At 35.2% G+C, this 72,089-nt stretch overlaps 1 non-coding gene and 2 pseudogenes across 1 annotated transcript; 2 read left to right on the forward strand and 1 right to left on the reverse strand.

The window, feature by feature from the left end:
* Positions 1-25,041: 25,041 nt before the first annotated feature.
* LOC110347299 (60S ribosome subunit biogenesis protein NIP7 homolog pseudogene) lies at positions 25,042-25,590 on the reverse strand (annotated as a pseudogene).
* Positions 25,591-27,678: 2,088 nt separating this feature from the next.
* Positions 27,679-32,188, forward strand: LOC101720908 (protein BCAP-like; annotated as a pseudogene).
* A 1,749-nt stretch (positions 32,189-33,937) lies between these two features.
* LOC147822497 (U4 spliceosomal RNA) lies at positions 33,938-34,077 on the forward strand. The gene has a single exon (XR_015445640.1). It is a non-coding gene; the product is annotated as a U4 spliceosomal RNA (small nuclear RNA).
* The last annotated feature ends 38,012 nt before the right edge of the window (positions 34,078-72,089 follow it).

Genomic DNA, 72,089 nt, shown 5'->3' on the forward strand with positions numbered 1-72,089 from the left:
GAGAGAAAGGAACCCTTCTCTATTTTGGGTGAGAGTGCAGACTGGTGCAACCACTGTGGAAATCAGTATGGAGATACCTCAAAGAACTAGGGCTTGAGGTCCCATTTGACCCAGCTCTTCCCCTGCTGAGTATCTTCCCAAAAGAATTAAAAGAATCATACCACAGCGATATATGTGCACCCATGTTTATAGCAGCACAGTTTGTAATAGCTAAAACTTGTAAACAGCTCAAGTGCCCATCAACTGGAAACTGGATAAAGAAGATGTGTTTTTTTTAATAAAATGGAGTACTACTCAGCCATAAAGAATGAGAAACTAGAGTCATTTATAGCTAAATGATGCATATTGAGGCCGTACTCTTAAGTCAAATAAATAGGACACATATGTGTAAATACCAAATAGTTTCTCTAGTGTCAGATACTGAAAGTGTAAATAAGGATTCAAATGAATAATTGATAATTTAAAATACTAAAAAGTCCAAAGGTGTAGGGGTGGTGGGATGGGAAGGGGAAAGGGAAGAAGGGAAAGGAAAAATTATGTTAAAAAAAATGGAAATGAAATTTATGTAAATAGGGAATGGTGCATGGGGTGAAGAGAGCACAGGTAATGAGGAAAAAATAAGAACAAAGATACATCATGTACAAGTACAAGCACCCAATGATAAATGTAAACATATTGTATACCTAGCATGTACCAATAAAAGAATAAAAAAAAAGAGAGAGGAACAGGGAGGGCAAGATTAGATCTGTGTGTGCTAGGAAGGTGATTGTTTATATTTTTTCCCTTGGTTTGGGAAGAAGGTAGAGTCCCAATAAAGATAATGGATGTAGGGTGCTCCCTTTTGCAGACAAAAATAAAATTTTAATGATCCTAAAAGCTAAAAAAAAAAGTGTTTCTTGTCTTGTGAAATATTTCACTAATTAGCATACTTTGCAAACTGGGAACAAATACATAACATGTACATAAAATTTGATATATAATCTCTCATTTTTTTCAATTTAGTAATTTATTTTTTAAGTGCATAGTAAGACTTATTTGGGGGAGTGAATAACTTTATGGAGGACTTTATAAATTAGTGACATCAAAATTAGGTTATTTTTTTCTATGTAATTATACAAAGGATTATGTTGTTCCATGATACAAATACTTTTAAACTTTTTCTAAAAAATGTGATTACATTAGGATCATTACACAACGCTCTAAGGGAAAAAGCTTTAAAATATTAAACCCCTGGGTAATATAGAATGATAAATATAATCTAAATATTTAGTAAAGTGTAGAAATACATATTCCTAACCACAAAACTCACAAATTTCTGTACCTCTCTTTAGCTCACCTACCACCACAAAATAAGCTTACCTCTTACCAGTTCAGCAATAGCCTCTTAGGTGTTTCCTATATATTGTTCAATCTAATAAAAATCATTTTCAAGCTTTTAAAAATTAATTACTTTATAATAATATTTCCCTTTAACCTACAAGTTGCATAGAGGCAAGAACATAGTCAACTTTTGCTAAATATTGTATTGCAATATCTAGGGACATGATAAGCCTTCAAGAAATATTTGTATAAATAGATGAAAATAAAATACAAAATAAATAAACTGAAAGAATGCAGCAAAAATTTCATAAAGTTTCATTTCCAGTAAAATGTTTACATATTTTATTTCAATATTCTTTTCTGAATTTTAAAAAATTTAGTAGTGGTATTTTAATACTTTTATATTATAAAACATAAAAGTTTAATATTGTAAGCTGCTTCAATTTATTGAACAATTTATTATGGATTTACCATTCATAAATTTTCTGCTGTTATCCATTGGTACTTTTATTCTGTTTCACTCCTTGGAGAAAATAAATTAATATGTGTTTATAAGAGATTATTTTCAGCAGTTTAATCCTTTTTTGCTTTAAAATTAGTTATTTCATTATTCAGTAGAAGAATCTCTAACTCTAGAGATTTCATCCTTTTTCTTGTTCTTCTGAAAGCTTTTTTGGCTTTAACAAGTTATTTTATTGAGAAGAAAAAATAAAAGTAAAATTAACTATACATTATATTTTAAGAACAGAAACACTTTATCCAAGGTGAAGGGTTTTTTTCAGTTTCCTTTACTGTTGATGTACTTCTCTCTAACATTGGTGGAAACTGCAGAGGATCTATGGCTAAAATCATCACAAAATAATCTAGATACAGTAATTTCTAAGACTTTTTTTTTTGGTACTGGGGATCGAACTCGGGTCCTTGAGCTTGCCCAGCAGGCGCCGAAACCACTGAGCCAAATCCCCGGCCCTAAGACTTTGTTCTTCATATGAGTTAATTCAAAGTTAATCATCATATAAATAATTATAGTTGGGCTTATTTTCCTCACCTATGTTTCTTTTGGTAGCAAAATCAAATCATATAGATCAATTTGATGACCTGTCTTAACATATGTGCTTAAGTGATTTACCTTCAATAGGGTAATTTTTTCAAAATACCTGGTTAAATATTGTTTCCTATGTTATTTACTGCCTCTCTAGACTGAAAGAATATGTATTACTTTAAACATACAGGCAGCCTGAAAACTAATTACACCATATTGAATGTTTTACAAACAAAAAACTACATATTTGCAAATGTGGAAAGCTTCATATGACTGAGAGTCCATCCTACATTCATAAGTTTGTTTATTTTATGCATCTAGATTAAATTGGTTCAAAATTTTGCAAATAATTACCATAATAAAATATTCATTTTATCATTGAAAGAATTACTTTTATAAATTATTTGATTGTTCAGTTTTGTGGCACAGTTTTGAATCCCAAGCACCTTTCAGAGTATTAATTTATTTTTCTCCATTCAAAAAGATACAGGAATGGCTTGCAAATTCATATTAATATGTTAAATAAAAATAGAGAAAGGAGAAAGGACATATAAATTTTATATCAAAATGAATAATTCAAATATCTATGAAATAAGCAATAAGAAAGTATCTTAAATACTGTTTGGAAAATCTTTGATATGATGTTTGCATAGTTCTTACTGTAATAAATCATTTGAACAGGTTGTCCTGGTGTAACAAGGAAGTATCTTTTGTCCACTTCCAAAAGCATGTGAAGTTTACAACCAAATTAATGAACTTCCTGAGTTCCTTAAAGATTCACTATAAAAATATAGTAAGAATTCAATTTTTACAATTCTTTTATTGGCACATTTTAGGTATAAAATATGTTTACATTCATCATTGGGTGCTTGTACCTGTACATGATGTATCTTGAATTTTTAAAAATATAGATCAAAGTTTTCTTTACATTTGATGATTTCATCGAAAAAAATACCGTGTTAGAAAGAACACTTAAAGTCACTTTATGCTTGTCTTCTAGCTTGTTTTTATTTATTAATTTATTTTTTCCTTAAATTATTTTATTGGTATATTTTAGGTATACAATATATTTACATTTATCATTGGGTGTTTGTACATGTACATGACGTATCTTGGTTCTTATTTTTTCCATATTACCTGTGCGCCCGGCAAACCCTCCACCCTTCCTTATTTACATAGACTTGGTTAACATTTTTTTGCTTTTCTCATAATTTTTCCTTTCCCTGCTGTCCTTTCCCTTTCCCCTCCCACTTCCCTGATGCCTGTGGTCGTTTTCTTCCTATTTCAAACTATCAATTATTCGTTTTAATCATTTTAATCCTTGTTTACACTTTCAGTATCTCACATTAGAGAAATGAATCAGTATTTACATGTGTGTCCTATGTATTACACTTAAGAAGAGTATGGCCTCAATATGCATCAATTTAGCTATAAATGTCTCTAGTTTCTCATTCTATATGGCTGAGTAGGACGCCATTTTATAAAGAAAAACCCACATCCTCTTTCTCCACTTTCCAATTCATGGGCACTTGGGCTGTTTCCAAGCTTTAGCTATTACAAACTGTGCCACTATAAAAATGGGTGCACATATATCACTGTGGTATCATTCTTTTAATTCTTTGGGGAAGATACCCAGTAGAGGAATAGCTGGGCAAATGGGACCTCTAGCCCAAGGTCTCTGAGGTAGCTGCATACTGATTTCCACAATGGTTGCGGCAATCTGCTCTCAGACAATAAATGGAGAAGGATTCCTTTCTCCCCACACCCCCACCAGCACTTGTTATTGGTTGATTTCTTCAGAGCAACCATACTTTCTGGGGTGAGGTGGAATCCCAGTGTTCTTTTCATCTGCATCTCTCAAACGACCAGTGATGTTGAACATTTTTTCATATATTTATTAGCGGCTTTTACTTCTTTGTCTGAGAAATGTTTGTTCATTTCAGATACCCATTTATGAATTGGGTCTTTGAATTTGGGAGGTCTGATTTTATTTAATTCTTTACATATTCTAGATAGTAGTCCTTTGTCTAAGGTACAGCTGCTGAAAATTTTTTACAACATTGTAGGTTGTCTCTTAGTTCTGTTGGTGGTTTCTCTTGCAGTGCAGAAGTATTTTAATGAGAAAAGATCCCAGTTGTTGATTCTTTGTGCTAGTTCCCGTGCTCCTGAGGTTTTGTTCATAAAGTCTTTTCCTATGCCAATGTCTTCAAGAGTTCTACCTAACATATTTCCCAGCAAGTTTAGTGTTTCTGTCTTAATATTTAGATCTCTAATCCACTTCGATCTTAGTTCAGTTCATGGTGATAAGTATGGGTCTAGTTTTAATCTCTGTCATGTTGAAATCCAGTTTTTCCAACACCATTTATTAAATAGGCTATCCTTTCTCCAATGAGGGTGGTTAGCTCCTTTGTCACAGATGAGGTGGCTGAGTATGTCTGCGGTTTTTTCTGCATCTTCTAATCAATTCCACTGATACTCGGGCCTGTTTCTCTGCCAGTACCATGCTGTTTTTTTGTTTTTTGTTTGTTTGTTTGTTTGTTTTTAATCACAGTAGCTTTGTAGTATAGCTTCAAGTTGGGGATTGTGATACCCCCAGCCATGTCTCTGCTGCCTAGAATTGCTTTTGCTATCGTAGGTCTCTTCTGGTTCCAAATGAATTTTTGGATTGTTTTCCTAGTTCTGTGCAGTATATTGTTGGAATTTAAATTGGCATTGCATTAAATCAATATAGTAGTCTTGGAAGTATGGCCATTTTCACTATATTGGATGTTCCAACCCAGGAACAAGGAAGGGATGCCTTTCCATTTTCTTATATCCTCCTCAATCTCCTTTTTCAGAGTGCTGTAGTTTTCAGTGTAGAGGTCTTTTGCTTCCTTTGTTAGATTGATTCCTACATATTTCATTTTTTGGATGTGATCATAAAAGGAATTCTTTCCTTAATTTCTCTTCCAGTGAGTCTATTATTTCTGTATAAGAAGGTGGCTGATTTTTGAGTGTTGATCTTGTATCCAGCTACTCTACTAAATCTGTCAATTGAGTCTAGAAGTCTTTTGGCAGAGTTTTTTGGGTCTTCTATGTAAAGTATCACATCATCAGCAAATAATGACAGTTTAACTTCTTCCTTTCCTATCTTTATTCCTTTTATTTCTTTCTCTTTCCTAATTGCTGTGGCTAATGTTTCCAGAACTATATTGAACAGGGGTGGTGATAGTGGACATCCTTGTCTTGTTCCTGATTTTAGCATGAAAGTTTTCAGTTCTTGACCATTTAGTATGATGTTGGCCATTAGTTTTTCCTAGATAACCTTAATCAGGTTGGGAAAAAGACCATCTATTCCAATTTTCTGTGGGTTTTTTTTTTTTATCATGAATGTGTGTTGGATTTTGTCGAATCCCTTTTCTGCATCTATTGAGATGATCATATGGTTTTTGTCCTTGACTCTGTTAATATAGCACATTACATTTATTGGTTTACAAATGTTGAACCATCCTTACATCCCTGGGACAAATCACACTTGGTCAGGGTGTATGATCTTCTTGATGACCCTCTGTACTCTGTTTGCCAGTATCTTTTTGAGGATTTTTGCATCTATCTTCATTATGGAGATTGGCCTGTAGTTCTCTTTTTGGGTTGGGTCTTTCCCTGGTTTTGGAATAAAAGTAATACTTGCTTCCCAGAATGAATTTGGAACACTTGCTTCCCTTTCAATTTCCTCAATGAGTTTAAAGAGTAATGGCAATAGTTCTTCTTTAAATGTCTTATAGAATTCAGCATTGAAGCCATCAGGACCTGGGCTGTTTTCGTTGGTAAATTTTTCAACACATTTTCAATGTCACTCATTGTAATTGGGGTATAGAATTTCTATATCTTCTTCATTTAACTTGGGCAATTCATATGCATCTAGGAATCCCTCCATTTCTTCTGTTTTTCATTTTATTAGAGTACAGGTTCTCGAAGTAGGTATTGATGATCCTCTGGATTTCTGCTGGGTCTGTTGTGACTTCACCTTTTTCATTTTAATTGCATGGATTTGAGCCTTTTCTTTCCTTTTTTGATAAGGTTGGCTAAAGGATTATCAATTTTATTTATTCCTTGAAAAAACCAACTCAATGATTCATTGACTTTTTGTATCATTCTCTTAGTCCCCATTGCATTGATTTCTGTTCTGATCTTTATAATTTCCTCTCTTGGGGCCGGGGATTTAGCTCAGTGGTTCGGGCGCCTGCCTCGCAAGTGCAAGGTCCTGAGTTCAATCTCTGGTACCAAAAAAACCCACAAAAAAACCAAAAAATATAATTTCCTCTCTTGTGTGAGCTTTGTGTTTGTTATGCTCTTCTTTTTCTAAGAGCTTGAGGTTCTGCGTTAGATTATTTATTTGAGTTCTCTCTGTTTTCCTCGTATGGACCTTCACTGCTATGAATTTCCCGCCCAGAACTGCTTTCATTGTGTGCCATAGATTCCTGTATGTTGCACTGGAATTATCATTTACTTGCAAAAACTGTCTAATTTCTTCTTTAATTTCCTCTGTGACCCATTAGTTGTTTAGGATGGTGTTATTCAATTTCCATGTGTTTGAGGGAGTTTTTGCCATTTCTTATGTTATTGATCTCCAATTTTATTGCACTATGGTCTGATAATATACAGGATGTAACTTCAATTCTTTTACATTTACTTAGACATGTCCTATGATCTAGCATGTGGTCTCTTTTGGAGAATGACCCATGTGCAGCCAAAAAGAATGTGTATTCTGCTCTTGTGGGGTGGAACACTCTCTAAACATCTACTAAGTACATTTGTTCAATAGCTTGGTTCATTTCTAAAATGTCATTGTTAATTTTTTGTCTAGATGATCTGTCTATTTGTGATAAGCGGGTATTGAGGTCCCCCAGTACTATTGTATGAGTGCTTATTTGTTTTTTCCTGTCCATTAATATTTGTTTTGTATAGTTGGGGGCATTCCTGTTTGGTGCATATATATGTATGACTGTCATCTCTTCCTCTTGGATTGTTCCCTTCACAAGGATGAACTGACCATCTTTGTCTCTCTTAATTACTTTCGGTTCATTTGAAATCTACTTCGTCTGCAAATAAGATTGCTACCCCTGCTTTTATCTGGGTTCCTGTCATGTGGAGAACTGTTTTCCATCCTTTTACTTTGAGTCTATAAATTTCTTTTTGAGTTAGGTGTGTTTCTTGTATACAGCATATTGCTGGATTTTGCTTTTTAATCCATTCTGCCAGTCCATTTCTTTTGATTGGTGAATTGAGGTCATTAACATTGATGGTTATGATTGATAGATATTGACTCATCCTTGTCATGATGTTTTACTGTTGTTGGCTCTTTTATTTCTTATTTTCCCCCTTTCCCTTTAGTTTCTTGCCTTGCCTGGTGTCTTCCCTCTGTTGGGCCTCATGGACTTGTGACCTTCATTGTCCTTTTCTAGGATATTGCTTAGAATTTTTTGGAGTGCTGCTTTGGTGTTCATGAAATTTCTCAGGTGTTTTTTTGTTGTGGATGTATCTAATTTCCCCATCAATTTTGAAAGATAATTTTGCAGGATCCAACATTCTGTCTAGGGTGGAAGTTATTTTGTTTTGGGGTGTGAAATACTTCACTCCAATCTCTCTTTGACTTTAGGGTTTGTGTTGACAAGTCTGCCATGATTCTGATGGGCTTTCCTTTTTAGGTGATTTGTTTCTTTTCTCTAACTGCCTGTAGAATTTTGTTCTTCTGTTACTTTTCTGGGATCTTGGCTATTATATGTCTAGGTGTAGCATTTTTTTTGATCATGGCTAGTTGGAGTTCTATATGCCTCACTTACCTGTATGTCCAATTCTCCACCTCTGTCTGGGAAGTTTTCTACTATTACTTCTGTGAACAGTTTTTTTTTTATGTCAATTGTACTTTCTCCTGTTTTTTTGTGGACTCCTATCAGTCTTATGTTATTCTTCTTTGCATCATCTAGCAGCTGCTCGATTGATTTCTTGTGGTCTCTTACTACTTTTAAGAAATCTCTGTTTTCATGGTCCTTGACCGTGAACCTGTCTTCTATATCTGATATTCCATCTTCACATTCCCTTAATCTGCTGTACATGCTTTCAGTGGAGATTTTAATCTCCTGAATATCTGTTTGAATCTGTTTCATGGATTCCATTTCTTTCTTAAGTTGGGCAATCATGCTTTCTATTTCTTTCTCATGCTGGGCATTCATGGCTTCCAGCATAGTTCTGAGCTCATCTATTTTTTTTTATCTGTTTCTGTTCTAGAGCCTCTAGCCTTGCCTTTCACTGTGCTCCCCATCTCTGTAGTTATCTGGCAGATTATTTCTGCTTTGAATTTTTCTAGAGCCTCATTAATCTGTTTTGTTACTTCCTGTGCTATCAGTTCAGGTTGACCAGGTGGTTGATTATCAGACTTTTCCACCTCGTTTCCCCCAGAATTTGCCTTTTGTTGGGTGGAAGTCACCTTCCTTAAATGTCTTCTCATTTTTGTTTTTGGTACTGTCCTTGGTTTAGTTCCTGGGTTGATACTTTAAGTTTCTTTTTATAAGTGTCTTTGTTGATGTATTTAGAACCCTTATGGAATGATTGTTTCTCAGAGGTGTCTTCCTGATATAGCTGGTCTTTAGGTTTTGAGTCTCTAATGGCTCTGAGGCTGTGTCATTTTCATTATACCAGGAAGGACAACTCATTAGATCAATCACAACACCTTAGCCCATGAGATACAATCAGCAACACCATAGCATCAAGTACCTCTTAGAAAATGACAATTTGTGATAGTTATTAATCTATCAACTTTAACTGTGTGAATTTAATCAAAATCAAGGACCAACCCAACATATGTTTATAGTAAATAAACTGTTCAATATAGCAACTTTACCCTTCAGGATGGGGAGTTAGAAGGAGTTGGGGAGGGAGGGATAGGTAGGTAGAAGTATAGGGGAATGTTAGAAGTGAGGCCAAGGACACAGGAAAGAGAAGAAAAGAAAAATAAAGAAGAAATACAAATTAGGGCCAGAACAGGAACACAAAGGGAGATGAAGAACAATGTGGGACAGCAAGGGAGTGGGGGGGGGGGTAGAGAGAGGAAAGAAAAAAAAGAGAAAAAATTTTTCGAAGAGTAGAAAAAGAAAAAATAAAAATAAAAGCAAAAAAATAGTGGTGAGTTTGAAAATAACAAATAAAAATAAAAATGAAGGGCCTCCTTCAAAGTCTCTGATGTCACAATAGACAATGTGGGCAGCAGTGTGCAGCTGTAATTCAGTGAGTCTCAGTAAGCCAATCACAGACCCATGAGATTCAGGCAGATTTCTGGCTGCAAATCCCAAGTTGAACTCCCTGTCCTCCTGTAGGGTTGACCTGTGCAAGGTTCTATTGCAGGTTCCAGTTGACCTTCCCCTGAAGATAATCCAGGTTCTGATGAGAGGTGATGATCTTTCCAACTTACCAAGTATGGTGGTCTGGTGTCCCTTTATTACAGAGATTCTCTTCACTTTTCCAGTGGGCTTCAGTTTTCATCAGGGAGCCTGAGAGAGGCCCTCTCTCTGTTGTTCATTTCATGCAGCTCAGGACAAAGGCCTTTATGTTCCCCTGTGTCTCTGTAGTGTGGAACCAGGTAGCTGCACAGCCAAGAGTCTAGAGGCAGGGTGGGGGGGCCAGGGCCTATTGTTACAGGCACCAGTGCTGGTATGCTGGTGGCTAGTGGGCAAGCTCGTGGGGTCTTCACCCTTTCCTGGTCACAAGTGGGTGTGGCAAGCCAGACAGAGCAGGGCTCCAGCATGCCCAGGACAGCTCTGCCTTCACTGGTTTGCTCTCTAGCTTGTTTTTAATTAAATAAAAATCAGGTTATCCTTTTTATTTTTAACAGCAAAACCTAAATGTTGCCTCAGAGGCCTGTGGCCACTTCCTCAGAATATCATCTTTCTCTTTAATATTTTTGGTGAAAGTAAATGATTGGTGAATTTTCAGTCTGAAGTGAAGATTGAAACAGTAAACTTGTATGTAATAATGAGTAACATTCCTTAAGGATCACCTGAAAATACCATTTCAAAGAAACATCATAAACAAAGTTTAAACAATTTTATACAAATATCAGGAACAAATTTTTGTATATCCTGGTGCAAAATGATAATGGGGGAAACCTTGTTAAATTCTATTAGGAGTTTAAGCACAGCAATAGCACAGAATTAAGGCAATCTCCAGGTCCTTCTGATAGTGAGGTCCTATGAAAATATACAAGTTGGATATTGATGAAGCACACCCTATTCCTACCACAGGCTTGCTGGGATTATACAACACTGTGCTCTAGTCCTATTGCAAGCTTGCTGGGATGATGAAGGATGGATCCAGGCTCTGTCTGCCTCCTTTGTCTACCAGCAACAGCAGAAAGATGTCCTGAATTTGACATTATGACCAAACTATAGACCCAGAAGATACTCACAGGCTTGAAATTACAGAGAAGTATCCTTTTTTTTCTGTTTTCTATGTTTTTTTGTGTTTTTCTTGATTGTTTGCTTTTTTTCAGGAGTATGAACATTGCTTTTAGCTTTTTTTGTTTTGTTTTGTCATTTCTTTTGGTTTTATCCTTCTTTCTTTCCTTCCTGTCTTCTTCACCAGTTTCTCAAAGCTTGGCTAATCAATCATCCATTGTCCTTTAGCATTGCTTCTAATCTCTTTCTCTTCTTTTATTTCTCTATTTTTCCTTTCATCCCTTAGAAATTTTCTCCCTTGAGGATAAAAATTTCTCTATTATGGGAATATTTATGGTATAAAATTTTTTAATTTGTTTCAGATTTTTAAAAAATAATTATAAACTTTAAAACTGTGGTTAAAGGTGGCAAATTAACAATTGCCACAGTTTGTTATTTTCTAGATTGTACTTGATGCTATTGTTGTTTACTGATTTTACTACTTTAGACAAGAAGAGACAGTTGTGATCAGTTGTTTTTCCTTGTATGTCAATACTGAGATTGTGTAGGTGTCATAAACAATACAATAATCCAATATTAAACAACTGGGTTCTAGGCAAAACAGGCAGTGACCTGTAATCCCTAACAAATTGAAGAGATAAGATCTTGCAACAGACTTTAAATTCAAAAACCAGGAACATCTAGAAGCCATCTCTTAAAAGTAGTCATTTGTAAAGGAGGTCTTGATACTAGTAATAAAGCTAGCTACCATTAAAAATTAACAAGTCTCAATGCAGAAAACAAATGTAAAAATTAGATAATGAGAAGTCAAGGAATCAAGAAGCAAACTCAGACCTCCAACTTGCCCAAGATAAACCCAGGGAGCACTGCGGTGGAAGAAATCAAAAGCCACCAAGCTGAACTTTCTAAAATGGTAGCACTGGAGGTAACAAAGCAGATGAATGACTCTCTACAAACAAATCAGAAATAATTACACAGATAACTAATGAAAAAAGGTACAGGTACAGATAAAAAAATAGAGGAGCTTAGGAAAGAGATGTAAAACATGAATGCCAAGCATAGGAAGGAACTGGACTTTTTGAAACTAATTCAAGCAGAAATCTAGGATATTAAAAATTCTATTGAAAGTATAAACATAATCAGAAAATATGAGGATAGACTATCAGACCTAAAAGATTGGCTTGCAGTTATGGATTATCTAATGAAAGATATCCTAAAAATCAAAAGGAACCATGAAAGATCAACCCAAAACCTGCTAGATGATAGAAAGAAGTATAACAAATGAGTGATTGAAATGAAAAATCAGAAGATAGCACAAAGGACTTTAAAAAGACTGTTCATAGAAGTAATGGCAGAAAATTTCCCAATCATAAGAAAACAATTTACCATACAGATAAGTGAGGCATATAGAATTCTAGTTATCAGTGATCAGAAAAAATCTTCACAAAGCCATAGAATTGTCAAGATTACAGTAATTCAACACAAGAAGAGAATATTAAAAGCTGTTAGAGAAAAGAAACAAATCACCTATAAAGGAAAGCCCTCTAGAATCACAGCAGACTTTACAACACAAAACCCTAGTCAAGGAGAGTTTGGAGCAAAGTATTTCAAGTAGTAAAAGAAACCTCCAACTCAGATTGACGTACCCTGCAAAATTATCATTCAAAATTGATAGAGAAATAAGGTACTTCAATGATAAAGAGCATTTGAAGAAATTCCTGACCACCAAAGTAACAATCCAAAGAGTTCTGAAGGATATCCTAGAAAACTACAGCAAATTTTACAATTTTAAAATTCCAAAAGAACAAATCCACTAGACAAAGCAAGCAGTTGAATAGAAGGGAAAGAAAGGGAATCAACAACAGGAAAATAACATAATGGCAAGAATAAGTCCATGCCTATCAGTTATAACCATTGATGTGAATGGTCTTAAATTACCAATCCAAAGAAACAAATTGGCAGAGTAAATCAAGAACCAATATCCAACAATATGCTGCATACAAGAAACACATTTAACTCTAAAAAAGTACAATGAAAGTGAAAGCATGGAAAACAATACTCCATGCAACAGAAACCAAACAATAAAAAACAAAAATATAGCCATTTAACTGTAGACAGTCGATTTCAAGCCAAGAGTTATCAGAAGAGACAAAGGTCACTATATACTTGGTAAGGAAAAAACCCAACAGGAACATATAACAATAATGAATATATGTGAACCAAATACTAGGGCACCCAGCTACATAAAACAAACACTAATTGATATGAAAGATTAGACAAGCACTAACACAATTGTACTGGGAAACCTCAACACACCACTTTCACAAATAGGTCAAGTAGAAAAAAAAATCAAAGAAACATCAAAGCTTTACCAAACCTTAGAATAAATGAACTTAGTAGATACAGTGTTCCATCCAACAACAGAATACAACTTCTTTTTACTAGCACATAGGACTTTCTTCAAACTAGAACAAATCCTAGCTCATAGAACATGCTTATGTAAAAACAAATGAGTTGAAAATGTCCCTGGCATAATATCAGATCATAATGTAGTGAAATTGGAAATGAATGGCAGAAGAAACCACAAAAACTACATAAAAAAATTGGAAATTACATGATACCCCATTGAACAACCAATGGGTCACAGATGAAATTAAAGAAGAAATTAGAGAGTTTCTACAATTAAGTGATAATACCAATATGACATACTGGAACTTATGGAACGCCAAGAAAGCAGTCCTGTGAGGGAGGTTTATGGTGGTGAATTTTCTCATGAAGATAAAAAAGAACTCAAATAAAAAGAAAAAAAACCTAATGTTTATCTTCAAGTTTCTAGAAAAAGAGGAAGTTAAATGCCAACTTTGGACAAGAACTGAAATAAAAAAGATTAGAGCAGCCAATCATGGTGGAACACCCCTGTAATTTTAGTACCTGGGAAGCTGAGGCTGGAGGATTACCACAAGTCTGAGGGCAGGCTGGGCTAATTAGTGAGTCCAATGCCAGCTTCAACTACATCATGAGACCCTGTCTCAAAAAAAAAATTAAATAAATAAAGATCAGAGCAGAAATCAATGCAATTGTGTCTAGACAACAATACAAAGAATCAATGAGTCAAGAGTTGGTTCTTTGAAAGATTAAATAAAATAGACAAGCCCTTAGCCAATCTTATCAAAACTATCAAAGAAAAGATACAAATCCATTCAATTACAAATGAAAAGGATGAAAACAGAAAAGATACTGCAGGAATCCAGAAGATTATCAATGCCTACTTTGAACAACTGTACTCTAAGATTCCTAGATACATACAAATTATCAAAGCTGAATCAAGAATACATAAACTAAGTAACTCAATACCAGTAGACAAATTGAAAGAGTTATAAAACAAATAGAAACAAAGAAAAACCCAAGTCCTGATGGATTCACTGCTGAATTCTAAAAGAAATTTGGAGAATAACTAATTCCACTACTCCTCAGACTCTTTAATGAAATTGAAAGGGAGGAAATATTCTCAACAACATTCCTAGAAGCAAACATTATGCTGATACCCAAACTAGAGAAGGATTCAACCAAAAAAGAGAACAACAGGCCAGTCTTCTTCATGAACACAGATGTAAAAATCTTCAATAAGATACTGGTAAACAGAATGCAGCAAATTATCAAGAAGATTATACACCATAAGCAAATATGATTCACCCTAGTGATGGAGAGATGGTTCAACATACACAAATCAGTAAATGTAATATACCACATTAACAGAACCACAGAGAAATACTACATGATAATCTCAATAGACACAGAAAAAGCATTTGACTAAGTTCAACACCAATTCATTACAAAAAATCCTACAGAAAATTGGAATAGAATGTCTAAATCACAGTCTGATAAAAGTCATTTATGACAAACTAGTAATAGTCAATATCACACTAAATGGTCAAAAGCTTAAAGCTTTCACTCTAAATGAAGAACAAGACAAGGGCGCCCACTATCAGCACTCCCATTCAATATAGTTTTAGAATCATGCTGAACATTTTTGTATACTAAATGGTCACTTATAACTCTGGGATGAAAAATATCTACTTAATTTCTTACTCATTTCTAAATTGTGTTTTCTATTTATTTTTTGTTGTATAAGTTTTTCATACACACTGAATATTAAATCTTTATCAGATGATTTGTAAATAATTTCTCACATTCCCTACACTGACTATTCACTTTGTTGATAATGTCCTTCGATGCACAAAAAAAATTAAATTTTGCTCTAAATTATCTACTTTTCTTTCTTTTTTTGCTTTGCTTGTGGTGTCATATTCATGAAATCATTGCTTAATTCAGTAGTCTTTGATCAATTTTGAAGTTATATTTTCATTTTAAAGATCTTTTTTATAATAAGAAAACTTTGAAATAATATTGTTAATTTCTGCTGCAATTTTTAAAAGAAATTTTATTATATCTGTACCCCAGAATAAGAAGAATTGAATTGTTAGTAATCATGAATCTTCAAAAACACAAAAACAATAAATCTGCACATATTTTTATATTTTTATACATATATTTTTTTGTATATCCTTTTACTGTTACATTTTAGGTGTACAATATAATGACATTCATCATTGGAGATATGCACCTTTACATACTCTCTTGGTTCTTATGTTTTCCCCCTTCCCCTGACCTCCCTTCAACCACTTCATCCCTCCCTATTCACAAACACTTTTTTTTCATTTTCTCATATTAATTCCATTCCCTTCTTTCCTTTCCCCTACCCCTCTCAATTCCCCTTTGCCCCTTTACTACCTATTTCACATTATCTATTATATCTTTTAGTCCTTATTTACACTTTCAGTTTCTCACACTAGAGAAACTATTTGGTATTTACACATGTGTGTCCTATTTATTTCACTTAAGAGTATCACCTCAATATGCATCAATTTAGCAATAAATGTCTCTAATTTCTCATTTTTTATGGCTGAGTAGTACTCTATTTTATAAAGAAAATTTTTTTTCTTGATCCAGTCTCAAGTTGATGGTCATTTGGGCTGTTTCCAAGTTTTAGCTATATCACAAACTGTGCTGCTATGAACATGGGTCTGCATATATCACTATGGTATGATTTTTTTTAATTCTTTGGGGAAGATACCTAGCAGGGGAAGAGTTGGGTCAAATGGGACTTACAGTCCTGGTTTTTGAGGTATCTCCATACTGATTTCCACAGTGGTTGCACCAGTCTACACTTCCAACAGCAGTGGATCATTGTTCCTCTTTGCCCACTGTCCCACCAGCATTTGTTATTGGTTGATTTCTTCATAGCAGCCATTATTTCTGGAGTGAGGTGGAATCTCAGCGTTGTTTTCATTTGGATCTCTCTAACGACCAGTGATGCTGAACATTTTTTCATGTTTATTTGCCATTTCTACTTCTTTGTCTGAGAAATATCTGTTCATTTCAGATGCCTATTTTTGGATTGGGTCTTTAAATTTGAGAGGTCTGATTTTTTAAGTTCTTTATAGATTCGAGATAGTTGACCTTTGAGGGACCACTAGTGAAAATTTTTTCCCACATTGTGGGTTGTCTCTTCACACTGCTGGTGGTTTCTCTTGCTGTGCAGAAGCTTTTTAGTAAGAAGAGATCCCACTTGTTTATTGTTTGTGCTAGTTCATGGGCAACTGAAGTTTTGTTCATAAAATTTTTTCCTACCCCAATATCTTTAAGAGTTCTACCTAACCTCTATTCCAGCTGGTTCAGCATTTCTGTTTTTATATTTAGAACTTTAATCCATTTCGATTTTAGTTTAGTGCATAGTGAGAGATATAGGTCTAGTTTTAGCCTTTGGCAAGTTGAAACCCAGTTTCTCCAGCACAATTTATTAAAGAGGCTATTTTCCTCCAGGGAGGGTGTTTGCCTTCTTTGCCAAGGATGAGGTGGCTGAGTGTTTCTGGAGTTGTTCCGGCATCTTCTAATCTGTTCCACTGGTTCTCAGGTCCGTTTCTTTGCCAGTACCATGCTGTTTTTATCACAGCAGCTTTGTAGTATAGTTTCAAGTTGGGGGTTGTAATACCCCCTGGCATGTCTCTGTTACCTAGAATTGCTTTTGCTATTCTGGGTCTCTTCTTGTTCCAAATGAATTTTTGGATTGTTTTGTCAAGGTCCATGAAGTATGCTGCTGGGATTTCAATTGGGATTGCATTGAACCTATATGGCAATTTTGGAATCATGGCAATTTTCGCTATGTTGATCCTTCCTACCCAGGAGCAAGGGATGTCTTTCCATTTTCTGATACCCCCTTCAATCTCTTTTTTCAAAATGCTATAGTTTTCAGAGAAGAGGTCTTTGATTTCTTTTGTTATGTTGATTCCTAGGTATTTCAAGTTTTTGAATGCTATTGTGAAAGCAATTGTTTGCCCTATTTCTATCTCAGTGACTCGGTTGTTCATGTAGAGGAAATCTATTCATTTTTGTGCGTTGACCTTATATCCAGCTACTTAATGAATTTGGTTATTAAGCCTAGAAGACTTTTGGTGGAGTTCTTGGGGTATTTGATATAGAGTATCATATCATCTGCAAATAATGACAATTTGACTTCTTCATTACCTATCTTTATTCCTTTTATTTCTTTCTCTTATCTCATTACTGTGGCTAATTTTTCCAAAAGTATATTGAACAGGAGTGGTGATAGTGGACAGCCTTGTCTTGTTCCTGATTTTAGTGTGAAGGATTTCTGTTTTTGATCATTTAGTATATTGGCTGTTGGTTTTTCACAGATGGCTTTTATCAGATTGAGGAAGAGACCGTCTATTCTGATGTTTGATAGGGTTTTTATCATAAATGCATGTTGGATTTTGTCAAATGCTTTTTCTGCAACTATTCAGATGATCAGATTGTTTTTGTCCCTGGCTCTATTAATATAGTGTATTACATTGATTGATTTGCATATATTGAACCATCCCTGCATCCCTGGGATGAATCCCACTTGGTCAGGATGTATGATCTTCTTGATGATCTTCTGCATTGTATTTGCCAGTATCTTATTAAGGATTTTTGCATCTATGTTCATTATTGAGATTGGCCTATAGTTCTATTTTTTGGTTGAGTCTTTCTCTGCTTTGGGGATCAAGGTAATGCCTGCTTCCAGGAATAATTTCAGGAGTATTGCTTCCTTTTCAATTTCATTGAAGTCTTTAAACAGTAGTGGCAGTAGTTCCTCTCTAAATGTCTTCTAGAATTCAGTAGTGAAGCCATCAGGACCTGGGCTTTTCTTGATCGGTGAGTTTTTAATTACTTTTTCAATTTCATTGATCGATTTTGGGTTGCTTAGAATTTTTAGGTCTTCTTCATTTAACTTTGGTAATTCATACATGTGTAGGAATCTGTCCATTTCTTCGGTGTTTTCCATATTATTGGCATATAGTTTCTTGAAGTAGGTATTGATGATCCTTTGGATTTCTCATGGGTCTGTTGTAATTTCACCCTTTTCATTCATAATTGCATGGATTTGGGCCTTTACTTTTTCCAATAAGTTTGGCTAAGGGTTTGTCAGTTTTGTTTATTCTTTTGAAGAACCCACTCTTGGCTTCATTGATGTTTTGTATCATTCTCTTAGTCTCCATTGCATTGATTTCTTCCCTGATCTTTATAATTTACACCCTTGTATGAGCTTTGGGTTTGTCCTGCTCTTCTCTTTGTAGAAGATTGAGGTTCAACATCAGGTTGCTTAATTGGGCTCTGTTTTCCTAACATAAGTATTCACTGCTATGAATTTCCCTCATAAGACTGCTTTCATTGTATCTCATAGATTCCAATATGTTGTGTTGTCATTGTCATTTATTTGAAGGAACTGTCTGATTTCTTCTTTAATTTCCTCTGCGACCCTTTGGCTATTCAGAAGTGTGTTGTTCAATTTCCATGTGTTATGAAGTTTTTGCAGTTTCTTTTGCTATGGATCCCCAATTTCATCACACTATGGTCTGATAATATCCAGGAAATAACTTCAATTCCTTTGCACTTACCTAAATATGTTTTTTGAGCAAGTATATGGTCTATTTTGGAGAATGAACCGTGTGCACCTGAAAAGAATGTGTACTCTGATTTTGTGGGGTGAAACACTCTATAAACATCTGTTAAGTTCATACGTTCAAGAGTTTGATTGAGTTGTAGCATTTCGTTGCTTGATTTTTGTCTAGTTCATCTATCTATTTGTGACAATGGGGTATTGAGATCCCCCACTACTATTGTATTAGTGTTTATATGGTTTTTCATGTCCAATTGGAATTTATTTTATATAGCTGGGTGCACTAGTGTTTGGTGCGTAGATATTTATGATTGTCATCTCTTCCTCTTGGATTGTTCCCTTTACAAGGATATAGTGTTCATCTTTGTCTCTCTTAATCAGTGTGCATTTGAAATCCACTTGGTCTGCAAAAAGAATAGTTACTCCTGCTTTTTTTCCGGTTCCCATCACATGGAGTATTGTTTTCCACCCTTTAACTTTCAGTCTATGAGGTTTTTTTTTAATTAAGTCTGATTCGTGTATGCAGCATATTGTTGGATCTTGTTTCTTGACCCCTTCTGCCAGTCTATTTCTTTTGATTGGTGAGTTGAGACCATTAACATTGATAGTTATAACTGATACATAGTGAGTTATCATTGTCATGACTTTTTCTTTTTATTTGATTCTCCCCCTTTGCTTTTAATTTCTTGTCATGTCTGGTGGATTCATTCTGCTGGGCTTCCTGGGGTTGTAATACTTGGTTTCTTTCCCTAGGATTTTCTCTAAAATTTTTCATAGTGCTGATTTGGTATTCATGAAGTTCCTAAGGTGCTCTTTGTCATGAAAGTATCTTATTTCACTATAGATTTGAAAAGATAGTTTTGCAGGGTCCATCAATCTGGGTTGGAGGTTGTTTTCCTTTAGGGCTTGAAACACATCACTCCAAGCTCTTCTTACCTTGAGAGTTTGTACTGAGAAGTCTTTTGTGATTCTGATGGGCTTTCCTTTTTATGTTATTTGTTTCTTTTCTCTAACTGCTTGTAGAATTTTGTCCTTCTGATGGGTTTCTGGAATCTTAACAATTATATTCCTATGTGTAGATTTTTTTGATCAAGGCTACTTGGAGTCCTATATACCTTGCTTATCTGTATGTCAAATTCTTTTCCCCTGCTTGGGAAGTTTTCTGCCATCACTTCTGTGAACAGTTATTTTACAACATCTGCACTGTCTCCTGTTTCTTCATTGACTCCAATCAGTCTTATATTATTTTTCTTTGCATCATCTAGCAGCTGCTGGATTGGTTTCTCGTGGTCTCTTACAATTTTAAAGAATTTTTTTCTTTTCCTGGTCACTAATTGCAATCTTCTATATCTGAAATTCTGTCTTCACATTGGCTCATTCTTCTGCATAGACTTTCAGTGGAGTTTTTAATCTCCTGGAAATCTGTTTGCATCTGTTTTATGGATTCAATTTGTTTTCTATGTTGGCATTCCATCATGTTCCTCAGTTCCTCTATTTTTTTATCTGTATCCTCTCTAGATTTATTAATCATGACTTACACTATAGGCACAATCTTTGCTGTTATGTGAGAAATTATTTCTGATTTCATTCTTTCCAGATCCTCTTTCATTGCTAGTTCAGGGAGTCCAGGTGGTTGAATATCAGAGTGTTCCATCTCATTTCCCTTTGGGGTTGCTGTAGGTGATCTGGAAGTCTGGTTCTGAGGCTTGTTTACCTGTCTTCTCATTTTGAGAGGGGGGGTGTTCCTGGTACCCCCATGACTCACCTCCTCTGTGCTGGGAGCTGTGGCACACCTACCCAGAAGCCCCTTCCAGCCTGGGAGCCATGGCATGCTGACCTGAAGGCCTCCTCTGTGCTGGGAGCTATGGGACGCCTACCTGGAAACCTCCTGCAGGCTGGGAGCCACCTTTTATACATATATTTTAACAATATTTTATCATTTTCAGTGGGTATGCAACACAATCTTTTCTTAAATTTACCCTTAAATATTTGATCTTTATTTTACTATAGAAAATATTTTTTTATTTCCATTTCTTTCTTATATAAAATAAAATTTTATGTATGTGTCAAATATCATGTGACCTCGACAAACTCAATTTTGGGGTTTTAATTTGTTTAATAGTTTCCTTCTCTATTTATGATGAAGTAATTATTTTATGTTCAAAGAGAGTCAGATTCATTTTTCTCAGTTTCTACACCTTTCTTTCCTGACTGTATGACTAAAATTTCTAATGCAATATTGACCAAAATAAATAAAATGTACTTTCTGTTTTTCCAATTATTGGAGAAATGTTCAATATGCCATCATAGAATATGATGCTAGCTGTAAGTTTTTTATACTGACCCATTCTCAGATCCCTGTCTCATCTCCACAAAGGCTATCGCCCTGTTTTTAGTCATCTTTGTTTTAATTAGCTATTTTAATTATGTATATTTGGGGTTATCATATAAGTGAAACTATGCAATATTTAACCTTCGGTGTCTCTGTTATGTCTCTTAGAATTATGATGTACATGTGCATCCATTTTTCTAAAAATGACTAGAATTTATCCTTCTTTATGGCTGCTGAGTTGTATTCTACTATAAATATATACTATATTTCTTTATCCATTCATCTGTTAATAACCATGAAAGCCATTGTCAAAATTTTGCTATTATGAGTTATCCTGTTATAAACATGAGATTGTGTATATCATTGTAATATGATGTCAATAAATACAAAAAAATTGAAATGGTCTTCTGCACACTATTGAATCATACTGGAATAAAACTAGAAATAAACAGCAAAAGAAATCACAAAACTTAAACAAACGTGGAGATTAATAATGATATAGACTCTCAAACATGCTAGATATCTAAAACACAAGTTTGTGTGCTCTAAAATCAAAGAATGAATTCTAGGAACAATGGAGGTTAAGTGTAGGAAAAATGTATTGAGAGAAAGAAAGCTTCTGTCTAAGAGAGACAGAAGGGGCACCAGAAAGTGGGTTGCCCACCCATGCCAATTTTCAAAGGTATTTAATATGGCAGAGCTATGACGTGAGATCAGTACAAAGTGGGACAAAACTATAAGACTGAAAGGAAAATTACAAGGTGGGCATGAGGTGTGACAAAACCATGACCAACCACAAAAGGCTACAAGTACAGTCAGCCATGTAATATTGATTAAATGGGGATCAAATGAGAAAACAATTCACAAACAAGGAATTTCCATTTTGAATATCAATCACTTTTATGTATTTCTAGGGGAAGTAGTACCTCTTTTCTTCTTTAAAATGCTAACCAGTAAATATGCTTTAATTGTACTCCATGTTGCCTCCTCCCTGTGTTGGCTCCTTGAGGGCTAGAGTCTTGAGGCTGGCCCTGTCTAACTGCCTACAAGATATCTAATTAACTTGCCTATTTAAAATAATAATACATTATTAAATAATTAGTGGATTACAGAAGAAATCATGGAAGAAATTTTAAAGTTCCTGGAATCAAATGACAATGGATGCACAACATAACAAAACCAATGGTACACAATTATAGTAGTCCTGAGGGATATTTATAGCTGTGAATGGTCACATTAAAAGATTAGAGTGATCTCAAATAAAAAGCTAACAATGGATCTCAAAGTCCTAGAAAAATAAAAATAATCTGTATCTTAAACTAGTAGAAACAAATAAATTATAAAGATCAAAGTAAAAATTAATGAAAATGAGACAAAAATCAGAATTGGCTCTTAGAAAAGATAGGCAAGATTGATAAAAACTTTGACAAAGTTACCAAAAGAAGGAAAGAAAAAAACCCATACAAATGCAATTAGAAATGAAGAAGATACAATAAAAATCAACACAACCAAAACCTAGAGGATTATATAAACCATTTCAAGAAATTACATTCCAATAAATTAAAGAACTAGAAAGAAATAGAAAAACTCCTATACATATATAAGTTATCAAAATTGAACTAAGAAGCAATGGAAAACCACACATAGTCCAATAATGAGCAATGAAATAACAGCAGTAATAAAATGTTATAAACTAAGAATAGATTAGGACCACATGGATTCATCAAAAATTTCTATTAGAACTTCAGGAATGTTCTAACACCGGTACCCTTCAAATCCTTCCATGAAATTGAAAGGGAAGAAACACTGAAAAACTCAAACCTGTAAGCTACCAATATCCTGATACCAAAACTGGACAAAAATTTAACAAAACAGAAAAGCAAACTACGATCTCCTATGGGAACATAGATGCAAATATCTTCAACAAGATAATGGCAACCAGAATACAATAAATTTTTAAAAATCATATATCATGACCAACTTGGCTTCAATCCTGGGTTGCAAAGTTGTTTAAATCAATGGGTTATGACAAATATATATTAACATGTATGCATCATCATAGTATGATATATCTTATTTCACTTGTTTCACTTATTCTACTAGATAGGATTTTCAATACAATCCTGAAAAGGAGTAGTGAGAGGTGAATGTTTTTGTCTTATTCTTGATTCTTAAAGGAAAGCATTGAGATTCTCACCATTCTGTATGATAACAACTGCAGAAATTTTGTACCTTTTTTAACATTTAGAGGAAATGCCTTCTCTATTCCTTATTTGCTTTGACTATCATGAATTGGTGATTGATTTTGGCAAACTTTTTTTCTGCATCTACTGATGAGATCATCTAATTTTATTTCTTAGTATGATTATATGTTGGCTTATATTAATTTTTAAATGTGATATAAGTCTTAAATTCATGGTATAAATCCCAACTGGTATTGAGGAATCATTCTTTTTTATATACTGTCAGACAATATTTGTTAAAAATTTGTTGAACTTTTTTTGAATTTCTGCTCAAATCTTTCTAGCTTTCTTTTGAAAAGTCTTTGTGGAGTTTTAGTATGAGAACAAATCTGGGTTTATTTACTGTTAGTATATATTTCCTCTGCATGTAATCTTCTAGGAGAGACTGTTGAGAATTAGTGTAAATTTTTTTAAATGTGTGACAGAATTCACTGGTAAAGTTAACTTGGGAAGAATTTATATGCTGCTGGTGATTACATAAAGGAGTTAATAGAGGTCAATTATTTCCAGTTTATTGATGTTCTTTTTGATACTCAGTTCAACTATGTCTTCATAGAAAATATATTTGCAGCCTAATTTCCTTTCTGAGAAGGCAGCTGGCATTGTTTTTGTATATGAAAATATTTTATTTTTAAAGATGTAAACTTTTGAATTAAAAATAATGTATAGTATATATCTAAGAAATTGTTTTGTTTTATAATACAGGTAGTTTGAAAAACTTTTGGCAGTGAAATATCTTTTAAAAATGTTTTATAAATTCTAAATTAATTTAGGGAAGTATGGGAAAGGATGAAGGAGCTGAATTATAATTTCATGGTCTCTAGTGCTTTTGGTTCAGTCTTGTAAGGTAAAGAGGGGTTCATAAGTCATGTTTTATGAAATCAAAGTGATGAAAAGAACACTTCAGCCGGGGATCACCCCATCCACGAAAAGACCATAAAAAACATCATGTAAGAAACAAGACAATATAATCATATTACACTAAGATTCTATGCTTAGTCATAGAAATATGTAATATAAAACTAGCTCTTACCATTTATTCAACACCTACCATTTGCTAGGCATTGCAGTAGATGCTTTACAATCATGATTTCTGATCCTAAAAACCACTTCCCTATGCTGGTGGTCAAAGGTATTTTTTTAATAGAAAAAGAAAATGCTTATTAAAGTTAAAAGACTCCTCCAAGGCCATAGAGCTGGGAGGCAGAAGAATTAAGGTTTGAATGCAAGGTTTTTTTCCCACACATACAGCACTTACTGTATGGAAAAACAGCTGAATAAATGTCACTTATTAATTCAGCCAAATTCCACTTGTAAAATCTGAGACATGGGCTACTATTCTTATATTCTAATATCTTTCATGATATTTGCAAAAAGGAAAATCCACTATGTTCTTATCATGAGGCTAGAAAAGAAGATGTTATCGCAAGTAACAATGATAAGCTATTCTTGTCCTCAGTTCCAATGATTTAGAACCTATCATTCAGAACAAGAAACCCTCTGATTCAAAATATAAAAATGATTCATATATATAATAAGAGTATTCTATTTGGTCAAAAACACAAATATTTGAAACCACTTCTGAGGCATTTCTTTATAGTAAGAATCCAGCCTGTACTTTTTAGTGACAGAATATTAAACTAAGAAGTCCTTGTAGAGGTCACGGTGTTGACAAAATTCCACATGATGGAAGCATCGTCACAGACACAGGAAACAAAGTTAGGCCCTTCCAGACAGCTGTTAAATTCTTGACTTCATCCTAAGTCAATATTTCTTCATGCCATATGTATTCACCAATGTCTGCTTGATGAAATACCACAATCGCCATGGGATCTATTTCCCTACAGTCTTGTGTAGACTTTGCTGCTACCCCAAAACCCAAAGGGATGTCTGCCATGGAGTACACCACCACTCCCTGGTACTGAGAAGTATTTTCAGTGATCTGACCCAAACCAGATTTGAATACATGGTTTCCATACAGGAAGGACTGCTCTTCTCCAGGCTTTATTCACACTTTATACTTGGCACAAGGTGCCAGGTCCAGAGCCGTAATGTGCAGCTGAAACCTGTGGTTCTTGGTGAATTTTCTGAAGCAGGTTCCTAGTGACATCAGCTTGTCCCCGGAGATATTGGCAGCCAGAAAGCAGCTGAAGATTCTCCCAGATGTATTTTGCGATTTTCTCAAACATCACATGGGTCTCCTCTTCAGTTAAAGGCCGCATTTTCCCACTAGGTCTGAACACTGGATCCTCGTATTTTCAATTATAAAAATTATAAATATTTAGTCATCTATTTCTACTTGAAGTACTGTTGATGTTTGCATTACGTATTTTGATGCTGTGTTTTTAGGTGTGTAGGAACAGTGGGTCATAGACAGAAAAATGGATAAAATAGGATCTCATTAAACTTTACTAAAGAAATAGTTGGAAAGTTTACTAAAGGCAGCTTTTGCCTCTGCAGTTAGACTTAAGTAACTAGAAAGACAAAGATAAAGACAGAGAAACCAAAACTGGGAATGCACCAGGTAACACAATTAACATAAGTATTTAGGAGGAAAAGCCCATAGGCAAAACACAACACGTATGTAATCAGGAACAAAAAAGACCAGAGTAACCAGCCCCCAGCTCATCCCATAAAGTGCAAAGAAGATAAGAGGCAGCCACTTAAGGACACTTATTTAATATATAAAAAACCCACACACCTTTTATCAGCCTGAGATAAAGACCATCTATTCAAATTTTCTATAGGGTCTTTAGAACCATAAATGTTTGTGTCTATTGAGATGATCATGTAATTTTTGTCTTTGGCTCCATTGATACATTGTATTACATTTATTGATTTGCCTATGTTGAACCATCTCTGCATCCCTGGGATGAATCCTCATTGGTCATGGTGCATAATCTTCTTAATGATTTGCTCTACTCTGTCACTATTTTATTGAAGATTTTTGTGTCTATGGTCATTAAGGAAATTGGCCTGTAGTTCTCTTATTTGGATGCCTCTTTCTCTGGATTTACTAGCAGGGTAATACTTGCTTCCAGGAATGATTTTGGGAGTATTGCTTCCCTTTCAATTTCATTGAAGAATTTGAAGGGTAGTAACGTTAAGTCTCTCTCAATGTCTTGTAGAATTCAGCACTGAAACTGTCAGGACCTGAATTTTTCTTTGCTAGTAAGTTTTTAATTACATTTTCAATTCCATTGACTGATGTTGGTTTATTTAGAATTTTTATATCTTCTTGATTCAACTTTTGTAATTCATATGTATCTAGAAATCTGTCCATTTCTTCTATGTTTTACATCTTATTAGAGTACAGGTTCTTGAAGTAGGTATTGGTGATTTGCATTTCTGCAGGATCCATTGTGATTTTACACTTTTCATTCCTAATTGCAAGAATTTGAATATTTTATTTCCTTTTTTGATCAGATTGGATAAGGGTTTATCAATTATATTTAATCTTTAAAGAAACCAACTCTTCAATTCATTGATTTTTTTTTTTTTTTTTGGTACCAGAGATCTAACTCAGGTCCTTGTGCTTGTAAGGCAGGCGGCAGAACCACTGAACTAAATCCCCAGCCCTCATTGATTCTTTGTATAGTCTCAATTGCATTAATTTCTTCTCTGATCTTTATAATTTCCTCCCTTGTATGAGCTTTAGGCTTGACTTATTCTTCTTTTGCTAGACATTTTAAGCTCAGCATTAAGTTGTTTATTTGATCTTGTTCTGCTTTCTTGATGTGAGAATTTACTGGTATACATTTTCCTCTTAGGACTGCTTTCATTGTGTACCATAGGTTCTGGTATGTTTTATAGGCATTATCATTTAATTGTATATACCATTTAATTTCTTCTTTAATTTCTTTCTTTTTTTTTTTGTACCAGGGATCAAACTTAGGACCTTGTGCTTCCGAGGCAGGTGGCAGAACACTGAGCTAAATCCCCGACCCTCTTCTTTAATTTCATCTGTGACCCATTGGTTGTTCAAAAAGATGCTATTTAACTTCTATGTGTTTATGCAGTTATTTTGGGTTTTTTGTCATTCATTTCAAATTTCAGATAATAGACAGAAGCCACTGGCCAGTTACCAGCTCCTCTTTTGTGCCAATGCACCTTGTTTGGCACTCTTGCATCACTAGGTCTTCTAGGAATTCACTTGCTTTTCACTTGGCATCCCTTGCCTCTATCTAGAATTCCTCCCAAATCTACAGCCCGCTGCTTCCCACTCCTTCCTAGTTGACCCAGGCTGAAGAGCACAGGTTCCATGTTATGTGGAGATGTTGAACCCATCTATAAACCTATTTACTGAATTTATGGAGAAGCCTCCAAATCATGGCAGTCAGTCAGAGGAACTCTTTGTGCATCTTAAAACTACATCAGAGAAAGAACATTTACCATGAAGTGCCAGTGAAAATCATCTCAGCTGCCTGAAGCAGAACATCCTAAATGATGAAAAGACTGAATTGGAGGCAACACTTAAGAAAGTTGAGTTGGCAAAATGTTCTGTAGAATCACTTTTGCCATTATTTAAGAACACCATTGAAGAGATTAATTTTGCAAGTGCCAATGTTTCTGCATCCAATTTGAAGAAGATTTCTAAACAGAAGGAAATTTTAACAAAAGAATTAAATACTTTTAAACATGTAAAACTAGGTTTAGAACATCTTCTTAGAAAGACAGACTACAGACAAACAGGATACAATTTACCAAGCATGCTGTTAAAGAATCTAACAGACAATGAAAGTGAAAACATTAATCTTAAGAAGATTGTCCTTGAAAAGGAGAACTAAATTGAAGAAATTTCTTGTTTGTTTCACAATGAAAAGGCAAATACATTGAAAGCAAACCATTTTTTCAATCAATAAAAGTGGTACATGAATGACTGTAGCTCCAAATTAATAAAAAGGAAGCAGAGAATATTTACCAACAAAGAAAAGCCCAGGTCTGGATGGCTTCACTTCTGAATTTTACAAGACATTTAAAGAAGAACTAATGCCATTACTCTTTAAACTCATCAAGGAAATTGAAAGGGAAGCAATACTTCCAAATTCATTCCTGGAAGGAAGTGTTACTTTGATACCAAAACCAGAGAAAGACCCAACACAAAAAGAGAACTACAGGTCAATCTCCCTAATGAACATAGATGCAAAAATCCTCAACAAGATACTAGCAAACAGAATACAGAGGGTCATCAAGAAGATCATACAACCTGTCCAACTTGAATTTATCCCAGGGATGCAAGGATGGTTCAACATCCATAAATCAATAAATGTAACACACCATATTAACAGAGTCAGGGACAAAAACAATGTGATCATCTCAATAGATGGAGAAAAGGCATTCGACAAAATCCAACACCCATTCATGATTAAAAAACCTAGAGAAAATTGGAATAGAAGGTCTTTATCTTAACCTGATTAAGGGTATCTATGAAAAACCAACAGCCAACATCATATTAAATTGTCAAAACTTAGAACTTTCAGGCTAAAATCAGGAACAAGACAAGGATGCCCACTATCACCACTCCTGTTCAATATAGTTCTGGAAACATTAGCCACAGCAATTAGAAAAGAGAAAGAAATAAAAGGAATAAAGATAAGAAACGAAGAAGGTAAACTGTCATTATTTGCTGATGATATGATGCTTTACATAGAAGACCAAAAAAACTCTGCCAGAAGACTTTTAGACTTAATTGACAGATTCAGTAGAGTAGCTGGATACAAGGTCAACACTCAAAAACAATAGCCTTCTTGTACACAAATAACAGACTCACTGAGAGAGAAATTAGGGAAACAATTCCTTTTGCAAGAGCATCCAAAAAAGAAATATGTAGGAATCAGTCTAACAAAGGAAGCAAAAGACCTCTACACTGAAAACTACAGCACTCTGAAAAAAGAGATCAAAGAGGATACAAGAAAATAGAGAGACATCCCTTGCTCCTGGGTAGGAAGAACCAATATAATGAAAATGGCCATGTTTCCAAAACTACTATATAGATTCAATGCAATACCAATTGAAATCCCAACAGTATACTTCACAGAACTACAGAAAACAATCCAAAAATTCATTTGGAACCAGAAGAGACCTAGAATAGCTAAAGCAATTCTAAGCAACAGAGACAGGGCTGGGGGTACCACAATCCCCAACTTGAAACTATACTACAAAGCTACTGTGATAAAATCAGCATGGTACTGGCAAAGGAACAGACCTGAGGATCAGTGGAATAGATTAGAAGATGGAGAATCAACTCCAGACGTGCTCAGCCACCTCATCTTTGACAAAGGAGCCAACCACCATCGTTGGAGGAAAGGTAGCCTTTTTAATAAATGGTGATGGAAAAACTGGATTTCAACCTGTCAGAGATTAAAACTAGACCCATTCCTATCATCATGCACTAAACTAAGATTGAAGTGGATTAAAGATCTAAACATTAAGACCGAAACACTAAACTTGCTGGAAAATATGTTACGTGGAACTCTTGAAGACACTGGCAAAGGAAAAGACTTTATGAAGAAAACCTCAGTAGCATGGGAACTAGCAGAAAGAATCAACAACTGGGATCTCATATTATTAAAAAGCTTCTGCACAGCAAGAGAAACCACCAACAGTGCTAAAAGACAACCTACAGTGTGGCAAAAATTTTTAGCAGCTGTACCTCAGACAAAGGACTACTATCTGGAATATATAAAGAACTGAAAAAAATCAGACCCCCCAAATTCAAAGACCCAATTAAAAAATGGGCATCTGAAATGAACAGACATTTCTCAGACAAAGAAGTAAAAGCAGCAAACAAATATATGAAAAAATGTACAACATCACTCGTCATTCGAGAGATGCAGATGAAAACAACACTGAGATTCCACCTCACCCCAGAAAGAATGGCTGCTCTCAAGAAATCAACAAAAAACAAATGCTGGCGGGGTTGTGAGGAGAAAAGAACCCTTCTCCTTTGTTGGTGGGAGTGCAGACTGGTGCAACCACTGTTGAAATCAGTAGGGAGATACCTCAAAGAACTAGGGATAGAGGTCCCATATGACCCAGCTATTCCCCTGCTGGGTATCTTCCCAAAAGAATTAAAAGAATCATACCACAGTGATACATGTGCACCCATTTTTATAGTGGCACAGTTTGTAAAAGCTAAAGCTTGGAAGCAGCCCAAGTGGCCATCAACTGGAAACTGGATAAAGAAAATGTGATCTTTTTATGAAATGGAGTACTACTCACCCATAAAGAACGAAAAACTAGAGTCATTTATAGCTAAATGGATGCATATCGAGGCCATACTCTTAAGTGAAATAAATAGAACACACATATGTAAATACCGAATAGTTTCTCTAGTGTGAGAAGCTGATAGTGTAAACAAGGGTTAAAAATGTTTAAAATGAATAATTGATAATTTGAAATAGGAAAAAAGGTCTGAAGACGAAGGAGTGAAGGGAGGGGACGGGGAAAGGAAAAGAGGGAAAGGAAAAACTATGAGAAAAGAAAAAAAGTGAAAATGAAATCTATGTAAATAGGGAAGGGTGGAGGGGTTGAAGGGCACACAGGTAATGGGGAAAAAAATAAGAACCAAGATATATCATGTACAGGTACAAACACCCAATGATAAATGTAAATGAATTGTATACCTAAAATGTACCAATAAAAGAACTAAAAAGAAAGGAAGCAGAGAATGATAAATTAAAAGAATACATAAAGAGGTTAGAAACCAAAATAGCCAAATGGAACTTGCAGTTGAGAACAAATAAGCATGAGGCTGTAGCCATGAAAGTGGCAAGTAAGCAAAAAGATATAGCTCTAAAAAAGGCATCTCAAATCTGCAAACATGGGCTTGAACATTTTACAGATGTTAAACCCCTCACATCCCAAATTAGGGATCAGGAAGCCAAGTTGTCTGAAATAGTTTCAGCCTCCAATGCCTGGAAAAGCTATTATGAGAAAATAGTAATAGAAAAAACCAAGTTGGAAGTTCAGATCGAAACAATGAAAAAGAAAATTGATAACCTTTTGGAAGATCTGAAGAAAGTGGAAGCCCATGGGAAAAATTCATGTGAAGAGATTCTTAGAGAACTTCACTCAATTGAATATGAAAATGAAACTCTGAATCTTGACAATACAAAACTAAAGACCACACTTACTGCTTTGAAGGACGAAGTTGTTTCTGTCGAAAAGGAACTCTTAGAACTACAAGAAGTAGAAAAAACGACAGAAAGGCCTTATTGAAATGTATAAAAATCAGGTACAAAAGTTGCAAGAAGCAGCTGAAATGGTGAAAACCAGATATGAAAATTTGCTACATGAAAATAACTTAATAACAGTAAACAAAAATAAAAAATTAGAGGCGCTGGGGATTTAGCTCAGTGGAACCGCGCCTGCCTTGAAAGTGCAAGGAGCTGAGTTCGATCCCCACTACCAAAAATAAATAAATAAATAAAAAATTAGAGATGGTTGATGGAAATCATAGTCTTCTGACAAAGCTTTCTCTTGAAGAGGAAAATTATCTTATTCAGTTGAAGTGTGAAAACCTTAAACAAAAATTAGAACAAATGGATGCAGAGAATAAAAACTTGAGAAGAAGCTAGCAAATGAGAAGAATGTCTTAAGCACAGCAATCTGAATCTTAAAGAGAAATCTGCAAAATATTCAGCATTGGCCAGGCAACTAGAAGCTGCTTTAGAAGAAGGAAGACAAAAGAAAGCACAACATCAGGAAGTGTGTTTGAAAGAAATATAACATAGTCTTGAGAAGCCGGAGAATCAAAATGAGAGTATTAAGAATTATTTACAGTTTCTTAAAATGTCTTATGTAACAATGTTTGGATAAATTGTTGAATTTATTTTCTATAAGCTGCAGGTTTTTACTAAGTCTACAATGTGATTAGGTAAAAAAATACTACTTGTTGTTACATTTCATGATTTATGGGTAGTAGTATTAGAATTTTTATGTAAAAAAATTTCAGATAATGTGCATGGGATAATTTCAATCTCTTTCCATTTAATTATCATCTATTGGACAGTATATGGTCTGTTTTCTAGAATGTTCCATATGCAGTTGAGAAGCATATGTATTCAGGCAAGAGTCAAAGAGAGCTAGAAAGCCAATCAGTTTTTTTGCAAGTTTCAAGTGTCCAATGTTGGGCAAGGACACCAGTCTTAATAAAAAGAGGTGAGGAAAAACCCTTTCTGCTGCTCCCTACTCTTATAGAATAGCTGTCTTTCTTCTCTTTATTCCTGCCGTTTCCCAAATAAACTATCTTCCTTTATTTTAAACTCTGCCTCTTTAATCTATTTCTGAATTACTAAGAGTTTATGGTCTGGTTACTGTGTGTTTCCAGCAGAGGACTAGCATGGTAGGCTGTACACGCCTTGATGTGACAGGTGCATATAAAATAAGGATTTGTATGTCTTATTGAAGAATTTACCATTTTTACTATTACCATGCTATGTGATGGTCAATGCAAAATTATAATTTACTTAATCTAAGCAAAATTATAAAGGTATCAAATACTTCAACAATGTAGCTTCATGTTACTCTACAAAGTTAAAAAATGTGACCAGGTAAGGTGCTTTTGGAAGACAATGGAAATACAAAATAGGAAGAGAACGGACAGTAATAAATGTCAGCCAAGTTCATATGACCAGCTAAGGAAATTATGATGATTTTTCTGCCTTATTTTGTTAAAATATATATGAATATATATATATATATATGTATATTAAGGAAATGTCTTTAATTTTCCTCTTATTCTCTATATTGATGCATTGAAATCAAAGAATGAATTCCAAGGAACAAAGGAGGTTAAGAGTAGGAAAGTTTTATTGAGAAATAGCTCCTGAAAGATGGGAGGGGTCCTGAAAGTGGGTTGCCACTGAAACCTTTTGTCAGGGTTAATTTATACAGCAAAATCACAATGTTGATCAAAATACAATCAACCAGTATTATTACAAGTACAGATGTTTAGCTAACATTAATCCAATAGGAAATTGAGTCATGTAGCAAGGGTGCATGGAAAGAAAGGCATTTTTGGGAAGGGATGGTTCCAGATACTCTGTTCAACCACCTAGTTGAGTGATGCCTATCTGTACTTTACTGGCCTAGGTGGTACTAGTTATAGTATAATCTCATTATTGTTTATCCCTTAGGGAAGCATATAGGCCTAGCCATTGCATCTTTATCTTGAGGCTTGGCCCTCTTCAGATGTTTCTCCAACCATGATTTTAATGTCTTTGTTTTTCATTGGCTTCCTTTAGAGCCCAGTCCTTTCTGTGTCTATATGTTAATTTCTCTATAACTTATCTGCTTTAATATTCCCATATGGTCTCCTCATGTTAAAATCAAATATAAAGTCCTAGATTTTCTCTTGGCTGGTGCATTCATCTCTTGGAATTTTCCCACTGCTCTCTTGCAGAGGCAATACGCTCTTAACTTTTATACACTTATTGACTATTGGTAAAATATTTTTACTACCAGTGGCACCAATCTCTCACATGCTGTGTTCCCCATGGCACAGAGTACATCCTTCTCCTTCTAAAAGGGAAACCCAGATAGTTTCACATTTTATGAGAATAATGAAACTTTGCACAGTGGCAGTATCATAGCCAAGAAGGTTTATCAGAGGCACAATTATTGCTAATTAAAAACTATGAGAAAAATGGAATGCCCTAGAGTCTTTTGTAAGTGTTTTATTAAGATATTGACATTTAAGTAAGTAGATGGATTTAATCATCACTGCTAATATGGGCTAGCATCATCCAATTAACCTATATATGACCAGAAAAAAAACCAGGAAAGACAATATGGAACTTTCTCTTTCATAACTAAGATGCCTTTCTACTTCTGCCCTTGGATCTCAGAATTCTACTTTCTCCAGATTCTTGACTCAGATTAAAACCAGCACCCATGCACCAATGGGCTCACCTCTGTCCGTCAACCTTGGGCTTGAAAGTTACACCACCAGTGTTCTTTGTTCTGAGGGCTTTGAATTTAGACTAAAATATGCTATTGGTTCTTCTGGTTCTCCAGCTTGATGACAGCCTATCATTGGACATTTCAGCCTTCTGAATGCAGTAAACCAATCTCCCTATTAAATTACATTTCTAATATCTCTCAATATAAAGCATATTTTTTGTCAGTTCTGTTTCCCTTGAGAATTCTAACCAAAACAGCATGGGTGGTTTCCCCATCCCTTCACTCTTTCTCTACATGTAATTTTATAATTAAAATGTTTTCTTTAGACAACACATATTTGGCTTGATTATTTGATCAATTCTGATAAATTGTGTATTTATTTGGCTGTATATTTTGGATATGTTTTGTCTCACAAAGGCTTGGTATTCCCAAATGCAACAGCAGTGAAAGGGGATTGGCATTTTAAGAGATGCATCCTAGTGGGAGATGACAAGGTACTTGGGTCATGATAGGAAAAACAGGAAATTTCTTGCCAGTGGACATGCTTCAAAGAAATATTACAAGAAGTTCTTGTGAAGGAATTAATTATAGCCTTGCCTAATCACTTAACTCAGGGAAAAGTGGACTGGTTACAAGAATGCATTTTTATAAGAGAGTCAGCAGGACCTCATACTTTTCTCTTACTTCCTCTCTCATCACGTATATATACATCCTCTCTCACCTTCATATATATCATCTGCCACACTTTTTTTATTTATATATATATATATTTATTGGTACATTTTAGGTATAAAATATATTTACATTTATCATTGGGTGTTTGTACCAGAGCATGATGTATCTTAGCTTTTATTTTTTCTCCCATTACCTGTGCACCCTTTAGCCCCTCCACCCTTCCCTATTTACAGAGTTTGATTCCATTATTTTTTCTTTCTCACAATTTTTCCTTTCCCTTCTTAGCTTTCCCCTTCCCCTCCCACCATCCCCTAACCCTTGGACCTTTTCTTATTTCAAATTATCAATTATTCATTTTAATCGTTTTCACCCTTATTTACACTTTCAATTTCTCACACTAAAGAAACTATTCGGTATTTACACATGTGTGTCCTATTTATTTCACTTAAGTGTATGGCCTCAATATGCATCCCTTTATCTATAAATGTCTCTAGTTTCTCTTTCTTTATGGCTGAGTAGTACTCCATTTTAGAGAAAAACCACTTCTTCTTTATCCAGTTTCCAGTTGATGGGAACTTGGGCTGCTTCCAAGCTTTAGCTATTACAAACTGTGCTGCTATAAACATAGGTGCACATATATCACTGTGGTATGATTCTTTTAATTCTTTGGGGAAGATTCCCAGTAGAGGAATACCTGGGTCAAATGGGACCTGTAGTCCTAGTTCTTTGAGGTATCTCCATACTGATTTCCACAGTGGTTGCACCAGTCTACATTCTCACCAACAATGGAGAAGGGTTTCTTTCTCTCCACACCCCTGCCAGCATTTGTTATTTGTTGATTTCTTGATAGCAGCCAAACTTTGTGTGGTGAGGTGGAATCTCAGTGTTGTTTTCATCTGCATCTCTCAAATGACCAGTGATGTTGAACATTTTTTCATGTATTTAATTGCTGTTTTTACTTCTTTGTCTGAGAAATGTCTGTTCATTTCAGATGCCCATTTTTGAATTGGGTCTTTGAATTTGGGGGGTCTGAGTTTTTTCAATTCTTTGTATATTCTCAAAAGTAGACCTTTGTCGGAGCTACAGCTGCTAAATATTTCTTCCCACATTGTAGGGTGTCCTATTGGTAGTTTCTCTTGCTGTGCAGAAGCTTTTTAATACAATGAGGTCCCAGTTGTTGATTCTTTGTGCTAGCTCCTGTGCTACTGAAGATTTGTTCATAAAGTCTTTTCCTATGCCAATGGCATCAAGAATTCTACATAACTTATCTTCTGGCAAGTTTAGTGTTTCTGGCTTAATATTTAGATCTTTAATCCACTTCAATCTTAGTTTAGTGCGTGGTGATAGGTATGGGTCTAGTTTTAATCTTTGGCAGGTTGAAATCCAGTTTTTCCAACACCATTTATTAAATAGGCTATCTTTCCTCCAGTGAGGGTGATTGGCTCCTTTGCCAAAGATGAGGTGGCTGAGCATGTCTGGAGTTGTTTCTGCATCTTCTTATCTATTCCCCTGATCTTCAGGTCTCTTTCTTTGCCAGGACCATGCTGTTTTTATCACAGTAGATTTGTAGTATAGTTTCAAGTTGAGGATTGTGATACCCACAGCCATGTCTCTGTTGCCTAGAATTACTTTTGCTATTCTAGGTTTCTTCTGTTTCCAAATGAATTTTTGGATTGTTTTCTCTAGTTTTGTGAAGTATATTGTTGGAATTTCAATTGGTATTGCATTAAATCTATATAGTAGTTTTGGAAGTATGACCATTTTCACTATATTGGTTCTTCCTACCCAGAAACAAGGGATATCTTTCCATTTTCTTATATCCTCTTTGATCTCCTTTTTCAGAGAGCTGTAGTTTTCAGCGTAGAGGTCTTTTGCTTCCTTTGTTAGGTTGATTCCTAGATATTTCATTTTTTTAGATGCTATTGTAAAAGGAATTATTTCCCCTATTTCTCTCTCAATGGGTCTGCTATTTGCTTATAAGAAGGCTACTGTTTTTTGAGTGTTGACCTTGTATCCAGCTACTCTACTCAATCTTTCAATTAGGTCTAGGAGACTTTTGACTGAGTTTTTTGGGTCTTCTATGTAAAGTATCATATTTGCAGCAAATAATGGCAGTTTCACTTCTTTTCCTATCTTTATTCCTTTTATTTCTTTCTCTTTGCTAATTGCTATCGCCAATATTTCCAGAAAAATATTGAACAGGAGTGGCGATAGTGGGCATCCTTGTCTTGTTTCTGATTTTAGCATGAAAGTTTTAAGGTTTTGACCATTTAGTATGATGTTGGCTGTTGGTTTTTCATAGATAGCCTTAATCAGGTTGAGATAAAGCCCTTCTATTCCAATTTTCTGTAGCTTTTTTTTATCATGAATGGGTGTTGGATTTTGTCAAATGCTTTTTCTGCATCTATTGAGATGATCATGTGGTTTTTGTCCTTGACTCTGTTAATATGGTGTATTACATTTATTGATTTATGGATGTTGAACCATCCTTGCATCGCTGGGATAAATCCGACTTGGTCAGGGTGTATGATCTTCTTGATGACCCTCTGTATTCTGTTTGCCAGTATCTTGTTGAGGATTTTTGCATCTATGTTCATTAGGAAGATTGACCTGTAGTTCTCTTTTTGGGTTGGGTCTTTCCGTGGTTTTGGGATCAAAGTATCACTTGCTTCCGGGAATGAATTCGGAATCCTTGTTTCCCTTTCAACTTCTTTGATGAGTTTAAAGAGTAATGGCATTTGGTCTTCTTTAAATGTCTTGTAAAATTCAGCAGTGAAGCCATGAGGACCTGGGCTTTTCTTTGTTGGTAAGTTTTTATTACATTTTCAATTTCACTCATTGTTATTGGGGTGTTTAGAAATTCTATAACTTCTTCATTTAATTTTGACAATTCGTATGTATCTAGGAATCTGTCCATTTCTTCTGTGTTTTCCATTTTATTAGAGTACAGGTTCTCAAAGTAGGTATTCATGATTCTCTGAATTTCTGCTGCATTTGATGTGGCTTCAGGTTTTTCATTCTTAATTGCATTGATTTGAGCCTTTTCTTTCCTTTTTTGATAAGGTTGGCGAAAGGTTTATTGATTTTATTTATTCTTTCAAAAACCCAACTCTTTGATTCTTTGATTTTTTTGTATCATTCTCTTAGTCTCCATTGCATTGATTTCTGCTCGGATCTTTATAATTTTCTTTCTTGTATGAACTTTGGGTTTGTTATGCTCTTCTTTTTCTAGGAGCTTGAGGTTCTGCATTAGGATATTTAACTGAGTTCTCTCTGTTGTCCTAATATGGGCATTCACTGCTATGAATTTCCCACATAGAACTGCTTTCATTGTGTCCCACAGATTCCTGTATGTTACACTGGCATTATCATTTACTTGTAGAAACTGTCTAATTTCTTCTTTAATTTCCTCTGTCACCCATTGGTTATTCAGGAGGGTGTTGTTCAATTTCCATGTATTTGTGGGAATTTTGAAGTTTCTTATGTTATTGATCCCCAATTGTATTGCACTATGGTCTGATAATATACAGAGGATAACTTCGATTCTTTTATATTTACTTAGATATGTCCTGTGAGCTATCATGTGATCTATTTTGGAGAATGACCTGTGTGCAGCTGAAAAGAAAGTGTATTCTGGTTTTGTGGGGTGTAATACTCTGTAAATATCCGTTAAGTCCATTTCTTTCTTCAATAGCTTGGTTCAGTTCTAGAATTTCATTGTTAATTTTTTTTCTAGTTGATCTGTCTATTTGTGATAGAGGTGTGTTGAGGTCCCCCACTACAATTGTATTAGTGCTTACTTGGTTTCTTCTGTCCATTAATATTTGTTTTGTATAGTTGGGGGCATTTGTATTTGATGCATATATACTTAGGATTGTCATTTCTTCCTCTTGGATTGTTCCTTTCACAAGGATGTAGTGACCATCTTTGTTTCTCTTAATTAGTTTTGGTTTGAAATCTACTTTGTCTGCAAATAAGATTGCTATGCCTGCTTTTTTCTGGGTTTCTGTTGTGTGGAGAACTATTTTCCATCCTTTTACTTTCAGTCTATGGATTTCCTTTTGAGTTAGGTGTGTTTCTTGTATACAGCATATTGCTGGGTTTTGCTTCTTAATCCCTTCTGTCAGTCTATTTCTTTTGATTGGTCAATTGAGGCCATTATCATTGATAGTTATAATTGAGAGATATTGACTCATCCTTGTCATGATGTTTTACTGTTGCTGGCTCTTTTATTTCTTATTTTCCCCCCTTTTGCTTTAGTGTCTTACCTTGCATGGTGCCTTCTCTCTGCGGGGCCTCATGGAGTTGTGACCTTCATTGTTTTTTCTAGGATATTTCTTAAAATTGCTTGGAGTGCTGGTTTGGTGCTCATGAAATTTCTCAGGTGTTCTTTGTCCTGAAAGTGTCTAATTTCCCCATCAATTTTGAAAGATAATTTTGCCAGATACAACAGTCTAGGTTGGAAATTATTTTGTTTTAGGGTGTGAAATACTTCACTCCAGGCTCTCCTTGATTTGAGGATTTGTGTTGAGAAATCTGCCATGATTCTGATGGGCTTTCCTTTATAGGTGATTTGTTTCTTTTATCTAAATGCCTGTAGTATTTTGTTCTTCTGTTGGGTTTCTGGGATTTTGACAATTATATGTCTAGGTGTAGATTTTTTTGGTCATGACTGATTGGAGTTCTATATGCCTCACTTATCTGTATGTCCAATTCTCTACCTCTGTCTGGGAAGTTTTCTACTATTACTTCTGTGAACAGTTTTTTTTTTATGTCAGTTGTACTTTTTCCTGTTTTTTTGTGGACTCCTATGAGTCTTATGTTATTCTTCTTTGCATCATGTAGCAGCTGTTGGATTGATTTCTCATGGTCCCTTACTATCTTTAAGAAATCTCTGTTTTCATGATCCTTAATCACAATCCTGTCTTCTATATCTGATATTCTGTCTTCAGATTCTCTTAGTCTGCTCTGCATGCTTTCAATGGAGTTTTTCATCTCTTGAATATCTGTTTTAATCTGTTTCATGGATTCCATTTCTTTCTTATGTTGGGCGATCATGGTTTCCATTTCTTTCTTATGCTGGGCATTCGTGGCTTCCAACATGTTTCTGATCTCATCTATTTTCTTATCTGTTTCTTCTCTAGAGCTTCTAATCATGTCTTTCATTCTGCTCACCAAGTCTGTATTTATCTGGGAGATTATTTCTGCTTTGAATTTTTCTAGAGCCTCATTCATCTGCTTTGTTACTTCCTGTGCTATCAGTTCAGGGTGTCCAAGTGGTTGCTTGTCAGGCTTTTCCACCTCATTTTGCCAAGAATTTCCTTTTTGTGGCATGGAAGCCTGTGCTTGTGCCTTGCTTAAGTGTCTTCTCATTTTTGTTTTTGGTACTGTCCTTGGTTTAATTTCTGGGTTGCTATTTCAAAATTGCTTAATGTAGGTATCATTATTGCTTGTGTTTAGAACCCTTGTGGAATGATTGCTTTTCAGAAGTGTCTTCTAGGTATAGCTTGTGTTTGGCTATTTTATTTTCCTTATACCAGGTAGGAAAATGACTCTGAGGCTATTTTGTTTTCCTTATACCAGGAAGGAAAACTAATTAGATCAATCACAACATGTTAGCCCAAAAGACATAGTCATCAATACCATAGAATCAAGCACAGCTTAGAAAATGACAACTTGTGGTAGTTATTCATCTATCAATTTTAACTATGTGAGTTAAATTAAAACCGAGGACCAACCTAACATACGTTTATAATGAATAAGCTCTTCAATATAGTATCTTTCCCCTTTGGGTGGGGAGTTAAAAGGAGTTGGGGAGGGAAGGACAGGTAGAAAGAACAGGTAAGATTAGCGGTGAGGCCCAAAGACACAGAAAGATCACACAAACTCTAAGAAGTTGCTAAAGGCAAGAGAAAATGGCAGAATGAAAGAACAAAGATGTGAATAGAATTACCTAACAGCAACAGGGAGGCTAGATACCAGATTTACTTTCCTTTAAACCTAATGATAATCAAGAGAAGGAAAAAGAGAAGAAAAAAAACGATAAGGGAGAAATCCAAAGTCAGTGCAGAAAGGAACAAATGGGGAGATGAGGAGCAATGTGGGATAGCAAGAGAATGAGTGAGAGGGAAAAAAAGATGAAAGAAAAGAAAGAAAAGTAAGACTTTGAACAGTAGAGAGAAAGTAAAAATTAACAATTGAAAATAGGAGGAAAAAAATTTTTTTTCTTTTTTGCACATAGCGCTAGAAATTATGGGCCTCCTTCAGGGTATATCTCTGCTGTCACAGTAGGCAATGTAAGAATCCATGTGCATATATGAGTCAATGAGTCTCAGCAAGCCAGCAGCAGACCAAGTACAGATTCTCTTTGCTTTTCTGCTGAGCTTCAGTTTTCACGGAGGAGCCTGAGAAGCCCTCTTTCTGTTACGAACTTCTGCTCTATCTTGTGGTGCTCAGGACAAGGATCTTTATAATCTCCTGTGACTCTGTAGTGTTGGACCAGGTAGCAGAAAAGCCAGAAGGCCAGAGGCGCAAGGGGGGTGGGGGTGGGGATTGGGACTTGAAAGGCGCCCGCGGGGCTAAGCAGACTTCACCTTGGCGTAGTTGGGGCCCGGGACTGCCACGTAGCTTCAAGCTGCTCCTCTCACCTAGCCGGCCCATCTTAGAGAGCCTCATCTGCCATTCTTATATATGGTCCTGTAATGTGATATTAAGTGGCTTGTAGTGATACAGCTGTACAAGCCATTCAATAGTTTGAATAGATGTGGCTAGCTTGCCTTGCACTTTCAGCCTTTGAAACTGTGAACTAAACAAACCTCTTTTCTTTAGTATCCAAATGCAAACATTTTCTTTTAAAAGCACAAAGCAGACTAAGACAAATTGGTATACTCATTGTATTGTGCAATGGATTCAGCAGATAAATTCCAGGGCCTTTTGTACAATGAGCAAAGGATTGCAAATATATATCCAATAGTCAAGAAAGGCAACTGCATTTATTGAAAATCATGGTAAGATTTGCTTAGGGAGGGTTTGTAGTGACAAAAATGTGACATGAACAGAAAAGTGGTGTCAGGACCGCAGGAAAGTAAAAAGCACAGTATAGCACAGCTATAACAAGCTTTTGGATTTTAAAGGACATGCACCCAAGCTTGACTGACTCTTATGGATCTCTAGGTAAGATCGACAGGAATGGTTGACAGGGTGCTGATTCATCTCAAGGACTTTCAGTGAGTACGTGTGTTCTGGAATTCACTCTGAATAAAGTAAATGTATGAGATACAGGCCGTATTTATGAATTTTTAATAAAATTCAAGGGGGGAAATGTTACTGAAAGTCAGATCAGGAGATTTAACAAGCATGTTCTTTTGCCTAGACCTTCTGAGGTTTCCTGGGGGTTTGTTATTTTATTTCTTAACCTCTCTTAAAACTATGGAAGGAGTATTGGCCCTGGAGTGTTGCTCAAAGTCAAGTGGCTGGATGGGAGTTTTCTCTCAGCCTCCATTGTGCACCTTGTATCAGTCAGACCTTGCACATTTAAAATGATTATTAATATAGTTGTGTTAATAGTCACCATACTGTTACTGTTTTTGTTTTCATCCATTAAATTTGGTATTAATTTTGTTTTCTACTCATGATGCCTTTTGGGGTTTTAGCTGTGCATTTAATATGATTCCATTTGGTTACATTTCTTAGCATATTGGTTTCATTTCTCTTTAAATTTTTTAATGCTACATTTAATATATCTATATAGATATATCTTTAAAGTAATTCAACTTCTTTATAAAATAACACTAAACTGCTTTTTTAGTATTGTGGATATCCTATTTTATCAAAATAATTCTAACATTTCATTTATAATCCTTATAAATATGCTATGATTCATTTCACATATACATTATCATGTATAAGCATATATACAAAAATATATAATGTAAAAAAGTTTTCCTGTTATTACTGTGAAAAAACTGTTATCAGTTAGATTAAGAATTATATTATTTATTATAAATTATTAATTTTCACCATTCCTCCATTTTTTAAATGTAGATCTAAAATTTTAATGCATACTGTTGGAGATGAATTTTCTGGTGTCACTAACAGTAAAAAAGAAACCAGATTTTTGAAAAGTTTTTCAGCAAGGCTAGTTTTATTTCTGCAGAGGAGTGCACTGCCAAAGATTGGCAAAGGGACAGGCACAGCAAGCCAGCAGTTTGCTCATATTTTATCAGTAATGTGCACTTTCATCTCTGTGCTTACTCTATTGGTAGGAGGATGACCTTACCATCTAACACAGTTGCCTGGTTTAATGAGGTCACTGTTGCTAGACAAAGTAAGTTTTGTGATCCAGAAAGTCTTTTATTCACAAAGTTTTATGACAAATGGACAGGCATTCAGCCCCTTTGTTTCAAGTTTCTGAAGAGATGAGGAAATGTTAAGGCTTGTGAGAGTAGATTTTTCTCTAGGGTTTTCAAAAAACCTACATCAATGAAAGAATTAGATCAAAATTTATAACTGATAATGTGAAATGGGAAGAAAAGGTCTAAAGGAGTAGGGGAGTTGGGAGGGGAAGAGGAAAGGAAAAAAGGGAAAGGAAAGAAGAGAAAGGAAAAAATATGAGAAAAGGAAAAAATGGAAACAAAGTCTTTGTAAATAGGGAAGGGTGGAGGGGGTTAAGGGAGGATAGGGAATGGGGAAAAAATAAGAACCAAGATACATCATGTAAAGGTACACGTACACAATGATAAATGTAATTGTATTGTATACCTAAAGAGTACCAATAAAAGAATTTAAACAAAAAATAAATAAATAAAATTAGTTAAAATTGGTGGTTTGACCTTTGTGTCTAGGTGTAGGGAACAGGGAAAGTGAATATGACTAGAACCCTTCCAGTGGGTCCTGGTCTCCTTTGAGCCAGGACAGCATGAGGAAAATTAAGGAATAAAGACAGGAAATGAGACTTAGAGAGAAAGTTTTGTTCTGGGCCACAGAGATGAAGGCACCCTGAGCTTGCCACTATTTATTGGATTCATAGGGAGTAACAGATGACTCAGAAGGTGGTGGTATCTCTAGGATGATGAGGATCTTATGATCAGAGGAAGTATCAGATGTATTGGAGGGTGGCAGTAATCCTAAATTGGTAAGGATCTTATGCTGATGAGGATCTCAGGTCAATGAGGAGCCTGTGTTGATTAGTGTGGTAAGATGAGCAAGTACATTTTTACAACAGTAGGTAGGATGAGTTAAGCTGATGAGGAATTTGTCCCTCTCCAGGTGAAACCTTTCTCCTCCTACTAGGTTCTCAAGGAACCAGAATGTATTCAGCTGATGTAATTTTGCCCTTGAGTGTCACAGCATCATGGGACCATTGAGGTCTCAGCTGTGACTGAGGGCAAAAATGGAGTTATGTTTCAGCATGGAATAGCCAGCCTGTAGGCAAGAAGACTAGGCCTAATCATAATTTAACTGTGAAATGATTTTTTCCTCCAAATTATGTAGAATGGCTCCTGACAACTAGGAGAGATAATATCTGTGTTTGTATTCATGAGGGTATTGGTTTTGAAACAGTGATGACAGGGACTGCTGTATTGCTCAACTATCATAGCTCATGTTCCTGTGCAAGTAATTCTGATTTAGTCATTTCCTTCTTGAGCAGAAACATTTGTAAGGTACACTGCCAGAGCTTTGGCATTTGCTGCACCCATGGGATATACTAACAGTCTTAGGACTGAAGGTGCACCCAATCAATCAGTTCACAAGCTCAGCTAAGAAGCTGGGCTCATTGGCAGCTCCTACTGTTGTTACATCCCTGATAGTATTTACAAAGGTCTCTGTGAGCAACACTACAGGAGCCCAGTCCAGAGGACATGGAGGGGTAGTGCTCAGTATCCATACAGCTCTGTCCAGTTTGGCCTGTTTGACTGGAAATATTAAGTAGCACAAATATCTACACTTGTGGCACCCAATCCACCCATACCAGTGAATATCAAAATCAGAGGTCTGAAGAGAAGTAACTCCATTTTGTTTTTAAATAACTCAACAAGATAGAATTTTCCCCGTCAGAAGATATTTTTCGAGTTATTTCTTTTTGTTGTTGTAATTGTTCTTTTCCTTCATTATTTGCTAATACATTTATGTAACTATATGTTTTAAACTTATTTAATTGGACTTTCTTCTTCTTCTTCCATATTTTCATTTTCCTTTTTTATTTTCATTTCTTCTTCACTTTGTCTTCCATTCCCCACTTTTTAAATTGTTGGGTTTTTTGTCCTTAATGTTAATCTCATTTAATCTTTTCCATGTAATGCCTCTTTGGTTATTGGTGTTTTTGTTTCAAAGTAGGTTTCCATTTTATATCTACATGTAGTTTGCAATTAAAATTTAAATATTTTTAATATTTTCTCCTCTCAGATTGGTGCTGAGGAATGGGCTCAGCAATTTGAACACATAGAGTTTGTGCTTTGCCAGAGAAATAAACCCACAACTCAGTCAAGAATACATTCACCTTACTCCATAAGTTGGTTTTGCTTAAACTTTGGTGAACAATTTAAATTTAAGAATTAAAGAGAAAAAAAGACACAGCTAATGAACCAGTGTCATGTAGGAATAGATGGGGGTTCCTAGTCTGACCTAGTCCTGGACATTTACCCCCTGTTACTTTTTTCTTTTGATGAAACAAAATGCCCAATACCTAAAGTTCAAGGGGGAAAGATTTATTTAACTCACAGTACATAGAGGTTTCAATCCATAATAAGCTGGCTCCAAGGCAGGGTGGTGGCATGGCAGGCATTACAGAGCAGAAACAATTTATGGTGGGCAGAAGGTAGCAAAGCAACAAGGTATGACCAGACAACAGCTTTTTCTATGCCTTATATCTTATCCTGGCTACTTAGGGTGGATAGCATCACAGCCTCAATCCTGGTGCCCTTGGTCTTAGCATTGCACCATGAATCAATTCTAATGTCACACACTCTAGAACCAGTCACCTCTGAAAAAGCCCCACCTGTGACTGGATGAGACTTTGGGGGTGCATGTAGACACAAGCCATAACATTCTTCCCCTGGCCCCCCAAAGACTCATCCACATCACTATATGCAAAAGACATTTTGTCCATCTTCAAGAGATGCTAAAGTCCTAACATTTTCAGCATTGCTGAAAAGTCCAAATCCATCTTCTGAGATTTAAGGCAAACTCAGCTCCAAGCCCCTGTACAAATTAAAATAAAGTTAAACACTTCCAATATTCAATGGCACAATGTAGACATTTCCATTTCAAAAGTTACAAATGGGAGATACAAAGGAATGGGACCAAAACAAGTATAAAATCCAAGAAGGCAAACATTAATTCCTGTAGTTCCATGTCCAGCATCTGAGGCAGTCTGTAGCTAGATGTGAACTCCAAAGAGCTTGTGTGGCTCCACCCCTACAGCAGCGCTGGTGGTTTTAGCTCCCATGGTTTCTCTCTTGGGCCAGTTCTGCTCCTTCCTTACAGTTTTCCTCAGATGCTCTACTTGCCTGGATTCTTCAGCTTCTGGGGTCTCCCCTGCACCTTTGGCTTTGCACTCACAGCTTTACACACTGCCCTTTCTGGGGAACACTGTCTGGCCTCCCGGGCCTTCTTCTGAAATCTGGATGGAAACCTTCCTGATCCCCCAACTCTTGCATTTTGGATGCACCAAAAACCAGCACCAAGTAGATGATGCCAAGGTGTTCTGCCAGCAGGAATGGCAGCCAGACTTCCTTCTCTCTTAGCTATATGAGTCCAGAGACTGAACTAAATCCTGAGGAATGACTTTCCTTGGCTGCTGCCATTCGAGAACATGGTGCTCTGGCATTCTCTTCTTCAGGGCTTTAATGGGGAAGGAGCTGCCTCAAACAATGCTGAGAGAGGGCAAGACTAACTGGACGTGTGGTTTATATAGGGCAATGCAGCAGGGAGAGTACCATGAGGGATGAGCAATGGGACACCAGGTGATTGGAAGGGGAGGATCATGTGGGTAGCAGGGTGGAGCAACAAGTTAGGTTTTGCTTCTCCAGAGGGGGTAGGTTTCACTTTTCCAAAGTGGCTCATTTCCATAAGTGGGAACCATTTTAGGAATGGGAGCCATTTTAGAATGTGGGACCATTGGGGCCCTTTTGTCTTTTAGAGAGCTCTATAATTCCAGACTCTTGTTATTATGGAATAGGGGCAATGATCTCTTTTTCTGTAGCTGCTTTCTGCTGTCAAAGGAACGTTGTTGGGTGGGGGCTTTAGATGACCAAGGTGTGGTCTTGTTAGGTGGAGCCAGCATCAGTAGTGAGGGGCTGGTAGCCAGCCATGGTGAGTTCGTGGACTGTCTGGTTGGTAAAGGCCCACATGCATTCCTGTAAGAAATTTTGAAAACAGCAAACAGACAGGGTCCAAAAAGCAGGATCATGCAGAGGATGGTGGCCTTGTTGGAGACAAAGTAAAGGAGCTCAGGGAACACATAGAGAAGTGCAGACAAGATCTAGAAACCCAACATCCTTTGTCAGGATATTTTAACCAATGGCTTCCTTGGCTCCTACCTTCCTCTGGCATTCTCTTCTCAAAGCAAAGTCTTACAGTCCTGCTGCTTCTTGTGATGCCTTCAGGCCATCTTGTCTATTCAGCTATTGCTTCTTAGCAATCAAGATCTCCTCTGCTCTTCCTTTGAAGTCCACAGATTTACTGGTGCTCGCTTTCTGGCCAAACTCACAACATTTTAAATTATTCTGTTGGGCTCTTTGCTCTTAATTCTCAAAATATACCTGGTTAAAAGCCCCCAACAGCAGCCATGCCACTGCCTCAACATTAGATTGTCTTGAAATTTCTTCTCCAAGATTAATTAGTCCACTGCCCTTAATCTCAGTCTAATGCAAAATCTCTGGACATGAGCAAATTGTAGACAAACTTTCTGACAAGCCATAACACACGTCATTTGGAGTCCAACAGCAAATGCAGTCCTTCCCAGAAGAAACCTTCTAAACCAAGTCTTTACTGGCATCATTTCTCTCAGAACTCTGGTCTTCTGAATTCTGACCAGAATCTCTCATAATGCACAGCCTAAGGTATTCCAGCTCTACTTTTTCAGCTGGCATCCCCCAACCCTTTCCTAACCCTTCCCTTCCTGCAAGCCAGCTCCAAAGGCATCTAAACCACATGGTCTGGTACAGTCACAGCAATGACCCCACTTCTCTGAGACAAAACCCCCAACACCCAAATTTAGAGGAGAAAAAGTTTAGCTCGCACTTTGTAGAAGTTTCAGTCCATAATCAGCAGGCTCCAAGGCATGGTGGCATGGCAGATGGGGATTCCAGAGGAAAAACAATTCATGGCTGGCAGAAAGTAGCAAAACAACAAGGGATGACCATAGCTCTTTCTATGTCTTCTATTTTATCCAGGCTACTTAGGGCAGGTAGCACTCACACCCTTAATCCTAATGGCCTTTGTCCTAGCATTGCACCAGGAATAAATTCCAGCATCACACAATCTAAACACAGCCACCTCTAAAAAAAAAACAAAACACCTAAGTCCTTATGAATTTTTGGGAGGACACCTAGACACAAGCAATAACACCAACTTATCAACAACATAAAAAAATAACAAAACTACTTCATATACCAGACTCATGATCAACTCATAAAAGTAGCTCTAAACTGTTGTTTGTAATGTGCTGACATATATTAGGAGTAAATACAGAAAGCACATCTAATATACAGTGGACCCCTGAGTTACAACTGGCCTGACAGACTAACAACTTGGATTATGACTAGAATTTTAGTTTTAACTTATGAACAAAGTCTTGAGTTATGAGCTGAATGCCAGCTGTCTGTGCTTCCAGGTGGTTTGTGATACAAATTTAACCCTTAAATAGTTCTCGAAGGAACATTACAGCATCATTTCCTGTGTGGGGTTAATTGAGAAATCCTGGGCCAATATCTCTCTACGGACACTGAGATCTCCTTGTATACAGGAGAGAGTCTTTGAAAGATGTGTAGAGGAGCCTGAGCCTTTAACTGACCAACTTGAGTTACAACCAGCCCTATCAAACGAATTGAGTTTGTAAGCCAAGGGTTCACTGTAATCTGATGTCTATAGCATATGTTCCTGAACTGCCAGAGGATGTCACTCACATGACTCATATTGAGAAGAGGTTCCTCAAGTTCTGAAAAACTATGCAAAATGTAATTAGGACAGGCTACAAAGCCACCTACAATGGGTAGTCCATTTGGAATTAAATTCAACAGTGTACAACAACTCAATCCCAGGATGCATTGTAAAGGGAAGGCTGCTCACCAAGAAAACACTCACACAAAAGTGGAAGAGAAATACATCCCAATGATTCACAAGTTTCCACACAGAAACAGGAAAAACAAGGCAATATAACTTCTCTAAAATTTCCTAAGATCCTAATAAACAAATTCAAAGATTTTGAAATGGATGAAATAAAGGGCAAAAAATTCAAAGAAGTGATTCTTTCAAATGATCAACAAACTGAGGGAAGATAAAAATAAACAGCTAAATGAATGAAGAAAGACAATGCAAGATACGGAAATGCATTCAATAAAGTTGACGGTTGTGAAAACAAACCAAACATTAATCTTTGAAATAAAAAGCTCTATATGCCAGGTACAAAACATGGTGGACTACCTTAGAAATAATGTGTATCAAACATGAAAAGAATATCAGGGCTCGAAAAAAAGAATGAGGAACTGATGTGTTCTGACAGTAAAAAAGAAAAAAATAAACTATGAACAGAACATTTTCCCTGAGACATGTTCTGTGTGAACATGTTTCGGTGACTGGAGAAGCTGACGGTGCTACTATTAGTGCTCATACCAAATCTTTCAACCTGGAAGCAATGCAAAAGAGGGAAAGAGCAGATGACCATCATAGATACATCAACATACCTATGGGTCACATAGCACAATAAGAAACTGAAAAATTGCATATAAGCAATGAACTTGCACTCTTGTCTACATGTTCATTCACATCGGCAAAGAAAATTCATTTATTTTTATTAAGATTTTTATCTAATTTGCTGACTTTTATTGATGATTTATATTTTCTGAATAGTTTTTTTGTGTCTAAAAACATCTTTTATTCTTTTTTGCCTTTTGTACTTTCAGGTTCTTCTTTGCTCTTCTTTCTCTCCTTTCTTATTTCAATGGTTAAATTATTTTACTTGCACACTTTTTTGTTTCTACCTTTTATCACATAATTTAGTTTCACTGTTCAGTTCATTTTTAAAATTGTATATATATATATATATATTTCACTTTTTGTTTTTGTGAGTGTGCATGTATATATGTATATGGTTGAGTGGTGTATATGTCAATATGATCATAGAAATGAAACCAGAAATCTTCAATCATTAAGCTACTTCCCCAATCTCCTTTTTATTGTTCTATTTTGAAATATGTTATCTCTGAGTTATCTCTGCCTAGGACCTACAGATCTTCTGCCTCACCCACTTGGGTGATTAGGACTGCAGACTTGTCTCAATCTCCCCAGAATGTTTTTCCCTCCAACATTCCATTATTCTTCTACTTTTTCTCTTTTCAGTTTTCATATATTGTAAATTTTCTTTCTTCCCTTCTCCAATTTACTTGTCTCCTAATTAATTGTATTTGTAGCATCTTTAAAATTTTTAGGTTATGTCATTGTTGCCCGTACCATTGACATAGTGTTTCTTATTAAAATTGTGGATATTATAGTTGGTACTCTATTCTGACACTATTAATGTATCTGGTTTGCTGCTTATTATTATTATTATTATTGTATTGGGAATCGAACTCAGAACTTTGCACTTGTGAGACAGGCGGTGGCACCACTAAGCTAAATCCCCCGCCCCACTGATAATTATTTTTGTCAATTGTTAAACCCCTTTCTACTTGGTAGTTGAGATCAAGAACAAGGACCTCAGGTCAACGCCATGAGGTTGAAGCTACAATGCCAGTGTAGATAACAGGTGGTAGACCTTACCTCATGTACAATATAAACCAGCTCTAACTTCTGTGAAGATTTTAACTCAAAAAACAAGGGAGATAAATATTCCCAGCTGATGATTAGACACCGATTAGACATGAATAGTGGTGTCTGGAGAGCTGCTCCTCTACTTACACCCATATAACAACAGCAGAGAAAAACAACATGAAGACCAAGATAGGTCACTCCCATATCCTTTCTGAATGCACACTCTTAACAAGACTAGAATAGTAGTCACAGACCTTGTACCCCATACACTTTCTGGTCCACAACACATTTGCCAGTGAATCCTTCCGTGCCTAGGATTTTCTTAGTTGATAGTTTTTTATTACTTCTTTAATTTAATTGACTGACATTGGCTTATCTAAGATTTTATATTTTTTTGGTTCAGCTTTGGTAATTCATCTGTATCGAGGAATTTATCCATATCCTCAGAATGTTCCATTTTATTCGAGCACGGGTTATCAAAGTAGTTACAGATAATTTTTTGGATTTCAGCAGAATACATTATGATTTTACCTTTTGTAGTTTGAATTGCATGGATTTGGGTCTTTTCTTTCCTTATTTTGGTAAGATTAGCTAAGGGTTTTGTCTATTTTGTTTAATCTTTCAAAGAAATAATTCTGCTGGGGGTGTAGCTCAGTGACATAGTACCTGCCTGGCAAGCGTGAGGCCCTAAGTTCAATTCCTGGTACCAAAAACAGAAAGAAAGGAAAAAAAAAAAAAACACCTCTTTGATTCATTACTTGTATTTTTTAGTATCAATTTCATTAATTTCTGAATTGATATTTATTATTTCTTGTCTCGTATTAGCTTTGGGTTTGGATTGTATTTGTTTTTCAAGGACCTTGAGGCGTATCATTAGGTTACTTATAGCTCATTTTGTATTTTGGATATGGGAATTTAATGGTATGAACTTATCTCTTAGGACTGCCTTCATTGCATCCCATATGTTCTGGTATCTTGTACTGGCATTATAATTTGATTGTAGAAACTTTCTAATTTTTTCTTTAATTTCCTCTGTGACCCATTGATTATTCAAGAGACTATTGTTTAATTTCCATCTGTTTGTATAATTTATGTGGTTTCTTTTGCCATTGATTTCTAATTTCATTGCACTATGATCTTATAAGAAGCAGAGTAATTTCAATTTTTTTGCATTAACCTAAGTATGCTTAATTGGCTAGTATGTGGTCTACTTTGGAAACAGTCCCATGTGCTGCTGAGAAAAATGTTTCTGTTGTTATTGGATAGAATACTCTATAGATATTTATTAAATCCATTCATTTGAAGGTTTGGCTCAACTTCAGTATTTCTTTGTTGATATTTTGTCTAGTTGATCTGTCCATTTGTAATGGTGGGGTGTTGAGTTTTCCCATGACAACTGTATTGGTGTTTATCTGATTTTTCCTATCCATTAGTTTCTGTTTTATGAAACTTGGTGTGCCAATATTTGGTGCATATATGTTTATAATTTTTAACTCTTCCTGTTGAATTGTTCCCTCAGCTAGTATACTGACTTTCTTAGCCTCTTCTGATTTAGCCTTAACTTGGAATCCATTTTGTTTGAAATTAAGATAGCAATTCCTGCTTTTTTCTGAGTTTCTTTTGCGTGGAATATTGTTTTCCAACGTTCAATTTTTAATCTGAGTATCTTTTAAAAATTAAATGTGTTTCTTGTATATTGCACATTTTTGGATTATCTTTGTTGATCCATTCTGTCAATCTGTGTCTTCTAATTTGGGAATCGAGACCATTCACATTGAGAGTTATTACTGAGAGCTATCGACTTATTCCTCTCATTACATTATTTTCTGTTGCTGATTTTCTCATTTTTTCATTTTGATTAGCTGCTCATCCCAACAGTTTTATGCATTCATTTTGACTTATTGACCTGGTTCACTCGTTGTTTCTTTCTAATATATCCTTGAAAAATTTTTGTAATGCTGGTTTGATGCTCATGAGTTTCTTGAGATGCCCTTAGGTCATGGAAATACCTTATTTCTCCATCCATTTTAAAGGTAAGTTTGCAGGATACATTATTCAGGTTTTGAAGTTTTTATCTTGTAGTGCTTGAAACACTTCACTCTAAGTTGTCCTGGCCATTAAGGTTTGTGTAGAGAGGTCTACTATGATTATAATTGGTTTATCTTTGTAAGTGATTTGTTGACATTCTATAACAACTTTTAGGATTTTGTCCCTGTGATAGACTTCTGGAATTTTGAGGATAATGTGACATGGCAAGGTTCTCTTTTCATCATGGTTATTTGGTGTTTTATATGCTTCACTTATCTGTATGTTTATTTCTTTCCCTATGTTTGGGCAATTTTGTGCCATTATTTTTGGGAGCATTTATTGGGAGGGGTAGGGGAAAGGAAAGTAGGGAATGAAATTAATGTGAGAAAATGAAAACAAAGTCTTTGTAAATAGGGAGTAAATGGTGGAGGGGTGGAAGGGAGGTCAGTGGAATGGGGAAAAAGTATAAGAACCAAGATAGATTACAGAAAGGTACAAATTTCCAATGATGAATGTCATTATATTGTATACCTAAAATGTACCAATAAAATTAATTTAAAATTCCATTTGTGCAGTAAAAACATCATCATTGTAACATGTAAAACTTTAAAAGTGCCATATTGAGGCACCAAATAATGAAATGAAATATAGGAAATTAAACAATTTTTTGTAGTTAATTATGTACTTGTAGCTGTACTATACTCAAACCCAGATTATTTTGATAGATCTTCACCAAAACCATATGATGAAATATTGACATAATTCCATTTTGCAGATGAGGAAACTAAGGCCTCAAGTGGCTGTGTAATTTAATTTAGTCTGACTCAAGATTGCATGTTTTAATCACCATGTGAAACTTAAACACTAAAACTCAATTTAATGTATGCAACTTCTAAGGCTTGAAAACCACTACTGGCACTGGTTTTAATGGTCAAATTTTAAAGATGATGAGAATCAGAAGTAGAAAGGTGAAAATATTAGTTATGAATTATATTGCTATAAGTGACAGAGACAGAGCTAAAATTTACATCTAATTTTTCACATTTCAAATCTATGATTCTTTACACTTGACAACAGATCCTCAGTATAGAATCATTGAACCAAATAAAGAAAAGGAAAATATGAAATTGTGTTTCTTTCGTCTTCTTATTTTAGAAAAATCCAACTAACAAAGCAACAAATAGATCAATGTTAACTTGTACTATATATCTGGAAAGCAGAAATAAGGTTCAATATTGGATTAAATTAAATAAAAATAACAGGCCTAACTAAATTTATCATTCTTATAAGTCGTATTTCAAATGTAAACATATAATTAGGTAATAGTAAAAAATGGAATAAGTATGCTATGAAAAATTAAGCATAAAATTTTTGGGATTATATTAATGTCATAATAATGATTAGCAAAATACTCCTGTACTCTCTTGATTTACAAGTTATTATCTAATGGAAAATAAATCAATATGCCAGGGGCACACTTCCAACTCATGATTATTGCACCATTGTTCACAATAGATAAGATGCAGCTTCAAAATAGGTGTCAATCAATGGGAGCAGGTTTAAAACATTATGTGTACATCATATGCACAATTGGTATAATAGTCATATAAAAGAATGAAATTCTGTTATTTGAGGCAACGTGTATGACTGAACACTATGTTGCATGGAATATATGAAGAGAAACAAATGCTACATGTTCTTTCTCATACGTGGAAGCTAAAAGAGTTGCTCTCAGAAGTAGCGACTAATAGAGTTTACCACATGCTAAGAACTTAGAGAGAAGATAAATGGAGAGAGGATAGACATTGTGTGTGAAAACGGAGTTATACAAGAGGAAGAAATTCCAATATTCTACAGTAAAGATGACTATAGTTAACAACTTACTATATATTTCAAATTAACTAGAAGGGAATATTTTAATGCTGCCAACAGACAGAGATGACAAATGTTTGAAGTGATAGAAATGCTAATCATCTTTATTTGTTCATTTCATTTTCTTCACATATATTGAAATGTACCCTGCACTCCATAAATATGTACAAATATGTACAAATAAAATTTTAAAGCAGAAGTGAGTTGGAAAGATAAGAATTTGTTTTCTTTCATAAATATCTTTTAATATGCACATAAATATATTGATTAATAGTATAATTAATTTTTCTTATTCAGAAAGAAAATTTTAAGATAGCTGTAGTGTAGTTTTGGGCCTTGTACTATTGAAACTTGAACTTTGGATTTATTACACTGCCCTGTGTGCATTATTAAAGAAGGTCACATTTTTCAAAAAATTTTCAATAGTAATTCAATAGTAATAGTAATAGTAGTTCACCTCAGAATTGGGGAGTTAATTTGCTTATCATTAATTTGGTAAACATTTACAAAGAAAATGACTGAATTGCTTATATAGATCTAACACAGCATGAAATTTTCTTGTATCATGTCTAATGTTAGTTAATTTTCACAATACTTTTTTAAAAAACAGGATTTAAAAGTCTCAGAATTCTTAATCATTTTATATTTTTCTGATAGTCCTCTCCTCAGGATCTACATTGAAACTCATTGTGTCAAAGGACACTTGCAAGAGGGACACATCCTTTATGGTGGAAAAAGTTAAAACTAACTAAGGAGAATAAAAAAATAATTTCTCTTCCCCCAAATGTAGAAAAGTGTATGCAGGCAATTCCGAGAACTCTAAATAAAAGTATTAAATTGTTTAAAAGATATAGCAATTCATATTTATGTGAAGATTTGTTGACATTTCATTCTCCACTTGTTTATGTTTGTATGATGTGTTTGTATACATGTTCATGAATATAAAAGAATGAAAACATTCCCTAACCATCTAAGAGTCAGGTAAATTAGATACCTATACTACTTGAACACCAATCCCTATCTATATCCCAGTCTAGGTTAAGTATGATTGTAATATTTTTGAAAAGAATAATGCTGATGGATGAATAAGTATAAGGTTTATGATTTTTTATTCGTGACTAGAAATGGACATATGTGTTCTCTTCCTGGACCCAAAGAAGAAAGAAAAGGCAAAACTAATCTGTCATTAATTGAATAAAATGTTGATTTTATTAAATTTCCTAATTAAAATAGTTTCTTCACAGATTTGATTTAATTTACTAAACTCATTAAGTAGCTACTGGGACAAATACAAAATATTTTCTCTACATTTATTAGAAGAGGTTCTTTGTAATTTAAAATTTTCACATATCCTTTTATAGCTTTGTTCTTGTCTTCTTTTTTTCAGAACAATGTAGTCAAGTTATATCAATCTCATTCCTCAGATCCATACTTGCAAGTCTATTCCCTTTAATGAACTTTATTCCTGTTCTTTCTCAGATGAAAATTTTCAGTATGCTATTATAAGTAAATGAAAATCTATGCTATGCAAACAATCTTGAATAGGGTTTTACATTAAAATATTTGCCCTATTTTTCGATCTACAAGACTTAAAAAATACAGTCATTCAGAACTCATGTTTTACAAAATCTAATTGGAACTAGAAATTCTTGCTGGAAATTTCATCCTCTTCAATTAACATTTACTTGGTTTCATTGTGTTTTGAAACTTCAAATATGACATTATATATCTTGTTTGATTCAGAGAACTTTACAAGTTGATGTTATGTAAATGTATTTATGCTTAAAGTAGCCTTGCACATTTTAAAATTTAAAAATGTTTTATAAGAGATTTAATTTAAAAATAAATATGAAGGTCAAGCATAGTGGTTTGCATTTGATACGAAACCCTGAATTCTTGAGGATAAAATGGATTTTAATAGACAAAACAGGATTTATCATGTGGAAATAATCATTTAATATTCTGAATCTTTAAATAGTGTCAAGAATGGCCATTTGTAATTTAAATGCTATTTTACACATTGTGAATTATTCTTATTTTCATCTGAGACAGAGGTTCAAATAGGTTAAATAGACTGTGCTTATATCTAATATCAATATTTTTTAATATTTATGTTATATGTTGGAATTTCTTCTACTTTTTATGTACTAAGCCAACTCTGCACTTACTATGACATTGAGAAAGCCACCAATATGTGTGAAAGCCAATTTCATGCTCTCAATTTCAGATGAAACCATTTCAAACTATCAGCTACACAGAAAAACATAAAATCTTTGGCTGTAACTCATTAGAATCCACATAGCAAAACATGTTTTCAGAAAAATCAAGCACTAATGTCATTTGTTGTAGCACATGCTAAAGAACAAAATGTAACCATGTAATGTTTTACAATCCACAGATTATTACAGCATGTCTATTTATAGAACTTTAATTATTTTTATCAAACTCGGTGTTTGAAATGAAAAGCACATAAAATGAAATTCCACTCTAGTTATGCAGATGTTAATTGTATTCAAGTTCATTTGGTGGTTAAATTCACTTACTTTTTTTCAGAAAGGTGCATCTCCTAAAATTTATAAATCAGTTTGCCTGAAAGCTTTCCTAGTTTACCTTCTCTCTTGCTTTCAGTACTCCCCTGGTATACCTAGCAATTTTGAATAATCCAAGATCGTGGTACCCCTGGTTAGATGCTCTGGTATAGTTTTATCATTTTTAGGTTTCAAGACATATAGTGGTTTGGTTACATAATCTGTGGATTCCAATATGTAATGGAAAAATGTGAGACTTGATGAAAAACTTTTTAGAAATTCATGATGATGACAGCAGTGTACTAAACCAAGTACAGAATTCTATGCATAATGCCTGTGTAAATGCACATGTTACTTAACTATGAAGCCAGTCATTTTTTCTTGAAAGATATGGGTGATTTGGGTTATTGATGGGTTCATAATTTTAAAAAGTTTACTTGGTGCCATTCAATTACATTTCTCATCTACATGATAATAGTCTCTATAATCAATATTGTTGTCACCCTAGGAACATATTTATTTTAAATTTCACATAGTAGTAGCAAACCTAAAGAAGGATAATCTTTTTCAGATCACCAAAGTTATAAGTTGTTTTCTGTTACACTAAAAGTTTTCATTTCTAAGAAATTTTATTTTTAACTGATGCATAAAACATAAAAAATATGAATACTTGTATTATGTGTTGTGTAAATCAAGTTAAACACATTTATCATTTCTTTATGGTGAAAATATTAAAGATAATATATTCTAGCTTTATGATATGTACATAACACTATTATTGTTATCTGTAGCCACTCTTGTATAATAGCACATCAAAACTACTTATTTCTATCAAATTTATATCTTAGGACATGTTGATCAAACTTTCCCCATTGTCCTCTCCACCATATATTCCCTAACTTCAGGTAACCACCATTCAATTTTCCACTTTCTAAGGGATGAACTTTTTAGATTCCATATACAAGTGAGATCATATTGTACTTGTTTTTGTGTGCTAGACTTACCTCACTTAACATAATTATCCCCAACTTCATCCACATTGTCACAAATCACACAATTTCACTCTTCTAATATCTGAATAGTATTGTACTGGGTACATATACCACATATCCTTTATCCATTAATCAGTTGCGCTTCTTCCATGCATCAGACACTTAGGTTGCTTCTATTTTTTAGCTATTTTTTGAAGATTACTACAATAAAGAATGGAGTACATATATCTCTTCTATGCATCAATTTTGTATACTTAGTTACACAATTGTTGGATCATATGGTAGTTTATTTAATTTTTATGAACTTCCATATTTTTCTCAATAATGGATATATTATTTTATTTTTATTAGTACATGTTTTCAGTACATAATGATTACATTCCTCATAGGGATTTGTACATGTATGTAATACATCTTAATTCTTTTTTCATCCTCTTCCACTCTTCTCCACCATTCCTGCCATCTCTCTCTTTTTTTTTACCTTTTAAAATTTATTTAGTGACCTTCTTTTATTTTAGTGACCTTATTTTATTTAGTGACCTGTAAATTGCCTCCTCATAGCCTTTGCTTGTTTTTCTGCTATACAGTATTTTGTTTCTTCTTTTTAATTTGTGGCTGTCCTTTCCAGGAAAATTTGAAGCTTGTCTGGGAATCATCTCTAATTCTCACACTCCTCTTTGACCCTAGCCTCTGCATAGTCAATTAATTAGGTAGATCCATCCACTCAGATTCCCAATTGTTATTTTGTTCTGTCGCTTGCTCCTTTCTAATCTTACACCACTGCCTCTTGTGTAGGCTTTCTTCTTGCCTAGAGTGTTACACTAGCCTTTTAAATACCCTTAATCTTTTTTTTTATTTTTAATTTTATTGGTACAATTTAGATTTACATAATGATCACATTCATCATAGGGAATCTGTAACTTTACATGATGTATCTTGACTCCTATATTTTTCCATTCCCCTCTCTTCCCTTCAACTCCTCTTCCCTTTCCTTTTTTACAAAAGCCCCATTTCCATTTTTTCCTTTTCTCATTTTTCCCTTCCTTCCTTTCCCCTCTCTACTTCTGCCTTGCTATTGAACAATTTTTTTATTTCACATGGTCTGTTATACCTTTTGATCCCTATTTACATTTTTAGTTTCTTACACCAGAAAGACAATGTGATATTTACACATGTGTAGCCTATTTATATCACTTAAGAGTATAGCTTCAAAGTGCCTCCATTTAACTATAAATATCTCAAATTTATCTTTATGGCTGAGCAGTACTCCATTGTATAGAAAAACTACACTACATCTTTTTTAAAAAAATTGTATCAGTATATTTTATGTTTACAATATAATGGCATTCATCATTGGAGATTTGTACCTTTACATGATATATCTTGATTCTATTTTTCCCACTTCCCCTGCCCTTCCTTCAACCACACTTCTCCTTCCTACTTACAAAGACTTTTTTTCCATTTTTTAATTTTCTCATATTAATTCCATTCCCCTTGCCTTTCCTCTACACCTCAGACTTCCCCTTCCCCTTTGAACTTTGTCTTCTTATTTACATTATCTATTATTCTTTTTGATCCTTATTTACACTTTTGGTCTCTCACACCAGAGAAACTATATGGTATTCACACATGTGTGTCCTATTCACTTCATTTCAATGTGCATCCATTTAGCTACAAATGCCTCTAGTTTCTCATTCTTCATGGCTGAGTAGGACTCCATCATATAAAATAATCCCACATTTTCTTTATCCAGTCTCCAGTTGATGGGCAATTGGGCTGTTTCCATGTTTTACCTATTACAAACTGTGCCACTATGAACGTGGGTGCACGTATATTGCTGTGGTATGATTCTTTTAATTCTTTTGGGAAGATACCCCGCAGGGGAATAGCTGGGTCAAATGGGACCTCTATCCCTAGTTCTTTGAGGTATCTCCATACTGATTTCCACAGTGGTTGCACCAGTCTACACTCCCACCAGCAGTGGAGCAGCGTTCCTCTTTCCTCACACCCCAGTCAGGGTTTGTTATTGGTTAATTTCATGATAACAGCCATTCTTTCTGGGGTGAGGTAGTATCTCAGCATTGTTTTCATTCACAGCTCTCAAATGATGAATGATGTTGACCATTTTTTTCATATATTTATTTGCTGATTTTACTTCTTTGTGGGAGAAATGTCTGTTCATTTCAGATGCCCATTTTTGGATTGGGTCTTTAAATTTGGGAGGTCTGATCTTTTTAAGTTCTTTATATATTCTAAATAGTAGACCTTTGTCTGAGGAACTGCTGGTGAAAAATTTTTCCCACATTGTGCATTGTCTCTTCATGCTGTTGGTGGTTTCTCTTGCTGTGCAGAAGCTTTTTAATAAGAAGAGATCTCACAAAAATCAGTAGCTTTCCTGTACACAAACTACAGACTCACTGAAAAAGGAGCTGGAGAAACAACTCCCTTCACAATAGCATCCAAAAAAATGAAATACCTAGGAATCAACCTAATGAAGGAAATCTAACACCTCTACCCAGAAAACTATAGCACTCTGAAAAAAGAGATCAAAGAGGATATCAGAAAATGGAAAGACCTCCCTTGTTTCTGGGTAGAATGAACCAATATAGTGAAAATGGCCATACTTCCAAAATTGCTGTGTAGATTCAATTCATCCCCCATTGATATTCCAGCAGGATACTCCACAGATCTTGTGAAGACAATCAAAAAATTCATTTGGAACAAGAAGAGACATAGAATAGCAAAAGCAACTCTAGGTAACAAAGACAAGGTGGGCGTATCACAATCCCCAACTTGAAACTATACTACAAAGCTACTGTGATAAAAACAGCATGATACTGGCAAAGAAATAGACCCAAGGACCAATGGAACAGATTAGAAGATGCAGAAACAACTCCATTCACGCTCAGCCACCTCATCTTTGACAAAGGAGCCAACCACCGGGGAAAGACAGCCTCTTTAATAAGTGGTTCTGGTAAAACTGGTTTAAGCTTGCCAAAGGTTAAAACTAGACCTGTATCTCTCACCATGCACTAAACTAAAATCAAAATGAGTTAAAGATCTAAATGTTAGAACTGAAACACTAAACTGGCTGGAAGAGAGGTTAGGTAGGACTCTTGAAGACATTGGGATAGGAAGATTTCATGAACAAAAACCTCAGTTCCATGTGAACTAGCACAAAACCATGTCTTCTTTATCCATTCATTGGTTGATGGCCATTTGTATTGTTTCCAAGATTTACCTATTACAAACTGTGTCACTATACACATTGGTGTGCATATACTGTTGTAGTATAATGCTTTTAATTCTTTTGGGAAGATACCCAGAAGAGAAATAACTGGTGAAATGGAACGTCTAATTCTAGTTTTTTGAAGAATCTCTACGCTGATATCCACAGTGGTTACACCCGTCTGCAATCCCACCAAGAGTGGAGAAGGGTTTCTTTTTCCCCAGATCCCTGTCAACATTTGTTGATTGTTGATTTTTTGATATGAGCCATTCTTTCTGGGGTGAGATGATACTCCAGCATTGTTTTAATTTGCATCTCTCAGATGACCAGTGATGTTGAACATTTTTACATTTATTTGATGTTTGCACTTCTTCTGAAAAGTGTCTCTTCATTTCAGGATGCCCACCTTTGGATTAGAGGTTTGAATTTTTTGGGTCTGAGTTTTTCTCAATTCTCTGTATGTTCTATATATATATATATATATATATATTTGGTACCAGGGATCGAACTCAGGACCTTGCGCTTGCAAGGCAGGCGGTGGAACCACTGAGCTAAATCCCTGGCCCAATATGTTCTAAATATTAAGCCGTTGTCTGAACTACTACTGGCTAGAATTTTTCCCACTCTGTGTGTTACTTCTTCACTCTGTTGGTGATTTCTTTTGCAGTGCAAAAGCTTTTTAATAGGGTGAGATCCCAATTGTTGATTCTCTGTATTATTTCCCATACAGTCTGGGTTTTGTTCATGAAGTCTTTGCCTATTCCAATGTCCTCAAGAGTTCTCCCAAGACGAGCTAGGAAGGGGGAAAAAAATAAGAACCAAGATGCATTGTGTAAAGATACGAGTTCCCAATGAGAAATGTAATTGTGTTGTACACCTAAAATGTACCAATAAAAGAATTTAAGAAAAAAAACAAAAAAGAGTTCTCCCAAGAGTGGTCTCAGCCTGACTGGAGCCCCACTCCATCCTTCACCTCATCACACCCACTTGCAACCAGGAGAGGGTGAGGACACCCAGGCACCAGCCACCAGCTTACCAGCTTGGGCACCTGCAACAACAGGCCCCACCCCTGCCCCGCAATGCCTCTGGCCTCTTGACTGTGCAGCTACCTGATTCCACACTGCAGAGGCACAGGGGGACATAAAGTCCTTTGTCCTGAGCTGCATGAAATGAACAACAGAGAGAGGGCCTCTCTCAGACTCCCTGATGAAAACTGAAGCCCACTGGAAAAGTGAAGAGAATCTCTGCAATAAAGGCACAACAGATCACTGTACTTGGTAAGTTAGAGGGATCATCACCTCCCATTGGAAGCTGGACTATCTCCAGGGGAAAGGCAGCTGGAATACACAATAGGACCTTGCACAGTTCAACCCTGCAGGAGGACAGGGTGCTCAACTTGGGACTGGCAGCCAGAAATCTGCCTGAATCTCATGGGTCTATGATTGGCTTACTGAGACTCATTGATTTATAACTGCACACTGCTGCCCACATTGTCTTTTGTGACAGCAGAGAATAACCCTGAAGGAAGCCCTTCATTTTTATCTTTTATTTGTTATTTTCAAACTTAACACTATTTTTTTGCTCTTATTTTTATTTTCTTCTTCTTTTTCTACTCTTTCAAAATTTTAATTTTTCTCTTTTTTCTTTCTTCTCTCTTTTCTTTCTCTCTCTCTCATCTCTCCCTCACCCCCTTGCTGTCCCACATTGTTCTTCATCTCCATTTGTGTTTCTGTTCTGGGCCTAATTTGTATTTCTTCTTTATTTTTCTTTTCTTCTCTTTCCTGTGTCCTTGGCCTCACTTCTAACATTCCCCTATACTTCTACCTACCTATCCCTCCCTCCCCAACTCCTTCTAACTCCCCATCCTGAAGGGTAAAGTTGCTATATTGAACAGTTTATTTACTATAAACATATGTTGGGTTGGTCCTTGATTTTGATTAAATTCACACAGTTAAAGTTGATAGATTAATAACTATCACAAATTGTCATTTTCTAAGAGGTACTTGATGCTATGGTGTTGCTGATTGTATCTCATGGGCTAAGGTGTTGTGATTGATCTAATGAGTTGTCCTTCCTGGTATAATGAAAATGACACAGCCTCAGAGCCATTAGAGACTCAAAACCTAAAGACCAGCTATATCAGGAAGACACCTCTGAGAAACAATCATTCCATAAGGGTTCTAAATACATCAACAAAGACACTTATAAAAAGAAACTTAAAGTATCAACCCAGGAACTAAACCAAGGACAGTACCAAAAACAAAAATGAGAAGACATTTAAGGAAGGTGACTTCCACCCAACAAAAGGCAAATTCTGGGGGAAACGAGGTGGAAAAGTCTGATAATCAACCACCTGGTCAACCTGAACTGATAGCACAGGAAGTAACAAAACAGATGAATGAGGCTCTAGAAAAATTCAAAGCAGAAATAATCTGCCAGATAACTACAGAGATGGGGAGCACAGTGAAAGGCAAGGCTAGAGGCTCTAGAACAGAAACAGATAAAAAAAAATAGATGAGCTCAGAACTATGCTGGAAGCCATGAATGCCCAGCATGAGAAAGAAATAGAAAGCATGATTGCCCAACTTAAGAAAGAAATGGAATCCATGAAACAGATTCAAACAGATATTCAGGAGATTAAAATCTCCACTGAAAGCATGTACAGCAGATTAAGGGAATGTGAAGATGGAATATCAGATATAGAAGACAGGTTCACGGTCAAGGACCATGAAAACAGAGATTTCTTAAAAGTAGTAAGAGACCACAAGAAATCAATCGAGCAGCTGCTAGATGATGCAAAGAAGAATAACATAAGACTGATAGGAGTCCACAAAAAAACAGGAGAAAGTACAATTGACATAAAAAAAAAAACTGTTCACAGAAGTAATAGTAGAAAACTTCCCAGACAGAGGTGGAGAATTGGACATACAGGTAAGTGAGGCATATAGAACTCCAACTAGCCATGATCAAAAAAAATGCTACACCTAGACATATAATAGCCAAGATCCCAGAAAAGTAACAGAAGAACAAAATTCTACAGGCAGTTAGAGAAAAGAAACAAATCACCTAAAAAGGAAAGCCCATCAGAATCATGGCAGACTTGTCAACACAAACCCTAAAGTCAAAGAGAGATTGGAGTGAAGTATTTCACACCCCAAAACAAAATAACTTCCACCCTAGACAGAATGTTGGATCCTGCAAAATTATCTTTCAAAATTGATGGGGAAATTAGATACATCCACAACAAAAAAACACCTGAGAAATTTCATGAACACCAAAGCAGCACTCCAAAAAATTCTAAGCAATATCCTAGAAAAGGACAATGAAGGTCACAAGTCCATGAGGCCCAACAGAGGGAAGACACCAGGCAAGGCAAGAAACTAAAGGGAAAGGGGGAAAATAAGAAATAAAAGAGCCAACAACAGTAAAACATCATGACAAGGATGAGTCAATATCTATCAATCATAACCATCAATGTTAATGACCTCAATTCACCAATCAAAAGAAATGGACTGGCAGAATGGATTAAAAAGCAAAATCCAGCAATATGCTGTATACAAGAAACACACCTAACTCAAAAAGAAATTTATAGACTCAAAGTAAAAGGATGGAAAACAGTTCTCCACATGACAGGAACCCAGATAAAAGCAGGGGTAGCAATCTTATTTGCAGACGAAGTAGATTTCAAATGAACCGAAAGTAATTAAGAGAGACAAAGATGGTCAGTTCATCCTTGTGAAGGGAACAATCCAAGAGGAAGAGATGACAGTCATACATATATATGCACCAAACAGGAATGCCCCCAACTATACAAAACAAATATTAATGGACAGGAAAAAACAAATAAGCACTCATACAATAGTACTGGGGGACCTCAATACCCGCTTATCACAAATAGACAGATCATCTAGACAAAAAATTAACAATGACATTTTAGAAATGAACCAAGCTATTGAACAAATGTACTTAGTAGATGTTTAGAGAGTGTTCCACCCCACAAGAGCAGAATACACATTCTTTTTGGCTGCACATGGGTCATTCTCCAAAAGAGACCACATGCTAGATCATAGGACATGTCTAAGTAAATGTAAAAGAATTGAAGTTACATCCTGTATATTATCAGACCATAGTGCAATAAAATTGGAGATCAATAACATAAGAAATGGCAAAAACTCCCTCAAACACATGGAAATTGAATAACACCATCCTAAACAACTAATGGGTCACAGAGGAAATTAAAGAAGAAATTAGACAGTTTTTGCAAGTAAATGATAATTCCAGTGCAACATACAGGAATCTATGGCACACAATGAAAGCAGTTCTGGGCGGGAAATTCATAGCAGTGAAGGTCCATACGAGGAAAACAGAGAGAACTCAAATAAATAATCTAACGCAGAACCTCAAGCTCTTAGAAAAAGAAGAGCATAACAAACACAAAGCTCACACAAGAGAGGAAATTATATTTTTTGGTTTTTTTGTGGGTTTTTTTGGTACCAGAGATTGAACTCAGGACCTTGCACTTGCGAGGCAGGCGCCCGAACCACTGAGCTAAATCCCCGGCCCCAAGAGAGGAAATTATAAAGATCAGAACAGAAATCAATGCAATGGGGACTAAGAGAATGATACAAAAAGTCAATGAATCATTGAGTTGGTTTTTTCAAGGAATAAATAAAATTGATAATCCTTTAGCCAACCTTATCAAAAAAGGAAAGAAAAGGCTCAAATCCATGCAATTAAAATGAAAAAGGTGAAGTCACAACAGACCCAGCAGAAATCCAGAGGATCATCAATACCTACTTCGAGAACCTGTACTCTAATAAAATGAAAAACAGAAGAAATGGAGGGATTCCTAGATGCATATGAATTGCCCAAGTTAAATGAAGAAGATATAGAAATTCTATACCCCAATTACAATGAGTGACATTGAAAATGTGTTGAAAAATTTACCAACGAAAACAGCCCAGGTCCTGATGGCTTCAATGCTGAATTCTATAAGACATTTAAAGAAGAACTATTGCCATTACTCTTTAAACTCATTGAGGAAATTGAAAGGGAAGCAAGTGTTCCAAATTCATTCTGGGAAGCAAGTATTACTTTTATTCCAAAACCAGGGAAAGACCCAACCCAAAAAGAGAACTACAGGCCAATCTCCATAATGAAGATAGATGCAAAAATCCTCAAAAAGATACTGGCAAACAGAGTACAGAGGGTCATCAAGAAGATCATACACCCTGACCAAGTGTGATTTGTCCCAGGGATGTAAGGATGGTTCAACATTTGTAAACCAATAAATGTAATGTGCTATATTAACAGAGTCAAGGACAAAAACCATATGATCATCTCAATAGATGCAGAAAAGGGATTCGACAAAATCCAACACACATTCATGATAAAAAAAAAAAACCCACAGAAAATTGGAATAGATGGTCTTTTTCCCAACCTGATTAAGGTTATCTAGGAAAAACTAATGGCCAACATCATACTAAATGGTCAAGAACTGAAAACTTTCATGCTAAAATCAGGAACAAGACAAGGATGTCCACTATCACCACCCCTGTTCAATATAGTTCTGGAAACATTAGCCACAGCAATTAGGAAAGAGAAAGAAATAAAAGGAATAAAGATAGGAAAGGAAGAAGTTAAACTGTCATTATTTGCTGATGATGTGATACTTTACATAGAAGACCCAAAAAACTCTGCCAAAAGACTTCTAGACTCAATTGACAGATTTAGTAGAGTAGCTGGATACAAGATCAACACTCAAAAATCAGCCACCTTCTTATACAGAAATAATAGACTCACTGGAAGAGAAATTAAGGAAAGAATTCCTTTTATGATCACATCCAAAAAATGAAATATGTAGGAATCAATCTAACAAAGGAAGCAAAAGACCTCTACACTGAAAACTACAGCACTCTGAAAAAGGAGATTGAGGAGGATATAAGAAAATGGAAAGGCATCCCTTCCTTGTTCCTGGGTTGGAACATCCAATATAGTGAAAATGGCCATACTTCCAAGACTACTATATTGATTTAATGCAATGCCAATTTAAATTCCAACAATATACTGCACAGAACTAGGAAAACAATCCAAAAATTCATTTGGAACCAGAAGAGACCTACGATAGCAAAAGCAATTCTAGGCAGCAGAGACATGGCTGGGGGTATCACAATCCCCAACTTGAAGCTATACTACAAAGCTACTGTGATTAAAAACAAACAAACAAACAAACAAAAAACAAAAAAACAGCATGGTACTGGCAGAGAAACAGGCCCGAGTATCAGTGGAATTGATTAGAAGATGCAGAAAAAACCGCAGACATACTCAGCCACCTCATCTGTGACAAAGGAGCTAACCACCCTCATTGGAGAAAGGATAGCCTATTTAATAAATGGTGTTGGAAAAACTGGATTTCAACATGACAGAGATTAAAACTAGACCCATACTTATCACCATGAACTGAACTAAGATCGAAGTGGATTAGAGATCTAAATATTAAGACAGAAACACTAAACTTGCTGGGAAATATGTTAGGTAGAACTCTTGAAGACATTGGCATAGGAAAAGACTTTATGAACAAAACCTCAGGAGCACGGGAACTAGCACAAAGAATCAACAACTGGGATCTTTTCTCATTAAAATACTTCTGCACTGCAAGAGTAACCACCAACAGAACTAAGAGACAACCTACAATGTTGTAAAAAATTTTCAGCAGCTGTACCTTAGACAAAGGACTACTATCTAGAATATGTAAAGAATTGAAAAAAATCAGACCTCCCAAATTCAAAGACCCAATTCATAAATGGGTATCTGAAATGAACAAACATTTCTCAAAGAAGTAAAAGCCGCTAATAAATATATGAAAAAATGTTCAACATCACTGGTCGTTTGAGAGATGCAGATGAAAACAACACTGAGATTCCACCTCACCCCAGAAAGTATGGCTGCTCTGAAGAAATCAATCAATAACAAATGCTGGTGGGGGTGTGGGGAGAAAGGAATCCTTCTCCATTTATTGTTAGAGAGCAGATTGCTGCAACCATTGTGGAAATCAGTATGCAGCTACCTCAAAGACCTAGGGCTAGAGGTCCCATTTGCCCAGCTATTCCTCTACTGGGTATCTTCCCCAAAGAATTAAAAGAATGATACCACAGTGATATATGTGCACCCATTTTTATAGTGGCACAGTTTGTAATAGCTATAGCTTGTATACAGTCCAAGTGCCTGTCAAGTGGAAACTGGATAAAGAACACATCGTTTTTTTATAAAATTGAGTCCTACTTAGCCATATAGAATGATAAACTAGAGACATTTATAGCTAAATGGATGCATATTGGGGCCATGCTCTTAAGTGGAATAAATAGGACACACATGTGTAAATTCCTAATAGTTTCTCTGGTGTGTGAAACTTAAAGCCTAAATAAGGATCAAAATGTATAATTGATAGTGTGAAATAGGAATAAAAGGCCCAAAGGGGTCGGGGAAGTGGGAGGGGAAGGAGAAAGAAAAGAAGGTAAAGGAAAAATTTTGAGAAAAGAAAAAAATGGAAAACAATTCTATATAAATAATAAAGGGTGGAGGGGGTGAAGGGCGCACATGTAACGGCAAAAAAATGAGAACCAAGATACATCATGTACAGGTATGAGCACCCAATGATAAATATAAACATACTGTTTACCTAAAATGTACCAATAAAAGAATTTAAGGAAAAAAATAGAGTTCTCCCTATTCTCTCTCCCAGCATATTTAGTGTTTCTATTTTAATATTTATATCTTTGATCCATTTTAATTTTAGTGTGTGGTGAGAGACATGCGTCTAATTTTAGTCTTCAGAAAGTAGAAAGCTAGGTTTTCCAGCATGACTTAGTCAGAGCCTATCCTTTTTCCAGAGGGCATATTTTGCCTCTTTGTCAAAGAAAATGGCTGAGTGTGTTTGGTGTTGTTTCTGTGTCTTCTGTTTTGTTCCATTGATCTTCAAGTCTGTTTTCTTTTGTTTTGTTATTTTTTTTGCCAGTACCATGCTGCTTTTATCACAGTAGCTCTGCAGTATAATTTCAGGTCAGGAATTGTAATGGCCCCTGCCTTACCTTTGTTCCCCAGAACTACCTTTGCTATTCTAGATCTCTTCTGGTTCCCAATGAATTTTAGGATTTTTTTCTATCTCTGTGAGATATGCTCCTGGGATTTTGATTGAGATTTAATTAAATCTGTATAATAATTTTGAAAGTATGGCCATTTTCACTATATTGGTTCTTTCTACCCAATAGCAAGAGATATCTTTCCATTTTTTAAAATATCCCTCCATCTCTTGATCCCCTTTCCATTTAAGAAAGATCTATCTACTCGCTATTACCTAGCTTTTATTTTACACTTTATTCATATGTCACGTTTTTCACATAAAAAAACCCTGCAATATTTAAGTTTGTGTGTCTGATTTATTTCACTTAACATTATTGACTCATGGTGCATCCATTTTCCTATGAATGATTTAAGTTTAATTTTCTTTATTGTAGAGTAGTACAGTACTCAATTCTGTATAAGCACCATATTTTTTGTCCTTTCTTCTGTTGATGAGCATATAAATTGATTCCAATATTTGTCTATTAAGAATTCTGCTTCAATAAACATAGGAATGCATGTAACTCTGCAATATACTGTCTTTAAATCTTTTGAGAAGATATCTAAAAGGGGTATAGCTGGGTCAAATGGAATTTTTAGTTTTAGTTTTTTAAGGAATCTTTACACTTTCACTAAGAGTGATTGTTACCTTTTCTCAACATGCTTGCCAGTAAAGTACTTATAATCTTTAAACTTTTTTTGATATGAGCCATTTGAACTGATATGAAATGATGTCTAATTGTGGTTTCTCATTTCCATGATTAGGATGTTCAGTACTTTTTCATTTTTTTCAGTTTTTTATTTTACTATAACATTTTTGCAATATATAATGATTAAAGTCATCATGAGTAGTTGGTACATATACATAACACATCTTAGTTCTTTTTTAGCCCCTTCCCTTCCCCATGCACCTATACCCTCAATATCTCGGTATCCTGTTATTTGCAAAAGATCTACCTCCCTGTTTTATATTATCTTTTATTTATCTTTATAATTTATTTATATTTTGGGGCTCTCATATAAAATAAATCATGTGATATTTAAGGTAGTGTGTCTGATTTATTTCACTTAATGTTATGGTCTCAAGGTGCATTCATTTTCCTATATTTTACTCAAGTTTATCTTTATTTCAGAGTGGTACTCCATTCTGTATAAATACATTTTCTTTATCCATTCATCTATTAATAGACATATAATCTGCTTCCAAGATTTAGCTAGTATGAACTGTTAGATATTTGTAAGTCATCTTTTGAGAAATTTCTCTTGGTTTATTACCCATATTTTAAAACTAAAGTAAGTAGTTCTTTGCTATCAAGCCATTATAGTTCCAGATATCTTAACATCAACCTTTTTGAGATACATAGTTTGTGAGTCTTTTCTCCCATTGTATTGACTGTCTCTTCACTCTTTTGGCTGTTTTCTTTCTTATGCAGAAACATTTTAGCTTTATGAAGTACCATTTCCCTCTTTATGCTTTTGTTTCCTGGGTTTTGGGAATATTCTCATAATAAATCATTGTCAATTTCAATGTTTGCAGGATTTTTCCTAAGTTTACTTCTAGTAGTTTCATAAGATCAGGTTTTATATTTAAATATTTAAAACATTTTGCATTGAGTTTTGTAACTAATGAGAGATCGGGGTTTAATTTCACTCTCTGCATGTGGAGATCTAATTTTCCAAGATCTGTCATTTGAAGTAACTGTCTTTATTTCAGTGCCCATTCTTAGTATTCATGGCAAAAATAATTTGACCTTAGCTGCACAATTTTCTTTTAGTTTCTCCATTTTTATTCTATTTGCCTGTGTGTCAGTATGTATGCTAATATCAGGTTGTTTTAATTACCATAGCTTTTAGTCTATTTGGAAATCAAGTAATACAATCTTTCAGACTTTGTTCTTGTCACTCAAGATAATTGTTTTAGTTCTCCTTTTTAAAAACTTGTATTGGTACATGTTTACAGTACATAATAATTACATTCATTGTGTGGAAGTGATATATGTACATAGCACATCTCAATTTTTCCTCCCTCTTTTTGCCAGCATCAGATTAATTTATCAGTCCTTATAAATAAATATACATACATACAGATCAATAACATGATTAATATGCCAAAACATTTTAAACACTAAATCAAGGTACACTTTTAGATACATTGTCCATGCCAGATTACAATAACTTTTCTTTTCTCTTTTCCTATTATATATCTCTTTTATATTGTACTTTATTTATATATTGCATTTTTCTTCTAAGAGAAACCATGTGATGTTTAAGCTTGTGTGCTTGATTTACTTCACTTAACATTAGGGTCTGAAGGTTCATCAAATTCATGTGTTGATTTTTGTCATTCTACATAAATTATAGGATTGTTTCTCTAATTGACTGAATTACATCATTAGTATTTTGAT

Source organism: Heterocephalus glaber, unplaced genomic scaffold (genome assembly GCF_053883595.1).
Source record: "Heterocephalus glaber isolate CG9 unplaced genomic scaffold, H.glaber_assembly_v1.0 deba00001613, whole genome shotgun sequence".
Lineage (NCBI taxonomy): Eukaryota > Metazoa > Chordata > Mammalia > Rodentia > Bathyergidae > Heterocephalus > Heterocephalus glaber.